Genomic DNA, 72089 nt, shown 5'->3' on the forward strand with positions numbered 1-72089 from the left:
CTTCATCAGGCGATGAAAGGAAACAGAGACAGAGTCCCACACTGGAGCACCAGACTACAACCCCAAGGTCCAAATCAGGAGCAAAAGGAGAGAGAGCATGAGCAAGGAACTCAGGGCCATGAGGAGTGCACCCACACACTGAGACAGTGGGGATGTTCTTTCGGGAACTCACCAAGGCCAGCTGGACTGGGTCTGAAAAAGCATGGGATAAAACTGGACTCACTGAACATAGCAGACAATGAGGACTGCTGAAAAGTCAAGAGCAATGGCAGTGGGTTTTGATCCTACTGCACGTACTGACTTTGTGGGAGCCTAGGCAGATTGGATGTTCACCTTACTAGACCTGGAAGGAGGTGGGAGGTCCTTGGACTCCCCACAAGGCAAGGAACCTGGTCTGCGGTCTGCTCTTTGGGCTGATGAGTGAGGGGGAGTTCATTGGGGGAGAGGGAGGGATATGGGAGGCGGTGGCGGGGGAAAAAAACAGAAATCTTTAATAAATAAATAAATAATTTAAAAAAATGCAAAAAAAAAAAAGAAATTGTTACTACATTGGAGCCTGGTATTTGGGGACCTAAATCTGTTCCTGAGCCATAGATACACGTGTTTGTCCCCAGAATAAGCTGTCTCTTATTCCCTTTGAGGTGAGAATTCTGCTTTTGTTTTAACACTGTCCATGTCTCTTTCCCATGGGGGATCATAGCAATCCTTCTACTCTCCTCCCTCAGGCTTCTGTTTCTTTAACACTGTCCATGTCTCTTTCCTATGGGGGAGGGATCATAGCAATCCTTCTACTCTCCTCCCTCACGCTTCTCTTTTCATGGGTTTTGGAACTCCCTGTTGATACTTCCACAAGTGCTTTTCTGCTGGCTCTAAGTCTGCTGGCACACCGGATTTTGTTCATTTAATATTGTAAAATATTATTTTTTATTTTGTTGAGAAATTCATGAAATGTATTTTAATCATATTCCCCCTCCTCTACTCTTTAAAACACTTCTTTGATCCCTCTCTTTTAAATTCTCCAATTTATGTTGGGCACCCACTGGAGTGTAGTTGGCCTACCAGGGGCAGTGTCCTTAAACTGACTCTCCTCCCCTTGAATCAAATCTTGTCAGGATCCTCCATTAGCAGTGGGACCTGTGATGCTCTCCCACCCTATACTGAAAGGTGGACTTGTTCCTTTGCAGGTCTTGTGCTGACAAGCACAGCTGCTGTGAGTTTATGAGAACAGAGCTCTTATCATGTCCAAACGATGATGGTCCCATCATCTTCTGATTCTCATAGTCTCTCTGGTCCATCTTCAAAGATGGTCCCTAAGCCTTGTGGTGAGAAGAACTGATATGGACACACTATCTGTGGCTGAGAACTCCACAGACACTTGCTCTCTGCGCTTTTATCTGTGGGGGAGTTTCTGTAGCCTGGGTTAGGACCTGTGGGGAGTTTCTGAAGCCTGGGTTTTATGACTTTATTCGCTTAAAAAAATTCTACCTGATTTTTGTTTTCAAGTTAGCTATCTTTTAAAAGCTTTTCTTCTGTGTCTCTTGCAGTTCATCCCTCCATTTGTCTACTGACTGATGTCTTCTTGTGTCTGTCCACCGAGCTCTTAAGTTAATCATGTGTCTTAGTTCTAGGGTTTCTGTTTGTATCTTTATTGTTTTATTCTTTAATGAGGTTTTCTACTATTTTTATTACTCTAATGTTTGGAACAGGCTATTAAATTCTGAGATTCTTGGTTTACTATGGTCTTGGTGTATTTCTGATTCCTAGTACAAAAGAATTCCTTTCTCCCTGTGAAACCAGGCATGTCTGGTTTTCAGTGAGTATTTCTGGTGGATAGGGGCAGGAGAGTATGCCCTCAGATTTTTGGATTCTCTTGTCTTGTAGGATCTCTAGAAGTCTCCTATTGCTTCTTCAACCCAACTCCTCAAGGATGCCTCTCTCTCCACCCTACAGAGCCAACAGCAGATTCATGTCTGTCTCCCAACACTTCCACCAAAAACATAGACAACAAAGAACAATGGATGTAAACAAAAGTGACAGCCCCAGTGTAACCTGGAGGGAGAGAATGCCTAGATTTCAAATAGTTGTGAAGTAAAATAGACAAAACCCCAGGGCACCACCAGATTCATCCAACCTCTCTCTGTGAGAGACAGCAGGCCTGGAAACAGCATGGAGGCTGAAGAAGAGCTAGCTATTGGCCATTAGAAGTCTAAAACCTCTCCTGAAATAGTGAGACAACACAAATAAGTCCCACCAGGTTAACCCAGAGCAGGGCAGGTCTGCCCTCTGAAGTCTTCCTAGGGCTGCTTCTTGTCTTTGGCAGGAAGTCTTCCCACATCTGCAGTCTTGATGTAGGTGTGTGCTCACTGTCTTTTCTCATCTCGTTCCACTTCCTGCTATACGGGTCTGCTGAGCACAATAGTACTGAAGCTAAGACCTAATGCTGTATGCTCAGAGATGCTATATCTTCTTTAAATCTTCCTTAGCTGGCCTTTTCTGATCTCAGTCTGTGGGAGGAGGGAGGGGCATTGCTTCATTGCCCCTCACCTTACAGGTGTGGGCTGGCTTAAGAGTGAACTTGCATCCCCGCTCCCCACATGGCATCCAGGCAGAACAGGACATGCTAGCTCTGCAGGCCTCCTTTGTCCTTAATGCCTCCCAAGTTGTGGATTGTTCTGCTGCTATGGGTGAGGTGAAGACCCAAGGTCTCTCTCCACACAGTGCTCACCAACACCAGAGCGTGAGAGGCCTTGTTCCTAGCAGGTGAAGAAAACATACCAAGCTGTGATATGGTCTTGTTCGACATGGGGGATCATGGTGGGGATCATGGGATCCTTACTATGGCCCACTGGAGAAGGAAGACTTCCACTTGGGCTTCAGCTATGTGTTCAGATGTTCGGGAATGGCGAAACCGCCCTGCCCCTGTTCTGGTCCTATCAGTTGGAGAGTGACTTCAGGGCTTTCCGCATCATTTCCTGTTTGCATTTCCACATTCCTCAGTTCTGCGCCACATCTGGATTAGAGAAAGCAGAAACTCAGCCCAAGAACTCACCTCCAAGTGCTTCTTTGTTTTCCAGGTCCCTTGGCAGATCCATCCTTTCCTCCTCCCCCTCATGGTCACTTTGTGTTTGTTTTGTAGAAGTTGCTCATGTCAAGATGAAATAAACTGAAACCAGGGAACAACAAAGGATAACAGCTCAAGTCTTACTGCCAACATAACTTCTTTCTTCAGCACTTTCACTAGAAATCCCTTCTCATTCTTCAGGGGCACTCTGCTGTGCAGGCCTCTTGGTCTTGCGGAGATTCTGGAACAAAGCTTTTCTTTAGCATTCCTTAAGACAGCCTCAATTCCACAAGGAACTTCATACTTCCCCCAATGGGCAGACGCCACTCAGTCTCTGCATCCCCACAGTCAAACTGCATCTCTCTCTCTCTCTCTCTCTCATTTCCTTTTAAATCCCGTTGACTTTACCTCCACTACTGTATAATCTGCTGCTGTGTATGTATTTGTATTACGATATCATTATTCTTAAGAAAATTTGAGAAAGAGAGAAAGAATATGACGATGGGTGAGTAGGGAGATGTGTCTAATCCTGGAGCAGTTGGGGAAGGAGGAAAACATGATCAAAATACAATGTATATAGAAATTTTAATAATGACATGGAAAAAGAAGATGCTTTCTAATGTCATCTAGTTGGACAGTTTTAGCTATAGTGTCTGGCTATAGCAGAAGGAACCAGAAATCTTGCCTCCACTTTGCAGAAGTCTGGGCTTTGTTGGCTTCTGTTTGTCTCTTGCCTGAGGCAGAAGGAGAAGACTTCCTTTCCTCCAAAGGCCTTTTGTAAGAATTTCTATTCCTCCCTCTCTTCCTGGTGACAGAGGCTGTCAGACATCCCTTCTGGGTCCTCATCTGCCAGAGATGATGTGGAGGTTCCCTTTCTTCATTTGCATACTCATTACTACAGAGGGGACATGCAAATTTTTCTATGCATTTGAAATTCCTTCCCTATGCATCTGCCTGTTTATGCAGGACATCCATTTTGGTAACAGTTTGCTCCCATTTGTTTGTTCCCCCGGGGTTTCCCACCCATCTACAACACAGTTCCCTTTTGAGCACTGTAGAGGGTTGATCGCTGTGCGCATTTTCTGTTTTCAAATGTCACCTCAACTCTGGTTTCCAGCTAGGCAGGAATAACCATATTCACAGAGCTGGCCACAGCCTCCTCTTTGTCAGTATGTTTGCTCTTGGTTGTAATTTTTCATTTCTGTGTGTGTGAGTTTAAATAGACGTGTTGTAATTTTTCATTGTTCAGCTATGAATCACCAGTTCCTGGAGCACTGCAGAGCACCTGTGGACACCTAATTATTATACTGAAGTGTATGGCTGAGATTAAGACATGCACCTGGGCTTTTCATCAACTATCAAGAACCTCTATACAAGCCCTCGAGGTTCTAGGCAGCTTTGATATTCTGTGAATTCTCAGAAGGCACGGCTTGACCCTTCTGCTAAGTGTTTTAATCAGATGCTGTAATCAGTATGCTTTTTAATGAACTTTGATCCTGACACCTGGTAATGCTGATTCTAACATGCCTGAATACTGATAACAATTACAAAGTGCATATGATATGTATGAAAATAAAATCTGAAAGATCCTCACACTTGCTTTCCCTGGAGAAATACAGAATTCAAGGCCAGTTATTCCTCCACAGGCAAGTGGTTATTACTGTATCTATGAAGTCTCCTCTTGGCCCGGAACACATTCCTCAGGTTTTCATCCTTTCTTTTCTTCTTTGTTGTCCTTTTCTTATTCCTCTGGTTCTTTGCTACATGTGATCCTGAAAGTAAGAGATATTGAAAAGAATAATACTTAACCAGATATAAACATTTTAAAGGACAAACCTATACTAAGATGCCAAAAATGTTAGAAATTAGAAAAAACACTTTCCACATTCCACTAATCAAAGGGCTTTGTTGCATTAATATTGAATATTTAAAGTACTTGTAATAGTAAAGGAATCAAAACTGCCAAGATCTATCTATCTGTCTATCTATCCACCTACCTACCTATCTTTTATTTATAGTTGTTTTTTTTTTGAGACAAGGTTTCTCTGTGTAATAATTCTGGCTGTCTGGAACTTGCTTTGTAGACCAGGCTGGCCTGAGACTCACTGAGATCCACCTCCCAAGTGCTGGGATAAAAGGCATGAGCCACCAGCACCTGGCTCCAAGTTTTATATTTTATAACTATGAGTTGTCAAAAGGTATCTTTGTTCTTAAAAAATGAATTTCCATGTATCCAGGAGTTCATCTATGTAATTCTATGACAAATTGGATTGGTAGATTGGGGTGTAGGGTTACTGTCTTGATCTTTCATATAGTTGTGTTTTGGGGTGATATCTGAGCTCGTGAACTCCTTTTATTAGTTTTGTGTCTGATATGAATAGAGCAATTTGGTGCAAAGAGATGTGTGGACCAAGTTGGAAATGAGCTTGGAAATGGTAGAATGAAGTCAGATGTATAAAGAGGACTGGGCTGATGTACAGGATGTGCATCTCAGTCCAAATCCAGAGTGTGGGAGTGTTTCTGTAGGTTAGGGAGGGCACATGAAGGGGAGGGCCAGGTAGACGCCACCTGGTTACACCCTGGAGAAGCATTTGCAGGGTCTGGCTGGGTGCAGAGGTTGGATGTGGTATGGGATGGGCCTGTGAGTCCTTTTGAATATTTTTAAGCATTTTAATTTTTTTTCTATTTTGAAGACTCATACAATGATTTCACAGCATATAAAATGACAATAAGAGAGTTGCTTTTATTATTTAACTATGTTACAGCATAGAAATTTTCCAATAGCATCAGGAGGTAGATTTGTAGAAGCACAGGATGTACTTCAATATATATATACTTAAGCTCGACCTTGTCACTTGAGGATGGTAATGTAAAAGAAACATCGTTCATCTATGTTTTATTTCTTAAGAGTTCTGGAGATTGTGAATAATGGAAAAGCTATTTTTATTCTTATTTTTGCAATCCTCTTTGCTAATAATCAAATTTAAAAGCTAATACCATAAAAACCACTGTTTCTGAACTCAGCATCTTTTCATTTTTTTTTTCTGGGTCTAAGACTAAGAGCATAACAAAAGCATTCAAAACCCCTCACAATGAACATAGGGGAACTGAGGTGCCTGTCATTGACTGGTCCCTTGGTATGCGAAGTCATGGCCTGAAGGTGTATGTGATCCCAACCCCTCACCATGCTTACAGCATCTTCAACCAGCCATCCTCTAGGAATCTGAAGTTGTGTTGGGACTCAGTACGTAGGCTGTTATCAAATCGTCCAGTTTCATGTCATAGTTCTCTACTATAATGTTGTTTTAAAAATCATGATGTCTATTTGACAGCAAAAGCCATTTTTTGACCAAATAGATAGAACTATGTTTCCCTTTAAATGAAAGATATCCTGTTAAACCATACAAATCAATAGTCTGTAAATCCACAGCATCATATATGGCTATAATTTTTATTTATCACTGTCTTCTAGAAATTTCCACTAACATGTCTATGCTTACAATTAGTAACATAAAGAGAAATCTAATCAGTATGAGATGTATGTGTGTTTAAAGAAAGATTGATTTCTTTTTATGTTTTACATTTTATTATTTAGGTTTAAAAACAGAATTTCTAATTCAGACTGTCCTGGAACTAGGTACATAATCAAGGATAAACTTGTATTTCTTTTTTAAAAAATTGAGAGTGTATATGTCTCTGTGTGTCTGTGTGTGTGTGTGTGTGTGTGTGTGTGTGTGTGTGTGTGTGTGCAGATAAGAGAACAATTTGTAGGAGTCGATTCTTTCCTTCATCATGTGGGTTCAGGGAACTGAACTTCTGTCAGCCATCTTGACACACTGAGCCATCTCAGCAGCTTGGACTTGAGCTTCTGACCCTTTTTCGTCCAGTTTCCGAGTCCAGGGTTGCTGATGTGTGCTGCTGTACCCATTTCATGTGTTTGGGGCCAGGGTGGAGTGCAGCACTTCACGCGTGTTGAGACAAGAACTCCATCTACTGAGCTACATTCTCAGCCTGAGAGGGTCATTTCTAATAAACATTTGGGATTTTTTATTTATATCACTGTGTCTCACTGTCCCAATAACCTTTATTAATATCTTAGGCTGAAGTGTTTTCATGCCATGTGAATGTGTACTTCAATGTAAAAATGTCATTTTATATACTGAATACATTTTGAAAATACTGTAGTGACTCAAAACTCTACTGTCCAAGAAATAATGTCAATGACATCACTGTGTGCAGGCAGGGTAATCAGAAGCCACTACCTTGAATTGAAAACAAGGCACTTGTCCCATTGTCCCAACTGCAGGTCTTCTAGGCAAATACTTGTCCCTGAAACTCTGGAAAGGTACTGAATAAATTAGAGGCAAGTGGATTAAAATGACAGAGCCTACTGGGACTGGGGAAGGCCTACCACTCTCCCTTACTTTGGCAAAACTACAGTGGAAGTATTTTCAGTTCTGCTCCTATTCATATAGAAAGGGAAAGATGCCTTCCCAGCCAGCAGAAGGGAGGTCAGAGGAATACCACCACTGTCCAGGAAGTTAAAATGGGTAATAGAGGCTGAGCAGATCCAGTGAGCTGAGTAAGTGGCCACACAGCCAGACAGTTCTGGGGGACTGAATCCAGGTCCCCTCCAATTCCCTAAGCTTTTCTGGCCATCCAGTGGGGTGAGTTCCCTGCTGCTGGCTTTCTTTACCCCATTCCACCTTGCCCCCAAGCCTGCCTATTCATCTGTGAGATCTTTAGATGCCCCAACACAGCCTGCTTCATGGCTGAGGGATCCAGAGAGCCAGCAGGGAGTGTCCCTGCCACTGGGGCTTCTTTCTACCATCCCATCCTGCCCCCCCCCCAAGTCTGCCTTTAAATCTGCAAGGTCCTTAGAACCCTGCAAGAGGCTCAGCTCCCCTGCTGAGGGGCTCCAGAGAGGTGAGTAAATGGCCACAGGACCGAACAGTCCCAAGGGACTGAATCCAGGCCCCTCCAATTCCCTAAGCTTGGCTGGCCATCCAGTGGGGTGTTGCCTTCTGCTGGCTTTCTTTACCCCATTCCACCTTGCCCCCAAGCCTGCTTTTTTGTCAGCAAGGTCCTTAGAGCCCTGCAAGAGACCCTGCTCCCATGCTGAGGGTATCTGGTGAGGAAGAGATGGCCAGGTGCCAATGCAAGAATTCCTCCAACATCCTGAAAAGCAACATGATAACACCAGAATCCAGTGAAAATGCAACAGGAAGACTTGAACATCCTAACCCAGAAGAAGTAGAAGAAATCGACTTTAAACGTAACCTTAAGAAAATGATGGAGACCCTTAAGCAGGAACTGAAAAACTAGGAAGAGAAGACAAACAAAAAGTTAGAAGAAACTAATAAATCCCTCAAAGATACCCAAGAAAATGAAGAAAAAGCAATCAAACAGGTAAAGGAAACAGTTCAAGACTTGAAGACCGAAATAAAGAAAACACAAATCAAGGGATGGCTGGATATGGAAAATCTGGGTAAACAAACAGGAACTACAGAGACAAGTATAACCAACAGAATGCAAGAGACAGAAGAAAGAATCTCAGACGCTGAAGATACTATAGAGGAAATAGACGCACTGATCAAAGAAAACAGCAAATCCAAAAAATTCTTAACACAAAACATCCAGGAAACCTGGGGACCTCATGAAAAGACCAAACCTAAGAATAATAGGGGTAGAAGAACAATTCCAGTTCAGAGGCACAGAAAATATATTCAACAAAATTATAGAAGAAAACTTTCCCAACCTAAAGAAGAATATTCCTATGAAGGTACAAGCAGCTTACAGAACACCAAATAGACTGGATCAAAAAAAAAATTCCCTCACCATATAATAATCAAAACACAAAACATACAGAATAAAGAAAGAATATTAAGAGCTGCAAAGGAAAAAGGTCAAGTAACATATGAAGGTAAACCTATCAGAATTACACCTGACTTCTCATTGGAAACCATAATAGCCAAAAGGTCTTGGATAGATATGCTGCAGACACTAAGAAACCATGGATGCAAGCCCAGACTTCTATACCCAGCAAAGCTTGCATTCACCATGGATGGAGAAAACAATGTATTCCATGACCAAAAAAAAAAAAACCAGATTTAAACAATACATAGCCACAAACCCAGCCTTACAGTAAGTACTAAAAGGAAAACTTCAACCCAAGGAAGCCAACAACATCCACTGATGGAGGAGGGTCATTGGCCAATGGAGAAACTGCTTGGCCCTGTGGGTGGAGTGAACAGGGCAGAACGCCGGGAGGAAGAGGAAGTGAGCTCAGACTCGACAGCTCTCCTCTCGGGAGCAGACGCCCCAGAGAGACACCATGCTCCCAGCTCCCAGGCAGACGCATGTGACGAAGCTCCGACCCAGGATGGACATAGGCTAGAATCCTCCCGGTAAGACCGATTCTCACAGATTATTAGAGATGGGCTGATCAGGATGTCAGAATTAGCCTGTAAGTGCTAGAGCTAAAGGGCCAAGCAGTGTTTAAAAGAACACAGTGTCCATGCAACCATTTCGGGGCATAAGCTAGCCGAGCAGGCGGCTGGGGTGTTGGGGACGCAGCCCTGTCGCCCTTATTACTACAATCCACAGTAGCACAAACATCTGACAACCCTCCACCAACACAGCTCAAAGAAGTGAAACACACAAGCACTACCATCAAAAAAATAACTGGAGTTAAAAACCACTGGTCATTAATATTGCTTAATATCAATGGACTCAATTTACCTATAAAAAGGCACCGGTTAAGAGAATGGATACAAAAACAGGATCTAACATTCTAACACACCTTAACCTCAAAGACAGACACTACCTTAGAATAAAGGGTTGGGAAAAGGCTTTCCAATCAAATGGACCTAAGAAACAAGTGGGTGTGGCTATCCTAATATCTAACAAAATTGATTTCAAACTAAAATCAATCAGAAGAGATGGAGAAGGGCACATTATACTCCTAACAGGAACAATTCATCAAGATGAAGTCTCAATCCTGAATATCTATGCCTCTAATATAAAAGTACCCACATATGTAAACAAAACATCACTAAAACTCAAATCAAACATCAAACACTCACACACTAATAGTAGATTTGAACACTCCTCTCTCACCAATGGACAGGTCAACCAGACAGAAACTTAACAGAGAAATAAGAGAAATAACAGATGTAATGAATCAAATGGACTTAACAGACATCGATAGAACATTCCACCCAAACAGGAAAGAATATACCTTCTTCTCAGTACCTCATGGAACATTCTCGAAAATTGATCACATAGTCGATAACAAAGCAAACACCCACAGATACAAAAAAATTTTAGTAACCACCTGTATCTTATCGGATCACCATGGAGTAAAGTTAGAATTTAACAACAATACCACCCCCAGAAAACCTACATTCTCATGGAAACTGAACAGTCAACTACTGAACCACACCTGGGTCAGGGAAGAAATAAAGGAAGAAATTAAAGTCTTCCTTGAATTCAATGAAAATGAAGACACAACATACCCAAACCTATGGGACACTATGAAAGCAGTGATAAGAGGAAAGTTCATAGCAATAAGTGCCCACATAAAGGAAACAGAGAAAGCTCACATTAGAGACTTAACAGCACAACTGAAAGCTATAGAAAAAAGAGGCAGACTCACCCAGGAAAAGTAGAAGACTGAAAATAATCAAACTGAGGGCTGAAATCAACAAAGTAGAAACATAGAAAACAATCCAAAGAATCAAGGAAACAAAAAGCTGGTTCTTTGAGAAAATCAACAAGATTGACAAACTCCTATCCAAACTAATCAAAAGTCAGAAAGAGAACACTCAAATTAACAAGATCAGAAAGGAAAAGGGGGACATAACAATAGACACTGAGAAAATTCAGAGAATTATTAGGTCTTACTACAAAAGCCTGTATGCCACAAAATTGGAAGATGTAAAAGAAATGGACATGTTTTTAGATAAAGACCATATACCAAAATTAAATCAAGACCAAGATAACAATTTAAATAGACCTATAAGTCATGAGGAAATAGAAACTGTCCTCAAAAACCCTCTCAACCAAAAAAAAATACCAGGACCATATGTTTTTATGCAGAATTCTACCAGAATTTCCAAAAAGAGCTAATACCTATACTCCTTAATGTATTTCACATAATAGAAACAGAAGAGTCATTGGCAAACTCTTTTTTTGAAGCTACAGTTATCTTGATATTAAAACCACACAAAGACTCAACCAAGAAAAAGAATTACAGACCAATCTCACTCATTAACATCGACGCAAAAACTCTCAATAAAATACTGGCAAACGAATCCAAGAACACATCAAAAAAAAATCATCCATTATGATCAAGTAGGCTTCATCCCAGAGATGCAGGGCTGGTTCAACATATGAAAATCTATCAATGTAATCCATCATATAAATAAACTGAAAGAAAAAAAACCACATGATCATTTCATTAGATGCTGAAAAGGCATTTATCATAAAGGCATTCAACACCCCTTTATGATAAAGGTCTTGGAGAGATTAGGGATACAAGGATCATATCTAGATAAAATAAAAGCAATATATAACAAGCCAACAGATAACATCAAATTAAATGGAAAGAAACTCAAAGTGATTCCACTAAAATCAGGAACAAGACAAGGCTGTCCACTCTCTCCATATCTCTTCAATATAGTGCTTGAAGCTCTAGCAATAGCAATAAGACAACATAAGGAGATCAAGGGGATTCGAATTGGAAACGAAGAAGTCAAACTCTTGTTATTTGCAGATGATATGATAGTGTACATAAGTGACCCCCAAAACTCTACCAAACAACTTCTACAGCTGATTAATACCTTCAGTGATGTGGCAGGATACAAGATCAAATCAAAAAAGTCAATAGCCCTTCTATACACAAAGGATAAAGAAGTGGAGAGGGAAATCAGAGAAACATTACCTTTCACAATAACCCAAATAGCATAAAGTGTCTTGGGGTAACACTAACAAAGGAATAAAAAGATCTGTTTGACAAGAACTTTAAGGCTTTGAAGAAAGAAATTGAAGAGAATACCAGAAAATAAAAGGATCTCCTATGCTCTTGGGATGGTAGGGTCAACATCGTAAAAATGGCAATTCTACCAAAGGCAATCTATAGATTCAATGCAATCCCCATCAAAATCCCAACAAAATTCTTTACAGACCTTGAGAGAACAATAATCAACTTTATATGGAAAAACAAAACACCCAGGATAGCCAAAACAATCTTATACAATAAAGGAACTTCTGGAGCTATTACCATCCCTGACTTCAAACTCTATTACAGAGCTACAGTAATGAAAACAGCTTGGTATTGGTATAAAAACAGAGATGTTGACCAATGGAATCGAATCGAAGACCCGGATATTAATCCACAAACCTATGAACACCTGATTTTTGACAAAGAAGCTAAAATTATACAATGGAAGAAAGAAAGCATCTTTAACAAATGGTGCTGGCATAACTGGATATCAACCTGTAGAAGAATGAAAATAGACCCATATCTATCACCATGCACAATCTCAAGACCTCAATATAAATCCGAGCACACTGAACCTGATAGAAGAGAAAGTGGGAAGTAGCCTACAATACATGAGCACAGGAAACCACTTCCTATGTATAACCCCAGTAGCACAGACAATAAGAGCAACAATGAATAAATGGGACCTCCTGCAAAAGGATTTGTTCAACTATGTTCATAACAGCATTATTTGTAATAGCCAGAACCTGGAAACAACCTAGAATCCCCCTCAATGGAAGAATGGATAAAGAAAATGTGGCACATATACACTTTAGAGTCTACTCAGCGGTAATTCAAGACATCATCTTGAATTTTGCATGCAAATGGATGGAAATAGAAAACATTATCCTGAGTGAGATAACTCAGCCCCCAAAAGATGTATATGGTATGTACTTACTCATTCGTGTATTCTAGCCACAAGTAAAGGACATAAAGACTATAGTTCACGATCCTAGGTAAGCTAAGTAATAAGGTGAACCCAAAGGAAAACCTATATAGATCCTCATGAAAATTGAAAGCAGAAAAGATTGCTGGACAAAAGTTGGGAGCATGGGTGCGGGGGTGGGGTGGGTGGAAGGGGAGAGGGGGAGAGAGAGTGGAGAAGGGGAGGGTTGAGGAGAGCTTGGGGGAGTGGGATGGTTGAAATGGAGGAAGGACTGATACGGGAGCAGGGAAGAAGATATCTTAATTAAGGGAGCCATTTTGGGGTTGGCAAGAGGCTTGGCTCTAGAGAGGTTCCCAGGTGTCCAAGGGGATGGCCCCCTCTAGGACCCTGGAAAGTGGAGGAGAGGGTACCTGAACTGGCCTTTTCCCGTAGTCAGACTGATGACTATCTTGAATATCACCATAGAACCTTCGTCTTATGACAGATGGAGATAGAGACAGAGATCCAATTGGAGCACTGGACTGAGCTCCCAAGGTCCAGTTGAAGAGCAGAAGGATGGAGAGTATGAGGAGGGAAGTCAGGACTACAAGGGCTTGGTCCGCCCACTGAGACAGTGTGCCTGATCTAATCGGAGCTCACCAAACCCAGCTGGCCTGGGACTGAATGAGCATAGGATCAAACTGGACCCTCTGAATGTGGCTGAGAATTGGGGCCGACTGAGAAGCCAATGATAATGACACTGGGATTTGTCTGTACTGCATGTACTGGCTGTTTAGGATCCTAGTCTATTTGGATGCCTACCTTCCTAAGCCTGGATGGAGGGCCTTGGACTTCCCACATGGCAGGGTACCCTGCCCTCTATTAGGACTGGAGAGGGAGGGGGAAATGGGAGGAGGGGAGGAAGTGGAAATTTGGAATGGTATTATTCATAAAGCAATAAAAAAAATTCAAAGACAGGTCCTCTAGCTAAGTGCTGAGGTTACTGCCATATATCCAACACACTTGTTGAGCACCCTCATGAAAGACTTTGGGAGCACTGAGGAGGACTGTCATTTTAGGTAAAAGTGTTGCGTGTGCTCAAAGTCTTATCTAGAACAAAAAGACAAGAAAAAATAAAGAGGATGTAGATTAGAAGTTAGACATCTAAGTATCAGTTTTTGCAGATGGCATGATCCTTAAAAGAGCCCAACATCTCCAGGAGAAAACTCTTAGTCTGATACACACTTTCAGCAAAGTAGCAGGGTACAAAACTGACCCACAAAAATCAACAGCCTTGTGCTGGAGAGATGGCTCAGCGGTTAAGAGCACTGACTGCTCTTCCAGAGGTCCTGAGTTCAATTACAGGTGCTCACAACCACCTGTAATGAGATCTGGTGCCCTCTTCTGGCCTGCAAGCAGGATACTGTATACATAATTAAATAAACCTTAAAAAAAATCAACAGCCTTTCCATATGCTAACAATGAACTCATGGAGAAAGAAATTAAGTGGAGAAAAAAACAAAACAAAAACCTCCAGGAAATGGAACCAATCTAAATGATCATCAGTGGACGAATGGATAATCATTCATGTATTCATTCAATGCATCCTTGGCTGGAACAAATACACACGCATAAATGGAGTTTTCTAGCCATAAAGGGAAAAGAAAAAGTAAATGAAATGTTCAGGAAAATGAGCAGAACAGGAGATCTTGCTAAACAAAATAAAGCAGACTCAGAAATACTGAATGTTTCCCTCCACACACAGAGGAGAGAGAGAGAGAGAGAGAGAGAGAGAGAGAGAGAGAGAGAGAGAGAAAGAGAGAGAGAGAGAGAAGGTCATGAAAGCAGGAAGCAGAGGGGCAGCAGAGTTCCTCAGAGTGGGGGAGGGGGAAAGCTAGTGGAATATACGTGACAGGGAAGCAGAAGATCTCTTTGTGGACAGAAAGAGATCTGTAATGTAAGAGGGAGAGAGGGATGTGGGAAGGCAATGGTGGAGGGGAGTGAATTGAAAAAATATGTTTATGAAAATGCCATAATGAAATCAATTACTTAGTCTACTAAATTAAAAGTTAATCAGTAAGAAAACAAAGAACAAAATTCACTAGGAATAGACTACAAAAGTCAAAGCAAAATCAATGCAATCACAATTATAAATTTCATTCTGGGAAATATACTAGTAAGAAAATAATTAAGTCACAAACTATAAGAGAATCTTTGCAAACCACCTCCTTGAGAAAGGACTTGAGTCTAGAATCTAAATGAGCCTCTAAACACATAAAAAGTAAACAGCTCAATTAGAAAATGAGCAAATCACGTGGACATAATTTTACTGGAGGAGATGCTAGGCCCGAGGTACAAGTAAGTACATGAGGACTCAGTGTCACTGGACCCCTGGAAAGCACAGAGACCCCACTGCATCTCTACTCGTCCATTGGCACAGCTAGATTTTTTTAACTATACATATTGATGGGGCTGAGGAGATGGTTGTGTGGATAACAGAGTTTGCTGTGCAGTCATGAGGACCAGAGGCTAAAACCACGGCATCTATGAAACCCCCAGCCCCCATGCCATGGTTGCAGGCATCTAACCCTCCTTAGGATCGATCCTAAGAGCTCAATGCCCAACCAGCCTACCCAACACAGCAACCTCAGGGGGCAGTGAGACAACCTATCTCAAGTCATTAACTCAAGGAAGGATAGAGAAACGGGCTACTTTTGCTTTGGCTTCCTCATACATGCACAGTCACGTGCAGTAAACACACACACACACACACACACACACACACACACACACACAAATAAATAATAAATACCAGCAAAACCAAAGACTAAGAAGGGTGTGAGGAAAATTCAGGCTCGTGCATTGTAAATAGAAATGTGAGATGGAACTGAAACTGGAAAATACCCAGGGGTCTCCTTACAAATTAAATATAGAAGTCACATGCAGCAGCTTCTAGCAAAGCCTGGCACGACCAAATTACCCAGCAACTGGCCAATGTTAAATAAACCGGTCAGGGGCAGGAGGCTGTGACTTTGAATGGGAAGGTCATTGGTAGCTAGGGCTGGAACACACACACATGCGCACACACAGAGTCACACACACACACACACACACACACACACACACACTGTCCAGTTCCTGGGTCTGTGTCGCTGCATATTAAGTGAGACACACAGGAGTTAAGTGCAGTGAGGGATACAAGGGACCACTCTGCTATCACTGCAGCTTCCTCTTGTGTACGTTCGTTTTTAATTGCGATGGTATGTGGGCTCACCTTATTTCTCACCAGGAGACTCCATGAGAAGTGGAAAACTCAAGTCTCCAGTTTCAACCTCACATGACCAAGGGCTAACAGAAGCTGACCACAGCAGGGTGATGGCAGGCCCCGCCCATCCTCATCAGTCCCAGGCAGCTCTCCAGACCTGAGGATGCAAAGCTGATTGATTGATTACCTGCTTCCGCATGCACAGAGATCACAGAGTTAGGGATACCCGGCTCAGACATTCTCGGGGATTACAGAACTTTTGTGAACTTCAAACTCTCCTAGGTGAGATCGCCAGGCCCCGCCTCCTGCTCCCCCTTGCCTGTTATGTTTGGGCGCATCCTGTCTCCTCCTTAGCTCTCTGTCAGCAGAGACTTGGATCAGCCAAAGCAGAAGACTGGCAGCACAGGCTCAGCATGCAGGCGCTCAACATCACCGCGGAGCAATTCTCCAGGCTGCTGAGTGCGCACAATCTGACTCGGGAGCAGTTCATTCATCTCTATGGGCTGCGGCCATTGGTTTACACTCCCGAGCTGCCAGCGCGCGCTAAACTGGCTTTTGCGCTGGCGGGAGCACTCATTTTTGCCCTGGCGCTCTTTGGCAACTCTCTGGTGGTCTATGTGGTGACCCGCAGCAAGGCCATGCACACCGTCACCAACATCTTCATCTGCTCTCTGGCACTCAGTGATCTGCTCATTGCCTTCTTCTGCATCCCGGTCACAATGCTCCAGAACATCTCCGACAAGTGGCTGGGTGGTAAGACAGGAATTGCATGCGCACTCACGGAAACGGACAAACACACACACACACACACACACACACACACACACACACACACTGCATTCACATTTCTGATCTCTTTATATTTCTCTGCCTAACTGAATCTCTGTGTCCTTCTTGGAAAGTCACCTTGCAGGCAAAAGGTGGAGGTGAGGGGTTGTCTATATGGTTCAGTCCAGACTTGGTTGAATTGAGAGGAGTTGCTCAGGGAACCTCTGCCTGTACTTATTCCCAGCATTTTCTATAATTACAAGGTGAGGGTTCCTCTATTTATTAGTGAAATAACAAAAGAATCAACAACGTTAAAGATCTCTTCTTGTTCTTCAACTTTCAAATTTGCTGTTTTCAGTTACTGTGTGGCTTCCAGAAATGTTTCCTGTATGTGCTAGCTAATGTCTGATCTCTAAATTTTTTGCACCAAATAATATATTTGCAGCAATTGCACTACAAGTCCTTTGTAGAAATTGCACCAATAGAGTCTTGTAGGGAGAGCTGTGGAAAGCGCATCCCCTCTTGACTTCTAACAGGGAGATGAGGTTGCACCCGTATTAGAAGAGGGGCAGAAACCCAAAGAATCTGTTGAGTGGGGTCGCTGATGTTGGAACAGTATGTGGACACTGTAAAAAAAAAAAAATAAGAAAAATCTGGGGATTCCTGTCGGGTGTGTTCTGACCACTGCTGGGTTGCCCCTCAGGAGAGTTTACTGCTTTCACCCATTTTCACAAGTAGCTGTGTTCTTGTGACCACATAAAAATCCCTAGAAAGTGATTTTAAGTAAGAGCGATGGCTCCTGATGTCTCCACACTACCATTTCCTCCTTTCTCTGTTGTCTCTCTAGCGCATGAAGGGCGTTTTCACCCCCACCACTGCCCACTAGAGACCTCCCACTCATTTCTTTGCCACTGCTGCCTTCCACTGGTTTGTGCTGTGTTCATTTCAGCAAGTGGGATGCTGAGTTGTTGGCTCATCTCATCTGCCATGTGTTTCTAAGGACCATTAACTGTGGAGCACGCAGCACTGACTTGACAGTGATGACCTAGAGGGGTCGTAAATGGGTCTGCACATCAGACACTTTCTCACACTGTCTAGTGAAAGTATTGTGTTTGTGCATTTAAGATTGACCACCCAAACTGGCTCCAGCAAATTCCTGAGGGGATTCTGGGTCCTTGCATGGAACTTCTGAAGGAAGGGTCTTGAGTTACTACTTCTAAGTGTTAGACACAGATTTAGAAAGCAGTTGCATCCTTCCTGAAAAGGAGCATACACAGTGTGGGATTCTTTAATAGCGGTCTAAAGGCTAGATTGCCCTGAGCTCTAATGCATGCTAACTGGGCCTATAGGGGCTTCAGGTTTTCAATAGAGTATTGAGGAAAACACTTTGCAAGTGGAGTAGAGCAGATCATTAGGCCCCTGTTCAGAGAGAGGTTTGATCCCCACTGTAGGTCAGGCACTTCTTCCTTGCAGAGGACATGGGGAGAAACAGTTACGGCTAACCTCATGCTTCCAGTTCCTTTGCTTCTGGCTTTATGGGAGTCATTTCACTTCAGATTCTAAACGCTGCAGAGGTGGTGACATTCTGCACGTTTTGTTAGAGGGTTAGTATGATAACACTTAAGAGTGCTTTGAACAAACTGATTGTTAGGCATAGTTACACATCTGTACTCTTGCACTAAGGGAGGAGTAGCAGGAGGATTGAAAGTTCTTAGCAGCCTGGGCTGCATAGTGAGTTTACATGAGGAGAAGCTGGATCACTAAAACAAAGCACACAGAGAGAAGACACACACACAGAGAGAGAAAGAGAGAGAGAGAGAGAGAGAGAGAGAGAGAGAGATCATGCTGTGAAAGTATATGATTAATTCTATTAAGAACTGTTTAGTTGGAGATTGCTTATAATTATACAAGACTAGATAAATAATGGTCTATGAGTTGAGTATACAACAGCAAAATTACAGTTCAGATGAGAAGAAAAAGCCACAGACAGGTGTGGAGAGAATTAACTTGTATGCTATATAGATGGGATAATAACTGCAAAACTGTCGTGATGTGTCATCAAAGGAGAGTACACAAGAATGTAAAAGATGAAAATTAATGCATAAGTTATTTGACAAATCTATTGAAAAATCTCCTATATGACAAAGTATCACCTTGAGAATACAAGAGTTTATAAAGCCTGCCATTCTTTTGGGGTCTCAGAGAACACAAGAGGCCCCAAAGTAAGTAAAATTAAAGTGTAATAGATGAATAGCCACTCTGTTGTTGGAATGCTGCCCAAGGAAGTGGTGTCTGAAGAGAGAAGGATGTCCAGGAGCGTTTGTCACTCTGTAGTTTGGGGAGAGAAAAAATGCTGTATTTTAAAAAAGCTGTAAAAGACATTGAATAAAAATCATCAAATGGGAATGATGGAGAGACAGAGCAAACCAGGTCACTGCAACTGGGGAAGGAAATGCATTGTGAAAAAGTCAGAAATATGTCATAGGGAGTGGTAGGAAGAGCGAAGCATTCATGTGGGCCAGGTAGGAAAGTAACTCAGAGTGTACCTCCCCTGGACCCACTGCCATGAAGTGGGGACCAAGTCCTGAGGAGTCCCAGGACCTGAAGGCCCCGCAGAAAGAACTAGAGCAGTTTGCTGAGCTGCCGGAGAAGAAGGGGACCCCTAGTAGATACAGAGACTGACATTACCCTGGGCTTCTCGTCGGAAAGATTCAGGCTGCTGACCATTTGCCCCTTTGAGGACCTGCGTCTCAGTTTCAAGAACGTGTGTAAGCTGCTGACGAAGAGGACAGAGGAGGCTGACAGGAACCATTAGAAGATATAGGAAGCCGAGACCTGGTGAGGGCTGCTAGAGAGAGCAGCAGAGGAAGATTGACAGCCGCTTTAGAGGGAGCCCGGAGAAGGTGTTTCTGCAGTGCCCGGAGCCCACCCTGCAGCAGATCAGCAGCACAGTGGAGCTACTTGGGCTGGGGAACGATGTGTCTGAGTATGGGTTTTATAACTGGTGCAGGAAGAGTAGACGATTAAGTATCCACTATTCCCAATAAGAGCAGCGTCCCCTTTCCCAGGGCAGCCTGTATCACTTCCTCTGGCTCCAGGGCCCCGTTTTGGTGCTCCAGGATACAAGAGCCCCTACTTCACCGCACTGTACTGCTGGGGTCATTTCTAGGGGGAGAGACTTTCCCTCTCCCCTGCTGTTCCTGTCATTGCTCTGCGCTCCCCAATGCCTTCATTACTGAGGTGTCCCACCTGACAGAGGATGGGGGAAGAACCCAAAGCCTGTTGTTGCACCATGACTATGGGATTGAATTCTTCAGTTACTGTGCAAGGATTGTAAACACAAAGGATGGGGGCCCGGAGGGGAGAAGTGATGGACAGGAGAAGTTCACTGATGACATTTATTATGAGCCCATTCTCATCATTCTGCGGCCTTGGACACAGAATGGAAAGAAGAGAAAGAAGGAAGGAGGGAGGGAAAGAAAGAGGGAGGGGGAAGGAAGGAATTTACCTCTGAGCAGTGAGCCTCAGCCTTTGAAAACATGGAATCACCCCTGGGGAGGTTTAAGGAACACTTGAGCCCACACTCAGAGATTCTGATTTTATTAGTCTGAGCACAACAGCTTGTTTTGCATGTTCAAAACTTCCACACACCAGAAAGGATTACTATCTCCAGGCAAAGCTGAAAGTGTCAGGACGTAGCTTGTTAGGAAGGCTAAAAGTGAAAAAAAAAATTGAGGCAGAGGTTTAGAAAGCACAGTGCCTTCCACATATGCAACCTACAAGGAAATATAATGCCTTTTATAATGTGGAAAAGAACCAGAAACGCTCACAAAATGCAATGGAAGGTTGTGCTAAGTGCAATCCAGCAATAACTCGGCAGATGGCCATTGTGGACAGTCTGTGGGAACTTTACTGAGGCCTTGGCCTTTCTGGACTCATTCAAGACACATTTGTAAAGAAGTAAAAAATCATTTTAAAAAAGATGAGTAGGAAACATACAAGTAAAACCCTACGAGGGTTATTCTCTTGAGAACTACAGCTGTAGCTGTGGATTAGCCCACGTCACTGAGGTTTCTGTCCGTTTGCCAGAGCTACAAGGATCATCTGTGTGAACCAGGAGGTGTGACTCTCAGGTTTTATCAGAAGGGCATCTGCCACTCTTCACAAACACAGCCTTTCCTGGGGTGTTACAGAAAAGATACATGCTTCACTGGAGGGATGGGAGATGTGCGGGAGAAAGGGAAACAAAGCGCATGCCTGAGGTGCAGCCTGGAGCAGCTGGTGGATTTCTTAGAGACGACAAACTCCTGAGCTGAGGAAGAGGTTAAAGGAAGTTGTTGAACTTCATTTTACTGAGAAGATATTAATTTGTGAGAGCAGTTCAGATCCGTGGGCTTATCATGGAACTTTAGTTTATTAGTCAGTTAGTGAGAAGATGGTATTAATTACATTTGGTATAATAATTTTCCTTCTTTTATACTTCAGAAATTTGCATATGACCAAACTGATGTGAAGTCAAGAGTGCTATGTGACGATTTAAAGCTCTGTAATAGTCACGAGGACAACTATTTGTTTTTGTTTGATTGGGAAAATATATTTATTAAATAGAGACTATTGAAACCCCTTCCTCCCCCCAGACAAGTTTAGTGGCCTAGAGTCTGGCTGTTCAGGGGTTGATGAGGCAGCTTGGTTCCAAGTTGTCACTCAGAGACCTATGTTCCTTCCATCTGTTGTTCTGCTATCCTTTAAGACCTTGCTTGCCAAAGACTATGAAAAGCAGCCTCCAAAAAGATAATTACTTATCCTAAACTTTTCATTTTCTTCAATTTTATTTCTGTGTGTGTGTGTGTGTGTGTGTGTGTATGTATGTGTGTGTGTGTGTGTATGTATGTGTGTATGGGCATATACCACACTGTGCATATGGAGATCAGAGGATAACCTTGGGTATCAGTACTCTACTTCCACCTTGAGATAGGGTCTCTGGTTTGCTGCTCCATCAATTGGCCCACAAGCTTCCAAGAATTTCCTCTACTCCATTTCCCATATCCCCATAGGAGCACTGGGATTACAGACAGATAAGCTGCTACAACTTGTGTTCCGTGGGTTCTGGTGCTCTGAACTCAGGTACTGCACATTTATGTCGCAAGTGCTTTTCCCACTGAGCCAACCCTCCAGCGCTCTTCCCTCAGTCTTGAACAAAGACTTAAAAGCTGCCAATCTTCTATTACGAAGACAACTATTAAACAGTCTCTTGGAGGAGGGAGGAGAAGTACTTGCTTAAAAGAAAGACAATCAAGACCTAGATGGCAACATTAAGCTTGGAAGTGAACTCAGAAATGTTGTGTCATGGGGCTAATCTGAGTGTGTTTTCTCAAATTCTGTGCATGTTTTGAGAGAAAAACTTGTGTCGTTTACCGTTCAAGAAAATCACTAGATTTTCACAGACAGTGGAAGAGGGGAGCAGCGCCCACAGGATTCTATGTAGAAAATCTCTATGTAGGACAACAATCAGAATAGTGACAGAAAAGGATATCTATATTTAAAAATTGATCTCTACCTCAGAAGATAAAAAAGGATACTTCTTGCTATCTCTGGAAAGTTCTAAAAGGGTCCATCCAGCTGGGCCTCACTTTCTCTAGAATTAGGTGTTGTGAATGAACCTATGGAGTCATCTGACTGGGACTTAGTTACGCCCTATGATGGTGGTGGGCTGCATGGCCAGTTGGGAGGCCAGGGTCACTCCTGCTTGAATGAGTTGGGTAGAGTAGATTTGCTCAGGAAATTTGGGAACAGCCTCACGTGGTATTCTGGCAGCCTTGTGTATTTCCAACAAGGCCATACAGGCAAGAATTTCCCTCCCTCTAAGCTGATTCTTGGCAGGATGCCTGTAGATACTTCATAGAGAACACACCTGTGCAAGATAGTGTCTTATCTTTGTCGTGTGAGAGATTCTTTCTCATCCATCTCCTACGTTTGGTTCCAGGTGAGCTCAGATTGTCCCACCTCACTGTAGACTGTAGCACCTGAGAGTCCCTTCGTAGTTTGTCTCTACCCTAGCAGAATGAGCCATTGGTGCTTGCTGTTAGTCATTTTCTTTCTGTGGACTGGAGGCCTAAGGAGCTGACAATTTATCTGTTATGTTGTTGTCTAACTGGTAAGCTTCCTGAATTTGTGTGGCTGTCCAAGGGCTCACGAGTATGGGCTCATTGAGTCCTTGCTGGTTCCATGTATGGAACTAAAACCAGCCACGCTCATGTTCCCAGCAATGACAGTTGTGATCTTGTTAGCCACCAAGATCCCCCAGAATGTGTGGCTCCTGAACAAGGAGCTCCAAGGTGGGCGTGTGTCACAAGGTTGGTCATGTATGTCTGCGGGACCAAGTCCACCTAACAGCCAGGAAGCTCCATGATATATGTCTTCTGCCTTTGAGTTCTTTGGCATTATCCTCTATGGCCTAATCCCTGCATGAGTCTTTGAGGTTGAGCTTCATCACTATTATGAACCTATTCTGTGTCCACCCCTCTTGGTCTGGGTGGGGTGTCCTGAAAATACACATGAGATTTCCAAGAAACTACAAAACCCATGTTAGCACCAACAGCATCGCCACCACCACTGGATCTTCCATGGGGCGGGGAGGCAGGGGTCAACAGTTGCTATAGTTCATAAAAACAACCATTTTCTGCCTCTCCTTTCAAGATCATTAATTTTGTGGCCGACCAACTTCTATGTTTCCAGTTCTCCAACCCCTTCCTACCTCTGCTGAGGAACCACAGACAGCTCAGTGAAAGCTGGGGAACTTTCCTTGCCAACTCCACCCAGCCTGTGGCACTGAGGAAGACTTGGCAGAAGCTGTATTTTCTTTCCGATTCTGTCTGAAAGTAATGGGTTCCTCGTGATTCATCTTGTAAAGCTAGGGAAATGCTTTCTGCTTTTCTCTGTCTTCGTGGAACTGAAACTAAATGCATTCATCCTGGGTCTGGGCTTAGAGTGAGCAGTAGAGATCACAGAAACCTGTCCTCTTTTCCTGGGAGCAACTAGACAGCTGTGCAGTAAGCTTGGGTCTGTGAAGTGGTCGATCAAGTATAAATGCATTCATCCTGGGTCTGGGCTTAGAGTGAGCAGTAGAGATCACAGAAACCTGTCCTCCTTTCCTGGGAGCAACTAGACAGCTGTGCAGTAAGCTTGGGTCTGTGAAGTGGTCGATCAAGTATTAGTTGCTTCGTTGTTAACCAGGTTGTATATTACAATGCCTGGCAATGTGAGACCAAGCAGAGCAACTTGAAAAGAATGTCTGATGCTGCCATCTGGTGGCATATGACAGCTGCAAAACAGCTTTACACCTTGTTTTTTTAAACAAAAACCAAACAATAATATTTTATGTTTATACCCAATAGACAGATGCTAGTCCTAGCCATACCCAAAGAAGCTTCCCTTTACAATAAATAGTAGTGAATGCAGAGACTCATGGCTGCTCAAGGTGCTGAGAAAACATGAAAATTGAATGCTCGTTCCCACAGACAGTGCCAATACTATACTGTCCTGTCTAAGGTTCAGGAAACGTGCTCAAAGAGAAGACAGACGAATGTAAGAGCTAGAAGACAGAGAAAGGGGCTGGGAAATGCTGTGTTCTAGGCATGACACGGCCATGCAGTCAATCTTGCAGTGGTTATGCCTGCCTCCATTGACTGGGCCCGCACAGGGTAGGGCCTGACATCAGTCAAGCCTGGACAAAGATTGGTGAGGCGGTATCCCATCCCGATGAAATACTGGCCACTGATAGAATCTGAGGAAAAAGCAGGCATTGTCTTTCCTTGGATATTCACAGGAGAACCTGTGACTAGTTCAAAAGGCTCCCATGACTACTTCAAAACCAATATTCACAAACAGCCCTTCTTAAACTCAGTGGGTCAGAAACAAACATAAAGATGTAAATACGAGAAAGGGATTGTAAAGAGTAAAGAGTGATGGGGGAGTTGACAGAGTTAGAAGGGAGATGGGGGAGTGGGCTGAGTAGCCCTTATATATGCATCCATCAAAGGAGAAAGTTAATTAGTATATAAAAGAACCAGTGCTGGGGCTGGAAAGATGGCTCAGTGGTTAAGAGCACTGACTGTTCTTCCAGAGACATGGGTTCAATTTCCAGCACCCACGTGGCAGCTTATAAGTGTCTGTAACTCCAGTTCCAGGGGATCTGATATGATACCTTCATACCAATGCACATAAAATAAAGTTAAATGAATTATTTTTTAAAAAAGAAACAATGCAGATCCAATTCTTATGGACCCAGTTTGATTTCAGAATGAATTAAATACTATGTACATATTTTCAACTATAAATTATTACTTGGAAACCCCTCCACTACTGCATGGAGAAACAACTACATTGTCTTAAAGACATTTTCCCAGTGTAACTGCAATGCCTGTAAAACCTCTCGATGGTACAAGTTAGCAAAGGATAGCATTTGATGTCAAGAGAATTATTAAGATATTTGACTCAGTTTCTTTGTTTGTATACTGGAAGAATGCTTATACCCACTTCTTAGGGTTGACGTGAAAATGAATGACCCTATGAGTGAAAGGACTAGGGTCTCGGGTTCCCTCTGAGGGAGGTGCAGTTGTTGTTCATGGAGTGAGGGATAGTGTTTTAATGTTGTGTAAGTTTGTGTGTAGAATCGGTTTGTCCAGTAAGTCTGATAAAATGCTCAAAGAGCGGTCCTGCCCATGCTGAATTCTGACCCCCCCCCCCCGGCTCCCAGGCTGGACCCACCACGTTGGCTCCTCCGAGCCTGAGGGAGGCCACAAGCAGCGCCACAGGGTGTGGGGTGGATCCAGGATTTGAAATGACAACATCAACCCTTCAGGGTTTCTCTGCAGCTTTGGAGTCTGTCCTGGAACTCACTACACGACTTCAGCCAGTTTCCCACCCCTGCTGTGTTGGACTGGCACACTCTGATGCTGTCTTTCACAGGGAAGCCTGATTCTGGCCCAGTCAAGATGGGGACCTCCCAGAAGACTTCCTGCACAACTGGTGCCCCCTCATCATATGGATGGATACCTTACTGAAGCTCAATCCCGTGCTATGATGTGGACTCTCTGATGGATGGACACTTACCTCTAGAGAAGTGAGACCTGTGTTATCTTTTCCCATGAAAAACGTCCTGGTGACTGGTGGGTGAGTTCCCTTCATCCCCAGGAAGCTATAACGAGCAGATCTGTGGCCCCTATAAGTCCCGCTCACTCAGTTGCTCTCACTGGGGACACGAGCACCTTAGCTGCCCAAGGTCACTTAGGTGAGACAGTTGGTGATAGAGTCATCAATGGAATTGTCATGGGGGAGCAAAAGATCACTGTGAATGGCAGTTGGGTGGCTACAAGCTGTATCCCTGAGCACTGGAGAAAATTTTATTTATAACTATTAATATTATTATTATTTTTATAACTTGACACTGTTACTCATAGATGGTCCCGAACATTGAAGAAAAGCTAATTATTACTTCAAGAAAATCAGCATGTTTTAAACATCATCAACAGCAGGAAAGAACACTCCCGGAAACTATGGCCACTCATCTCTTCAAACTGTGAACTTACTATGGGCAATGGTGAGTGTGTGACTGGCCTTGTGCTCATGGGGAGCAGGGATCTCACGAGTTTACAATTAGTCCTCATCTACTTCACAAATAACACTGCTATTCAGATACAGGAGATACACCTAAAGCAGAAAGCCCTCGGAAGGACAACTGCTCAGCCTCAGCTCTAAGCCCATGACCCTGGTCTTTCGTTTCCCAGCAGATGTCAGCGAGACACAACCATCTATGTGTCTAGCACAGCTCTCAGGCATTCACCTGGTCCCTGTCAAAGTAGTGGCTTTTGCCTCCCATTCTCCAGGATGGTCTGTCTCCATGGAGCCTCTCCAGAACTACTGTGATATGCTTGGGGACCCTGCTAAGGCCGTGTACAGCATGCTGAGTGAACAGGTAACCGCAATTTACACAATGAAAAACAAACAACGATTTGTTAAAAGCAATATTTAATTTACCACAACATTGAAAACAGGCCGAAGAATAAAAAGGAGGGGGGAAGCTGGCTGTGGGTCTGGGAACACTGCTGGGTTGAAATAAGGGGGTGATTCTGTGGGGAACAATAGAGTTGGTGCTGTCTGCAGAGCAGATAGATGAGGGACTCCTAGAGGAGCAAGTAGACTGGGCCAATCCCTGGACCCCCCAGACAAAGTTGCACTGGGACATGGTAAGAGGTCGAGCATCTGGAGCATCCACGACTGCTGGCAGGATTGTGGCCCCGGCTGCTACTCCAGCTGTACACGGGACACAGGACCTTATGTTGGATTTTCTGCTCTCCAGCTGCTCTGGGTTCTGCATTGAGGGTGGCTGTCTTCACTCTAGATTTGCATGTACAGCTCTGCCTCAGCTCTCCGGATCTAAGGATGGAGACAGATGTGCTGCTGATGCAAGCATCTCTAGAAGGGGAAGTGACAGCAGAGGGACAGGAGACAACAGCCCAGGATGGGACATCTTTCTCAGTCTTTCCAAACATAGGAGAGACCATGTCTGTCTGGATTCCCAGATCCTATCCTCCAAAAGATCACGTGCCCAGGCTAGGGTTCAGTGACTGCTCCTACAAAGAGGAGCCTCTAAAGGATCCCCCAATCATTCCTGAGACATGAGACCAGGTCCTGAGACCTCCTCACAGTGTCAAGCATCTACCTGAATCTTCCTCAATCGCTATCCTCTGAATCATTTGCCACTTTCTCCCTGCAATTTGGTATGGAGCTCGTGGACACGGACAAGGAAATCTGAGTAGGGCATGTTAAGAATCAAATAGGGCTTTTCTTGGGACGGTGGAGGCATGCAGTGTCGACGTTACTCTGAGCAAAGAACTGTGGGCGGAGGAAGTCGGGGTTAGAGAGGATTGGGAGACAGACACTTTGCTGTGCTCAAATCGAAGTCAAGGGTGCAAACATGCAGAGCAATAAAACCTTTAATCTGGAGAAGCAGAACCATACTCCAAGGAAGCACCATCAACATCACCAGCAGCAGCAGCAGCAGCAGCAGCAGCAGCAGCAGCAGCAGCAACAACAGCAACCACCCCCACCAATACCTGCAAATGAACAGCAGGCCAGCAGCCAGAATGAAGGTTTACCCATTGACCTGAAGAACTTTAGGAAACCAGGGGAGAAGACTTTCACCCAACGAAGCTATCTCTTTGTGGGCAATCTTCCTCCTGACATCACTGAGGAGGAAATGAGGAAACTTTTTTGAGAAATATGGGAAAGCAGGCGAGGTTTTCATTCATAAGGATAAAGGCTTTGGCTTTATTCGCTTGGAAACACGGACCCTAGTGGAAATTGCCAAAGTGGAGTTGGATAATATGCCACTCTGTGGAAAGCAGCTACGTGTGCGCTTTGCCTGTCATAGTGCATCCCTTACAGTCCGCAACCTTCCTCAGTATGTGTCCAACGAACTTCTGGAAGAACCTTTTCTGCGTTTGGCCAGGTGGAGAGGGCTGTGATCATTGTGGATGACCGAGGAAGGCCCTCAGGGAAAGGCATGTTGAGTTCTCAGGGAAGCCAGCTGCTCGGAAAGCTCTGGACAGATGCTGTAAAGGCTCCTTTTTGCTAACCACATTTCCTCGGCCTGTGACTGTGGAACCTATGGACCAGTTAGATGAGGAGGAGGAACTTCCAGAGAAGCTGGTTATAAAAAACAAACAAAAAAAAAAAACCCAAAAAACCATACCATAAAAACAAACAGCAATTTCACAAGGAGCGAGAACAACCACCCAGATTTGCATAGCCAGGGTCCTTTGAGTATGAATATGCCTTGCGCTGGAAGGCTCTCATTGAGATGGAGAAGCAACAGCAGGATCAAGTGGACCGCAACATCAAGGAGGCTCGTGAGAAGCTGAAGATGGAGATGGGGGCAGCACGCCATGAGCACCAGGTTATGCTAATGAGGCAGGATTTGATGAGGCATCAAGAAGAGCTTCGGAGAATGGAGGAGCTGCATAACCAAGAGGTTCAGAACCGAAAGCAGCTAGAGCTCAGGCAGGAGGAGGAACGCAGGAGCCGTGAGGAAGAAATGCAGGGGCAACAAGAAGAAATGATGCGGCGACAGCAGGAAGGATTCAAGGGAACCTTCCCTGATGTGAGAGAACAAGAGATACGGATGGGCCAAATGGCTATGGGAGGTGCTATGGGCATAAACAATAGAGGTGCCATGCCCCTGCTCCTGTGCCAGGTACCCCAGCTCCTCCAGGACCTGCCACTATGATGCCAGATGGAACTTTGGGATTGACCCCACCAACAACTGAACGTTTCGGACCAACCTGCTACAATGGAAGGAATTGGAGCAGTTGGTGGAAATCCTCCTGCTTTCAACCATCCAGCTCCTGGAGCTGAATTTGCTCCAAATAAACGCCGCAGATACTAAATAAAAGTTGCAGTGTCTAGTTTCCCACAACCCTTAAAAGAAAGGTTCTTTTTGGAATAGCCAGAATTCTACCCTGGAAAAGTGTTAGGGGTTCTTCCCAATAGATAGGTCTTCCCTGCCTGTAATACTCTAGGGAAGTATTGCTTGGAGGCAGAGGGCAAGGGAGGGGTGTTATTTAACAAATCAAAGTCTGTGATATATTGCTTTCTCAAGTCTGTCTGGTGCATTCCTGAAATGTGTTGATTGTTGAGGGCTTTGAACCATAGCAAAGAGAGCTCCGTTAATAAATAGTCCAGAATACATACTAGAGAAAAGAAAGCATCTTCAACAAATGGTACAAATAGATTCATACCAATCACTGCACAAAATTCAACTCTAAATGGATTAAAAGCCTCAACATAAAACCAGACTCACTGAAGCTAATGAAAGAGAAAGTAGGGGGTTACCATGACACAGAAGACAGCTTCCCGAAGAAAACACGGTTAGCACAGGAACTAAGATCAAATAATCTGTGAGTGATAAAAACTCATAGATGGGTATTGGGGTTCAACCTGCGAATCCAAAAAGCAAAGCAACCAGCCCCTGCCTCTTACCTTGACCTTAGTATGAAAATGGCGATCCTGCCTGCAGGAATCTCAAAATGAGACTGTGTCTGAGAGCTGTTTCCTCCTGTTTTATAATCCTCTCTAGGAATGGGATTAAAGGTGTGCACCATTGGGATTAAAGGCATGCACCTCCCGGTTTCTATGGCAACTAGTGTGGCTACTGGGATTAAACGTGTGTGTTACCACTGCCTTGCTGTAAGGCTGACCATGTGGCTGTTTTACTTTCCCGATCCCCATGCAAACTTTATTAAATTACAATAGAAATGCTGCTACGACCAACAACAAATGAAACTGAAAAGCTTCTGTAAGGCAAAGGACACCATCAATCAGACAAAGTGGCCGCCTACAGAATGGGAAAAGAGTTTCCCCAACTCCACATCTAATAGAGGACAATATCCAAAATATATATTTAAAAAACTCAAGCAATTAGATATCAAGAAAACAACCCAATGAAAAGGGGGTACAGAGCTAAACAGAGAGAAACTCAAATGGCTGAGAAACACTTAAAGAAATGTTCAACATCCTTAGTCATCAGGGAAATGCAAATCAAAACTACTTTGAGATTTCATTTTACACCATTCAGAGTGGTTAAGTCAACAGAACAAATGACAGCTCACGCTATTGAGGATGTGGAATGAGAGGAGCCTCCATCCATTGCTGGAGGAAGGACAAACTCTTACGGCCACTATGGGAATCAGTGTGGCGGTTCCTTGGGAAAAGGGGAATCTACATCAAGAATGAGCTATACCACTCTTGTGCATATACCTGAGGGACACCCCCACTCTACCACAATGACATTCACTCAACTGTGCTCATTCCTGCTTCATTCATAATAGCCAGAAACCAGAAACAACCTAGATGCCCCTAAACAGAAGAATGGATAATGAAAATATAGTACATTTATGCAATAGAGTATTGCTCAGCCATTAAAAAAAAACATGAACTTTGCAGGTAAATGGGTGGAACTAAAAAAAATATCCTGAGTGAGGTTAACACAGACTCAGAAATACAAATATAGCAAATATTCACTTATAGGTGGGTAATAACTGTTAAACCCCTTATAACCAGGCTACAATCCATAGAACCACAGACGGTAGGTATAGAGTAAGTGAGCAGAGGAATCAAATAGATTTTTTTTAGGAAAAGAAAAACAGAAAAGATAGCTACGGCTAGAATGGGAGGAGATGGATGGGTTGTGAGAGAGAATACAGGGAGAAACAGCTAAAAGGAAGGGGCATTTCAGGAGTAGAATGGAAAAGTAATGCAGCAGAAGGTTTATAAAATATATACATGTATGAAAGCAATCTATATGAAACCACCAAATAATAGGGTCGATGGAGCCCCAGATGCCCATCTCTTGTCACCCAAGGCAGCATCCAATACCAGGATTGGGTTACATCTCATTGAGATGTTGGCTAAAGGGATCCGTGGGAATCCCCAAACAATTCAGGAAGTGGCTGAAACAGTAGGTTGAGCTACACAAGCTGATACCAAATGGAGATATGGAGCTGGTGTCTACTTCGAGCCTTCATTCCTATGTCCCAGCATCTTTGGTACAGGAAGGCACTCAGCATGCTATCAAGAAAAGTAATAGAAACACCAACCCAGCCACACAACCTTTGACCTACAATCTGTCCTGCCTGCACGGTATGTTAGAGCAGCAGTGACACAGTGTGAGAGAACCCAAGCAGAAACTGATTGGACCTGAGGGCCACAGCACAGGACGTAACTCATTCCCAGCACTGCTTGGGTGACCTAGGGCAAAACCAAACACTGCTGGTCTGAAAACGGGGGTGGGAGACAGTGGGATAAAATGAGTTCTTTTATTATTTTATTTTACTTTATTTTAAAACAATCTTTTTTTATTTTACATACCCATCCCAGTTCCCTCTTCTCCTCCTCCCGCTTCCCCAACGTTTTCCCCACCCCACTCCCCATCCATTCCTCAGAGAGGGTGAGGCCTCCCATGGGGAGTCAGCAAAGTTGATCACATCTCTTGAGGCCAGATCAAGGCCCTCCTCCCTGTATCTAGGCTGAGCAAGATATCCTTCCATAGGGAATGGGCTCCAAAGAGTCAGTTCGCACACTAGGGATAAATCCTGGTTCAACAGCCAGTGGCCTCACAGAATGCCCAAGCCGCACAGGTGTCACCCACATTCAGAGGGCTTAGTTTGGTCCTATGCAGATCCCCCCTCTGTCAGTCCAGACTCAATGAGCTCTCACTAGCTCAGATCAGCTCCTTTGCTCATAATGTCATTTCCCCCTCTCTTTGACTGAACTCCGGGAGTTCAGCCCAGTGCTTAGCTGTGGATCTCTGCATCTGCTTCCATCAGTTACTGGATGAAGGCTCTATGATGACAATTAAGGTAATCATCAATCTGCTTACAGGGGAAGGCCAGTTCAGGCACCCTCTTCACTATTGCTTAGATTCCGGGTTGGGTTAGCGAGAAACCTGGCACTTGTGGATTCCTGGGAATTTCCCTAGTGCCAGGTTCCTCGCTAACCCCATAATGGTTCCCTTAACCAAGATATCTCTTTCCTTGCTCTCTCTCTCTGTCCTTCCTCCAATTCAACCTTCCCAATCCCTCATGTTTACCTTCCCCTTCCCCTCCTCCCCTCCCCACTCCAATTCCACCCTCCTCCCTCCCCCCACACTCATATTACTCAGAAGATCTTATCTATTTTACCTTCATACAGAGAGATAAAGAGAGAGAGAGTATAGAGACAGTAAATGTGATATAAAAAGTACAAACAGTTATAGATTAAAGGAGGAAAGATAATAAAATAAATATTAAATATTAAACTTGTAAAAAAGTAATAAAGTAAAAAAATAAGCCACATAAAGATAAAATATACAAAGATTTTGTATATTATTGGGTTTTCTTTAAGTTTTTTGACTGTTAAAAAAGCTATGTAATGAAAGACATTTCATTGTATGGACTGCTAAATTAAACCAACATAAAGGTATCTTAATACCAAAATTTGAGTCTAAGGATATGTTGCTCTAAAAAGGAAGTTCTTCTTTTGTTTCCACAAAAGATAAAAACCTGTGGATTAATTCTAGACTAAAGTGGTTTGATGGACTGAGACCCCCTAAAAGGTTGCTATAAACATCCCCCAAAATACTTTGCCCAACAAAAAACAACAACAAAAAAACAGTTTGAAGAGAACAATGCCCATATTCCCAAATATGTCTATAAATGTTTACTTACATTTAAAGGGGGATATGCTATAGAGATTTGCATTGGTATGGATCTTGCTTTATTGATAAAAATTTAAGGTAAATTTTGTTAAATGTGTATATGTATATTTCTGCTCTTGATTAAGGTATTATGTTTTGCAGCTCATTTAAAAATACAATGTATAATTAAGAAATACTGGTTAATAGATAGTCATCTCTATAATAGTCACCTTGTAGTCATATTAGTTAGGTTTTCTAGATACATAAAGATATAGTTCAATTAGATAAGGATTCTTTAAATCTTTCAAAGACCTTAAGAACATGGCATTTAAAATGTTTTAAGAACTTAGCACTTTTCATGACAATGAGACTCATCTGCTCCTGGCAGCACCAATCTACTTCAAGAGGAAGATGGGCATCAAAGAGGCTCCTTATGCAGTTTGTTCACCATCTGTGCAAGAAACTGCTCTTGCCTGGACTGCTTGATGTTTGCTGTATGAACTGGACATGCAGGACCTACAGAGAAAAAACTGCTGAACTTGCCTAAAGGTGAGATGTTCATTCAGGGTTCCTGCTTCATGAAAGAGTCTGAAAGACATTCTGCAGGACACAGAAGAAAGTGACTGACAAACTACCAATATAGGTGGAACTGTCTTTGATATTTCCTACTTCATGGAAAAGTCTGCTGGATATTATGAGCAAGTAGACTGAAGATGGATGCCCCAATGATACAGAAGAACTTTGGGTGACTGTCCAGGCAACAAGATGTCTTTGTCATTTCTAGAGTTTTGGAAGTTGCTTACAATGTACTTCCTGTTTACTTAGGTGATATTATATCCTTCTGGAGTCTTTCATAGAGTTGAAAAATAGTTTTAGTTATAGTTTTAAGTAGTTATAATAAGAAATAAAGTATATATAAATATTGTAACTATAATTCTTGCTTGGTAACTGTTTTGTTATAGTTTTACTATGTTAAAAATAAAAACCTTCTTTTTTGTTTAAATAGAAAGGGGAGATGATGTGGAATTCCTCTCTGTATGCTGGGATTACCATTGATTAATAAAGAAACTTCTTTGGACCTATAGTAAGGCAGAACTAGCTAGGCGGGAAAACCTAAATGCTGGGAGAAAGAAGGCAAAGTCAAAAAAAGCCATGTAGCCCCACCAGAGACAGATGCTGGAACATTATCTGGTAAGTCACAGTCATGTGGCAATACACAGATTACTAAAAATGTGTTAAATTAAGATGTAAGAGTTAGCCAATAAGAAGCTAGAGCTAATGTGCCAACCAGTGATTTAATTAATACAGTTTCTGTGTGGTTATTTCAGTTCTGGGTGGCCGAGATAGACAAGCAGCCTCCCTCAACACAGTAGGATCCATGTATGTTCCCCTTAGGGTCCCCCTTGTATCCAGGCTTCTCTGGGGGTGTGAACTATAGGCTGGTTATCTCTGCTTTATGTTTAATATCCACAAGTGAGTACCTACCATGTTTGTCTTTCTGTCTCTGGGTTCCTCACTCAGGAGGGTTGGATAAAAATGACTCCTAATGACATTCCACTGTACTCTGATCAGTGCCTTGTTCAGCCATCTTCAGAGAAGCTTCCTCCTGTATCAGATGAGAATTAGTGCAGAGACCCACAGCCAGACATTACACAGAGGGGGAGAGTTCTGGAACACACAGCCCTAAATGGGGGTCTCCATAAAGTCCTGCTTCCCCCACCCCCGGAGTCAGAAAACCCCATAGAAGAGGAAGCAGAAAGATTATAAGAGCCATAGGAGTAGGAGGACACCAAGAAAACATGGCATCTAAATCAATTGAGCAAAGCTCAGATGAACCCACAGATTGAAGCGTCATGCACAGGGCCTATATGAGTCTATACCAGGTTCTGTGTATATTAAGGCTTTCAGCTTAGTGTTTTTATGGGATTCCTGAGAGAACAGGTGTAACTCTGATTCTTGTGCCTTCTCTTACGCTCTTGTCCTGTTGGTTTGGCTTGTCCAACTCCTAAGTGATCATTTTTGTTTTATCTTATTTTACTATATTTTGTTATATATTTTTAAATAGATGAATAAATGAATGAAAATAGTCACTAGAGTAAAGGTTAACAATTGAACTATCACGTAATACCTGCTAAGAGAGGAAAAATCAGTTTTCTCCCATAGAGTGACACTGGATATATCAACCACTCCAGCATGTTCAGGAGGAGTGATTAACATAAAATAAACTCCCCTTTTTGCATGTGAACTTTTATTTGTTATAGTTTGGTGCAATTTTTGTTGTTGGGGGCATTATTTTGTTTTGTTTTCTTGGTTTGGGAAAGTTATACTGCTGTATTGGGATTTTTTTTGAGAAAGAACTTAAAGTTGGGAGGGTCAGGAGGGGGAAAGGATCTGGAAGGACTTGGAGAAGAGGAAAAATAGGAAATAAAAATAATGTAATAGAAAAGCATACTAAATAAATTATTTCCTGTTTTATAAAAGTAGCTATTTACAATAATAAGTGTTATGAGACACCTAGAAATATAAGCATTGGGGAGGGTAGAGCAGGTGGCAGTAGAGCCTCAACTTCAGGGGTTTTCAGATCAAGGAAGTGACTGATGCAGGGGGAGCTGGAACAAAGGCTTAATGAATGGGAGAGGAAAATAAAAGTCTTCTTTCTCTTTTTTGGGAGGTACCAAAGGCAAACCCGAGACTTGCTCATGGAACACAAGCAATCTACCACCAAACTAAACTGCAGCTCATCAAAGTCAATGTCCATTTTGTTTCAGTCTTACAGACTTTGAAAAATAAGCTTTCCATTTAAAAAGCCAGGATAACTGAGTAGACAAGAAAAAGGGCACTTACTCTTCATACTTACAAAGGTCTTTCAATCTTGTCCCAAGTGAAAAAGCTGTCATCATTAAGAAGCAAAACCCAGACACAGAAAGACAATTATCACATGTACTCACTCATAAGTGGGTTTTAAACATAAAGCAAAGAAAGCCAACATACAAATCACAATCCCAGAGAACTAAGACAACAATGAGGACTCTAAAAGAGACATACATGGATCTAATCTACAAGGGAAGTAGAAGAAGACAAGATCTCCTGAGTAAATAGGGAGCACAGGGACCTTGGGGAAGGGTTGGAGAAAAGGGGAGAGGCAGGGAGGGGAGCAGAGAAAAATGTAGAGCTCAATAAAAATCAATTTAAAAAAAGAAATAGTGCCATAAATAAAAAAGAAGAAAATCATAAAAAACTGGACCTACGATGGGCAGTATTAACAACCTGTTTTTATAAACTATGATTGAGGCTCAGACTCTCTAGTTGATTGGGCAAATAAGGATCAGGGTGCATCCTGAAGTCAAGAATTCCGGTGGTACGTGCACCATCTGATCATGATGGACAGAATGGACATATTTCTTTTGAGACAACACTGAAATGACTCCTGCAACAAAAATGGCGAACTTTGGGGTGGTTAAACCATATTGATGGGCTTGCACCATGACACAGCTGGTAAAGCACTCTCTGCACAAGCCTCATTATCTGAATTTGGTCCCTGAAGCACATGTATGCTGCCAGACGGTGGTGGTACACGCCTTTAATCCCAGCACTCTGGAGGCAGAGGCGAGGAGATCTCTGAGTTCGAGGCCAGCCTGGTCTACAGTATGAGTTCCAGGACAGTCAGGGCTACTTGTCTCTCAAAAAAATAAATAAATAAAAATAAGGAGAGAGGGAGGTAGGGAAGAAGAAAAAAAGCAGTCCAAATGTAAGGACACACATCTGTGACCCAGCACTCCTACTGTGAGCTGGAGACAGAGACAGGAGGACAGTCAGGAAGCTCAGGGCCAGCTGCTGTGAAGTAAGGAACATGCAGGCAGAAACACCAACACTCCCTTGGCAGTGTGGAAGGAAAGGAGCGACACCCAAAAGCTGTCCTCTGAGCACATGTGCACCATGTCATGTGTGCACACAAGACAGAGATAATAATAAGATGATAGCAAATAGTAATGAAGGAAAGAATTCTAAAAATACATTGTTGATGCACCTAGGTCTGTTTCATTAAAAATTTCTACTGGCATTTCTTTGACCTTGGACTGTATAACATTGTATAAGAAATCTCACTGAAAGGATAGAAAAAGTGTTCTGATTAAATTTTCAATGAACTCTAATGAATATTACTAATATTTTACTCAAATATTAATTTACTAAAATGTCACATCCACATGAGATGTGAGGTAACCGATTCACTGCAGCATATTAAACAATCAAGCAGTGAAATGGATAAAGCCTGATGTTATTTTTTGTGCAGTTGCGGAAGAGGGTGGTCAGATTAGGGGGGCAATAGAGTCCTAGTGTCTTCCTTGGCCAGCCTACAAGGTCAGTGTCGAGGGAACTGAAGGTCGGAAAAGCCTTTCAAATGAACAGATGCGGCAATTGGACAAGAAACGCCTAGGGATGACAAACACACGAGGAGCCAAACACATAAGGATCGAAATGACTGTTAGCGAGTGGTCTAGCTGAATAATGACTGGTTTTCAATCTTGGAGCGGCTCTGGAGTTCTAGGTCAAACATTTGGTCCCAGAGCCAGTCGGTGAGTGAGGATGTTGATAGGCAGCTGGGTGTGCAAGAGGATGTCTCTGAGAGGTCCAAGCTGGGATTCTGGGTTAGGATTCACTCGGTCCCAGAGCTAATAGGTGTGGTGGCTGACTGATGTGGGGCCGGAGGGCTGGGTCTGGAGGTTCTCACCTGGAATCCCGGTTCAAAATTTATAAGTCCCGTGTTGGCATGGTGATCAGAGCGGCTGATAGACAGACACACCAGTGGCTCTCTGGGTTCCCAGCTGGACTGTAAGAGGTCTGTAGCAGGTGGGGAGTGGGGTGCCTTGATGGGTGGGTGGGTTCGTCCCAGAACCGAGCAGCGGCTGGAGCGGCTGATAGGCAGTTCTCAGTATGTTTTTCGTATAAATAAAAGGAGACATTTTTGTTGCTATCTATCACTTTGAGATCTTTACCTTAGAAAAGTAAAGAAAGTTAAAATTGTGACGCATGCCCAGCAGTGGACGGCCAATGCAAATGGAACTCAATGGCGTCTTTTGAAGTTCTTGTCTCATAATGTTGAGTCAGGGTTTTTGTTTTGTTTTGTTTTTAATCTTAAAGGTCCTCTGAGTATATATTGCAGTTTCTGATTTTGTGTTTTTAATGGATTCCTATGTGTGCAAACATGTGTTTCTGCATCTACATGTGTTTCTTGTCCTTTTTCTTCTGTTTATTTATTTTGTTTATCTACTGATTTGTTTGGTTTTTATTTACCTTATTTTATTGTATTGTTATTCCGTGGATGCTCATTTTCTAATGAGATACAAAAAAGTGGTGGAGCCAGATGGAACAGGAGGAGCTGGAAGGACTCGGGGGAACAGAAACTGTAATCAGAATATACTGACGGAAAAAAATCAATTTTCAATTTGAAAAAGCCAGCCTGTATAGAATTTTAAAAATCATAATGGTTAAAGGTTGAATCTGCACATCATGTTGGATAGACATGCTTAGAAGAAATCTGAGTCTTGGCTAGGGCTGGAGCTCCATGGGTAGGCTACTTGCTGCACAGTGTGAGATCTTTAGTTTGAATCCCCATAAACAAGGATTCAGTGATGTCATTTATAATCTTGCTGCTCCTTATGAGAAGCAGGATTACAAATGGAGTCTGTGTGCCAGCTAGGATAGCATAAACAGCAATGAACACTATGGAGGTCAAGGACCAGCACCCAAGGTTATCCTCTGACATCTGTGTGGGCTGCATAACCCATGCACATCTGCATTCACACACATGAACACACACACACACACACACACACAAACACACACCAATACCCCGAACTTTGATGGAAATTACTCCTTTGTTAGGATTTCAGAGAGAGACAAATGGGAAGAAAACACAAAGATTATTTCCCGGACAATCATTTCATCCCAGCTTTGCTCTTCTGAAAATAGTGGTCTGTGGGAATTTTCTGTTCATTGTTTTTGAGTCAGGGTTTTTCAATGTAGCCCACACAGGACTTGAATTCTCTCTGATTCTCCTGCCTCCATCTCCTATGTGTGGGGATTAGTATGCACCACTTTACTCTGCCACGCACACAGACTCAGAGTTAGTGGTTTGTAACATTTACAAAGAGACAGCTACGACTCTTACAGAACAGCTTTTGTATGACATGTCTGTTTCCTTGCTGCAGGTGCCTTCATCTGCAAGATGGTGCCATTTGTCCAGTCCACTGCCGTTGTGACAGAAATCCTCACGATGACCTGCATTGCTGTTGAGAGGCACCAAGGGCTTGTCCACCCTTTTAAAATGAAGCGGCAGTACACCAACCAAAGGGCTTTCACAATCTTGGGTACGTGAGCCACTTTTGGTCACTTATCAAAATATCTGATGTTGTCTGGTAGTGACGGTGTACACCTTTAATCCCAGCACTCAGGGAGGGAGAGCTTGACATATCTCTGGGAGTTTGAGTTCACCCTGGTCTACAGAGTGAGTTTCAGGACAGCTGGAGATACACAGAAAAACTGTGTCTCGAAAAGCCAATACATACATGCATATATACATACATACATACATACATACATATCTGATATTAACATTTTAGAAGTGGAAAGATTTGTTTTTGCATATGGCTTCAGAGATTCCAGTCCATGGCAATGTGGCTCTGTTATTGCTGGGCCTTTGCGGTAAAGCAGAACACGGCATGAACACGTGGTGGGGCAGTAAAGCAGAACACGGCATGAACATGGGATGGAGTGGTAAAGCAGAACACGGCATGAACATGTGTTGGAGCGGTAGCTCACCTGAAAACAGACCACAAGCACATAGACAGAAACCATCCAGGACAGGCTGGATGCCAGTGGCCTACTTCTTCCAGTCAGGCCCTACTTCCTAGTAGTCCATTCATCTATGATTCTTTAGTGGATTAATCCATTCATAAAGTTAGCATCTTCATGATCCAATAATCTCTCCAAAGTCCAAGAGCTAGCAGTCAAATCCTTCAGGACTTTGGAGGATATTTAATACTTAAATTGTAACCTTGAGTGAGGATACCAGTGTGCCACCTACAGTGTTAATGCCCTTCTTCATTATAGAATAATATCATATTTGCACAGCAGAAGGTTTTTTCCTTCATGAGTATGCATTCCTGTATAATTTAGAACTTTCGTCCTCTCTGCATTTCCCCCACACGGTCTCTCCTTTAGGTCTACCCTATTTTTGGAATATGTTATTGTGGATATAGTTCAGTTTAAGCCTTCCACTTGGAATGAAGCCATGAGTGGCATTTCCACGTCAACCCTCCTCTGACCTGAGATGAGAAGGCTCTGGGGTACAAGAGCAGAAGATTTCAATACAGAACAGGAATTGTGTGCTGGAAGGAAGCTGGGAATGGGGTGTTGTGTGGAGACGGCTCCCAGTCAGTTCACATAGAGGTTCATGTGCCTGAGAACGGAGCAGAGCCCTGCAGATGTCTGCCCAACAAGGGCACGTTCCACTCTTTTCATTTCGCTTCAGGCAATTCTAGGTCCTTAGCTTGCTGTAGCTGTCCCTGACCCAGTAAGACATGATGAATACAACATAGCCCAGAAAAAACTGCAGAACTTGAAACAATGGCCTAAACTCTAATGTGGTAATAGATGAATTTTCCCTTTTTGGCAATTATCATTGAACGCTTAAAATTTTAAGATGTTTTACAATGGTCTGAACTTATAATCATCAGATGCATAGTATACAGCTGTAGAATCATCAAAGGTGTCAAGATTAATTACTATATAATGGGAAACAAATAAGGTAGCCTTAAAAATTTAGCTGCCTGTCGCATAAAGAACACTGAAGATAGCACCCGGATAGAGATACAGCTGACCGTGGTTCCACTTTACCACATTGTGATAATGATCACATCTTCACAGGTGTGGTCTGGTTGGTGGCCGTCATCGTAGGATCACCCATGTGGTACGTGCAACGCCTTGAGGTAGGTCCGAGCCTGAGTCGCTGTCTGTGCTCCTGAGATACTTCCCTGCCTCTCTCGTCTAGCCATCTCAGGAGCATCCCGGCAAGTCTGCACTCCTCAGTTCCCTCACCGGAAATGTTTTCAATGAAATGAAATACCTTTCTCTGTTTTATTTAATTCTTCTAGATATTATATTGCCAAGACATTGATGCCTAACATTTTAAAAGATGTTTTAAGGTCACTTTGATTGAATTGATTTGATTGAATTGAACATGATTTTCCTGGTATGCTCCATTGTTTTAATATAATTGAGAATCTAATTAAAATTAAAGTGTTCTATTTTTTTCTTTTATTGAAAATAGATTTTTTAACATACATTTCCCCTCCCTCTACTCCCCCCAGTTAATTCCCCCTCCCCCTCTCATTTGGAGCTCCCCTTTTGTCTGTCATTAGAAAGCAAATAGGCATCAAAGGAATAATAACAAAATATAATAAGATAGAAAAGAACTGTTGCAAGAGGTCTCTTGTTTGTTTCCCGGTGGCCCAGCAGTTCAGAACCAAAATAATCCCACAGAAACTACATTATTAAATCACTACTTGGCCAATTACTTAAGCATATTGTCAGCTAGCTCTTACATCTAGAATTAACCCATCTCCATTATTTATATTTTACCATGAGTCTCATGGCCTACTGGCAATGTTTCAGAATGTCTGTCTCTGGCAGTGGCTCCATGGCTTCTCCTCAACTCCGCCCTCCATTCTCCCAGCATTCAGTTTAGTCCCCGCCCCACGTAGCTCTACTCTACCCTATCAGGCCAAGCCAGATTTTTTATTAACCAATGTTATTCACAGCATATAGAGGGGAATCCCACATAACCTACTCTTTTCTGTTTAAATATAAAGGAAGGTTTTGACTTTAACATAGAAAAATTACATATAACGAAAGAATTATCAAGCAAAAATTACAATTGCGATACTTATATCTACTTTATCTTTTATCATAACTATCAATTCTTCAACAAAGACTCCAGAAGGATATAATATTACCTAAGTTAACAGGAAGTGCATTGTAAGCAACTTTCAAAGCTCTAGAAATGACAGAGACATCTGTCTACCTGGACACGCACCCAAAGTTCTTCTTTATTGTTGGGGCATCCAATCTTCAGCCCACAGGCCCATAGTATCCGGCAGACTTTTCCATGAAGCAGGAAATTTCAAGGACAGTTCCGCCTATATTGCAGTCTGTCGGTCACTTTCTTTTACAAGCAGTTGTTGGTGTGAGATAGCATCTGGGTTAGAGATGAGGCGTGTGCATTTCCCCTTTCAGCTCTAGGACCTCAGCTGGTGCAGAGCCAGGCAGGCCCTGTGCATGCTGCCACTGTCTCTGTGAGTGCATATGGGTGTCAGAAATCCTTCGCCTAGAAGGCCCTGTTTCCTTGGTGTTCTCTATCCCCTCTGGCTCTTACATTCTTTCTGCCTCCTCTTCTACAGGGTTCTCTGAGCCCTGAGGGGAAGAACTTGATGGAGGCCTACCTTTTAGGGCTGAGTGTTCTGAGGTCTCTTACTGTCTGTGTAGTGGCTGGCTGTGGGTCTCTGTGTTTGTTCCCATTGATGCAGGAGGAAGCTTCTCTGATGGTGGCTGAGCAGTCACTGACCTATGAATACAGCAGAATGTCATTAGGAGTCATTTTATTGCTGTGTTCCTTTTGTATAACAGTAGCATTTGGCTTTCCTCTAGGTCCCTGGACTATCTGATCTCAGGTTCTTGGTCACCCAAGTAGCATCAGGTATGGGTTCCATCTCACGTAGTGGGCCTTAAGTCAAAGCAGACATCGGCTGGTTACCCTGAAAATCTCCATGCCTCCAATGCACTAGTGTACCTTGCAGGCAGGGCGCCACTGTAGGTCAGAGAGCTTGAAATGGGTTCTAGTTTCTGTTTCTCCTTGGCGGTGTGAAGAGTTCCTTCCAGTACCAAAAGCACTAGCCAGCAGGGTAAAGGCTCTAGGCAGACACCCGTCAGCTTCTCCATGTTCAATACATTGTGTGTGTGTTACTTGCAGCAGATTAGCCTTGCTGTCAATTTGTGGAGAGAAACCTACAATCTTTGCAACAGCCTGGGTTTTTTTAATGTTCCCCTGGCATTCTGGCCAGCAGCCCAATCAGATGCAACCCTTTCCCCGGCATTGGAAGATTCATTTGGTGATGAGAGATATCCAGTTGGGGTTTTCTCCCCTGTTATTTGGTGATTACATTTAGATCACCTTCATATATGTATATATATACACATAATTTAAGAAGTTTCTATTATTGCTCTGGGTGGTGGCTGTGCACACATTTAATCCCAGAACTTGGAAGGCAGAGGCAGGAGAATCGCTGTGAATTCGAGGTCAGCCTGGTCTACAGAGTGAGTTTTAGGACAGCCAGGGCTGTTACGCAGAGAAACCCTCTTTTGACAGAGAGAGAGAGAGAGAGAGAGAGAGAGAGAGAGAGAGAGAAGCTGCTACTGTGTGAAGTTTCCAAACATTTCCTAAGTGGACTTAAATTTCACTGTCCCTCCCCATATTCCTTTCCCACTACCCATCTGATCTTTCTGTCTCTCCACAACTATCTATTTCAGAGGTTCTCAATCTTCTTAATGCTGTAGCCCTTTACTACAGCTCCTCAAGTTGTAGGGACCCGATCCATAAAATTATTTCATTGCTATTTCATAACTGTAATTTTGCTACTGCTTTGAATCATAATATAAATATCTGATCTGCAGCCCCTGCTGGGGTCATGACCCACAGACTGAGAACTGCTGCCCTATTTCCACCCCTTCTCTATATTTTCTTTTATTGTTAACTTATGCAAAAAATGTAAGAGATTAGTTGGTTATCCTTCATAAGGCTTTTCTTGCCTGCCTCATGTTCCCAAATAAATTAAAATTTCAGTAGGAAACACATTGAGAGAGCATCTTACCCAATCTCTCTCCTTCTCCTGCCTATGTCTGGTGGGTTCAGCCATGTGTGAGGACTCATAGTAAAGAAGCCAGGGGTTCATTTGGCCCAACCTGTCTGTTGATGTGAACTTGAACATCTTTTCTCATCTACCAGAGGCACCAATCTTCAAAGGCAACAGGGCATTGCTCACAAAGCCCCTAACAAAAGTTATAAAATGTTAGACTCTTGTCTACTTTAAAAACAGAAAGGCAAATATGGAATTTTACTAGTCATGCTACATCCTTCATAAGGATACCAAGTGAAATCTGAGGATTCTTCAAGTCTATTTCTTCAAGTGATAAAACAAAATAAATTAGTTTAATTAATATTAAAAGAGACAGCAGGCAGCAAATGACATTCTCAATAGACAGCATGCTAAGTGTGTTCTTTTAGCTCACCTAAAAGTGGTGAGAAAGGGAAATAAAAGTTGAGAACGTCAAGAAATGAAAGAAACTTACACAGACCTCAATCCCATTTCAAACCTAAAAGCATGAAATTCTCAAAACCTACGCAGGTTAAGTGAGAAAACATTTTTACTACAGAGTTATGTAGGGATAAGCCCAGCTCCTTAGGGGGCATGTTCATAAAACAGTGATTCACATTTGCAATAACACCAATGGCGAATCTGAAAAGTCTTTAAAATGATGTTTTGCGGTGACCCTTGACTGCTTCTGATGTTGACCACTCGTTCTTTCAACTCCCTGTTTCTTACGACCAAGATTAAGTATGACTTCCTATATGAAAAAGAACACGTCTGCTGCTTGGAGGAATGGGCCAGCCCCGTGCACCAGAGAATCTACACCACCTTCATTCTTGTCCTCCTCTTCCTCCTGCCTCTGCTGCTGATGCTTGTCCTCTACAGTAAGATCGGCTACGAACTCTGGATCAAGAAACGAGTGGGAGACAGTTCGGTGCTTCAGTCCTCTCACGGGAAAGAAATGTCCAAAATAGCCAGGTTTGTCTCATTGAGTGCCCACCTCTGTTTAAAATTTCCAACAAGCTGTGCTAGAAGGAACAGTTGTCAAGGACGCCAGAACTCTTGGGTGATCTAGTTAAAGTAATCTAAGTTGGAGTGTTTAAACCCTTGAAGCTTGTACAATTTAATGTGTGCCAGAAAGATGGATCAAAATCTTTAGTTCTTAAATCAAAAGCGAAGCTGGGAATAAGAAGAGAATACAGATCATGGTTACATTTTCATCTTTGTATAAATATGATTTGCAGAAAGAACTATGAACTGCTATCAAGGCTCTGTGTGCATGGCGGGTGGCTCTGCTCACTGTCACCTTGCCGGCCATTGTGACAATTTTTTGCTTTCCTCCCCCATTTCCTTGATGGTTGTATAATGACATCCCTTCTCACTTTCTACCATTCAGAGACAGTGCTGACATATATAAAAATGCTTTAACCACAGCACATCGCTTATATTAAATTTGATTTCAGCATAAAAGCTATCTTTTTATCTTACTCATTAGCATCCATTTTACAGCACTATGATGCTGCGTACATAACACAAGACTCACTTTATATCTGCACTGCACGACTGTTGAAATGAAAATGAGTGATGCTTTCTGCGCACGTCCAGGGATTTGACGGGTTGTAGTTAAATCTTTCTGTACAGTGTCCTCCAGCGCCCATGTGTATGAAGACACTCCTTTCTGAATATAAGGGGTCCCCAAGAGTTCATCGTCTTGGGGATTTTATTGAATTAATGACACCCTTACCTCAGAAGAAAGGAATTCTGGAGTTGAAAGGAGAGGTGCCAAGTATGAAATTATAAAATATACAGCAAATATATAGTTCAAGTGAAGACATAACTCTACCTTATGAGAAAAATAAAGAAATGAGTTTGAATTGCTGGTAAACCAGAGTTTTAATTAAATCCTTGAAGCTTATTGTATTTGATAAATATTGATGTTTTGCTATCAAAGAAATGAGTGGTTTTCAATGCCCAGTGGCTCCTAAATCCAAACCCAAAGTCCGTCAGTGACTAGCCATCAGGAATCTTCGGGGTGCCACAACTTCTGTGTTAGCCCATTGATCTCTTTGAGTATTAATGATAGAATCCACGGCAGTGATCTAGGAGCATGCCAGACCCGCAGTGAGCACACACCATAAGCATGTTTAGTACATAAGACCATGCAGACAAGGGTGAAACAAACAGGAAACGGCCATAACCGACCTGCAGTTACGTTTGAGTAGCCTAGGCTCAACCGCTATTTCAGTCTTGCTGTTTTAATACATTTAACCAAAGCAATGCTTTCTCGTGGGTCTAGGAAGAAGAAGCGGGCTGTCATCATGATGGTGACAGTGGTGGCTCTCTTTGCTGTGTGCTGGGCCCCTTTCCACGTTGTTCACATGATGGTTGAGTACAGTAAGTATATAGCATTCTTCTTAGATGGCTCCGTCCATTTCCTGCTAGAATAGACAGGAATGGTTGTGAATCTGTTGCTATTCACTGGCTTAATTAAACACCAAGCCTCAAGCCTGCTTCTTTCCTGTTACAAGAGCGCTAGCTCCCTGTGTGGTGAGTGGTTCTCTGTGACAAGGACACTTTAGGAAATGTTCTTTAGTCATTGTATACAATAAAGAAAAACTTCCAGATTCTTCCATTCATTCCTAAAGGGGGCAATGTGGCATTTTATTAATCTTCTGTTTTTACAACTTCGACTTGCATAGTTTCAATTTAACAACACCTGGGATTTCAGCCAGCACCTCTGGATATTCTCCCTGATAAGCCAAGACTTTACAGTGGGACTGTTTCTGCATTGCAAGTGAATATTTGAAGGATAACTCCTGCTTCTAGTTTTCACAACATTTGAATTATTTAGTGTAAGTACTGTGAGCGCAGTAGCATATGCTGGACCCCAGCCTGTGTTTGTAAGAATGATCGTCATGAAGGCCATTTGTTCCCAGGTAATTGTTCCTCTCCCACAGTGGGCTTCAGAAATCTGCATGCCTTTTGTTTTTGACAAAGTCAGGTGATAAATAGTTTTTAATTTTCTTAAGAAATTCAATTCACAATCTAACGTAATATTCTATTTTAGGCAATTTTGAAAAAGAATATGATGATGTCACGATCAAGATGGTTTTTGCTGTCGTACAAATAATTGGATTTTTCAACTCCATCTGTAATCCCATCGTGTATGCATTTATGAATGAAAACTTCAAAAAGAATTTCTTGTCTGCAGTTTGTCATTGCATAAAAAAAGAACGCTTCTCTTCAGCGCAGAAGCACCAAAATTCAGGAATTTCAATGACACAGAAAAGAGCAAAGTTCTCACGACGGCAGTGTCCAGCAGAGGAAACCAAGGGAGAAGCTTTCAGTGATGCCAACATCAAGGTCAAACTGTGTGAACAGCCAGGAGAGAAAAGGCAGCTCAAGAGAGAGCTTGCTTTCTTTACTTCTGAGCTTTCTGAAAATTCAACTTTAGGCAGTGGACAGGAATTGTAATGATAACTTAATGATTAGTATCATTTGTGTGGAAAGTTATTTCAATCAAAGATTATTTTTAAATGATGCCAAAAATCAAGACATGTTTACCATCTAAACTGACAGAATTCATGGAACTATAACTTTGAAAAATTACTAAGACAGCTTTGTAGGTTATTAAGGTAGATTTATTAAAGACATCATACATAAAACATTGGTTTCAGCACGAGTTTTTAGCCATGTAATCAGTGTAAAGTGACTTTCTGTGCATTGCTAAACTGGATGGTAATTATTAAAATTACATCATTGTCTTAGCATATTAATCAGCTAAACACCATAATGTAATTTATAGTACACTGTTGAAGTTGGGGTAACAACCTTTGCAGTTGACATTTGTGCCATAATAACAGTCAAAGAATATGAGGAGTCAGGCAAATGACAACCAATAAAGCTTAAAAGACAAATGCCACACTCCTTCAAGCTGCCATCTCTGCAATGACAAGTCACCTCATCTTCTGAAGTCTCTGTTCCTGTATGAAAGGACGGTTGCCCCTAGCTTACTTCATGGAGCAGTTGTGAACAAACTCTGACCAGAAAGGAAGACACTTTTCTTCTACAGAGATGAACTCTGAGTCCTGGCCCTGCTTCTCTTGTCTTTAGCTCCATGCTTCTCTGCTTTCCTTTCTGAGATATAGCCAAGCCCTGCCTTGCTCTTCTCTCATGACTGTTTTGTAACTGGTTTTCTCCTCAACAGAAAGGCTGGGTAGCCTTGTTTATTGTTTAGATAGATAGATAATAATCTATCTCTTTGGGCACTTTCTTCTCTCACTAGTGAGATGCAGGACTTTGTTGTGTATTAAGAGAGACTGTCTCAGCAGGGGACTAATGAAGAAGGACTGAGGCAACCCCACGCCTATGAAATATTGCTATGTCCAAGGCTGATCCCCATGTGGTTGGTCAGGAAGATTAGAGCTCCCCACTAGTTCATACCTCACTCCTATGTTCCATGCGTCAAAAATCTGACTGCCACTGTCAGCATTACGTTGACTTCCAACAGATAAGATACCCAAAGCCTGACCACAGCCTCGTTGCCTAAATCTTTCCTCTGCCTCGGCTTTTCAAGCACTCATTTTCCATCTGAAAAATTCAGAATATCTTATGATCTAGGCTTTAAGATTTGGAAACCTATGAGCACAAATGTCTTGAGTCCTCTTAGCTACAGGCATTTCATTTCCTGTGCATCAATGACAAAGCAGTGGCTGAATGTGTTTGAGATGGCATGTCTAGACATCACACAGAGAGATAGGCTACACCGTGCTGACATTAAGAAACAGCTCCATCTACAGGAGGAAGTAAACTACAGGATACAGTAACAACACTTGAGATACTTCAGTCATGTTATGAGAATGAATGATGGCAGATACCTGGAGATAGCACTGCTTGGAGGAGTTTAAGGGATAAGGTGAAGAGGAAGGCCCCAAAATGCTGGATAGACATCATAAATGAAGACTGTGGAACCTTGGGTATGACAATAACACAAGCATCTAGGATTGCCCAGGATAGGAACAGCTGGAGAACCGCCATAAACAGCTGCCCATGCATGCTTCAGCATTGCCGCATGGCTGCTGCTGCTGCTGCTGCTGCTGCTGCTGCTGCTGCTGCTGCTGCTGCTGCTGCTGACGGATCAGTGACCCACTACTGGAAAGGAGAGAGGCAAAGCAAGATGTAGAACCAGAAAGACAAATTGCATGGCACAGGAAAGCTAGCAAAGTGAAGAAAGGGAAGCTTATTGTTTTCTACCTGTCCCTTGTAAGCTGTCAGCTTTCTGTCTGGTTACACTGTAATAAACGGGTGACCCCTACACTGATGAAACCTCAAAAATGGACCTAACATGCTGACTGTGTTATCTTTACTTGACAGCCAAACATATGACTTCAGGGATGAGAATGAAAGTTGTGTGTATTAAAATAAAAATAAAATAAAACTACCATTTGATCCAGCAATTTTACTTATACCCCAAAGAAACATTTGTGTGGGCAGTGTGTAGCTGCATTGTTCCCAGTATATAAAAATAATAGCACCTCAAATATTTACCTATGGATGGATGGACAAACAATCTGTGACCATATATTCACATGCTATAAAGAATATTCACCCTTAGAACTCTGGATGCATTATGCAACATGGATGAAACCTGAGGGCACTGTGCCTGTCACATACAGACAAAGGCTTTCACCTTTCATAAGCTACCTGCAGGAGTCAAAACTGCAGAGACATTGGTAGAATAGTTGTTGCCAGGGCTCAGAGGATCAGAGTGGAAAGATGGTGTTTAAGGAGCAGAGTCTTGAGTATTCAAAAACTTTTCTGATTTTACAGAAGAAAGATCTATGTAGAACTGTGAAAGTGCTCAGTGCAAAAATAGTTAAGATCGCAAATTATGAAGTTGCTATTTTACCATACATTTTAAGAAGGAAAAAATGCAAAAATAATATCATGTGACTTGTTTCCATAGTGATCATGTGAGCATTAACCATCTTCATTTTAGAGATGAAAAATTGAGGCAACAAAATTATTACAGTCTTTGATCAGTCACACAGATAAATATGGGTCATTTGTTCCTCAAAATTCTGGATAGTTTAGAACCTTAAGACTTAGACTCTTGTCTTTTCTATCAATCAAGAATGTATAAACTATTAGGATAAAACAATAGGGGAAAGAGAGGAACAGGAGATACGGAGCTGGTCCCAAAATCAAGCAGATATTGTAGGGACCTCGAAGTAGACTCAAGACAGCTTCAAGACCAAGTTCTCAGCACAAAGAAAATTTATTTGCCTCAAAGGGATGAAGGGCAGAAATAAGAGACAAAGAAGGAGGAGATAAAGGACAAGGGAGAAGGGGAAGGGAACAAGGGAGAGAAGAAAGGGGTATTTGTCCCAGGGGAACAGACAAAGGACAGCCTTTGGATAGAGAGGGTTAGGCAGGGGACATAGTAAAATGGCAGTTTATAAAGGGAAAACAGGAGACCCCATTTTAGGACGAGGTGTTTAATTTTGATTGGAGCTGCTTCTCGGTCATCTTCTCCACTCTCCTTGTTAGCAAAGTACAACACACAGGACACACCTGTTTGTGCTAAAAGTCCCCAGGAATAAGAGGTAGACTGTTATGAAATGCTGTCTTTAGGGCTGCTACAATCTCACAGAAGCTATGATTATTTGCATATAATTGGGCCCATCAACATCCTGTCATACAAGAGATCATGAGACCTTACTTTTCCACGAGGATTTTAGGCAGTTACAGGTTGATGGGCGAGACATGCTCTTTCTAGAACAGCCACAGGTAAGGTACCCAGGCTCACTCATCCCAGGCTCTCGTAAGCAATACTTCATCGGATCATGAAGAAAGGCAAGGATGTAGAAGGACTATACAAAAAAGGAAAAGAGGATCTGAGGGAATGGGAGTCGGACAAGAGGGGTGATGAGAGTGAATATAATAAAAAAGACGGAAATGTACCAGGCTTTTTCTTTTGTGGCACCAACCAGCTCCCCAATCATGACACAGAGACTTTTAGTTATGGATGCTCGGCTTTAGCTTGGGCTCTTTTCTGGCTACTCTTCTAACTTACATGAACCTGTTTCTCTTTGTCTACCTTCTGCCTTGGGGCTTTTTACATCTTCTACCTTCTTTCTGTTTCTCTTACTTTCACTGCTTCTGGTGTCTGCTGACTGGTGGCTGCCTGACTTCTGGCCCCAGGTGTGTCCCTCATTCTCTGCTCCTCCTTCTCTCATTCTTCCAGCTGCTTCTTTCCTCCTGAGTCTGGATTTTTCCTCTTATTTATTCTCTCTCCCTGCCAGCTCTACCTATTCTTTCTCTGCCTAGCTATTGGCTGTTAAGCTCTTTATTAGACCAATCAGGTGCCTTACGCAGGTAAGGTGAAACAGACGCAACATATCTTTTCATAATAAAACAAATGCAACATAAAGAAATGCAATACACCTTTACACAGTCAAAGGAATATTCTGCAGCATAAACAATGTAGCACATCTTTGCTCAGTTGAAATAATATCCCACAACATATAAGTATGAGGAGAATCTCCAGGTGTGATCAGATTCTCTTAACAGCTCCCGAAACTGGATAGTGCCACCCTTTTTCCAGTACCTAGAAAACATCAATGTTTATGCAAATCCTGAGAAACAAGGACTATCTTATATCCTAATCTCAAAAATCACTGCAGAGGAAGTAAAAATGGTTAAAAATATTGCCCAGGTGGCCCAAAGTGGTTTAAAATATCTCCCTGTCTAGCCCTTATCCTGGTTGCTCGGTCCTGCTGCACTAATCATTACCTCTTTTAAGTATTCCCTAAATGGCCCAGCTGACACCATTATAGAGGAAGCCAGGGAGACGAAGGATATTGGTGTAGTGAGCATGAGCATGAATCTACACACTGCTGGCTTCATCTACAGTAAATCAGTCATGCTCTGAGGTAACCCAAATACATGAAGACAAATTTCATAGGTTCTTATTCTTGTGGATCTTAGCATCCTACCTAACTTAGAGTACATGTAAACTCCTGAAAATGACCTGTGCTGGCTGGTTTTATGTCAAGTTGGCACAAGATAGAGTCATCTGGAAACCGTGACTAAAAAATTGCTCCTACAAGACTGGCTTCTGGGCAAGCTCATGGAGTGTTTTCTTCATTGGTGACTGATGGGCAAGCCCAGCTCACTGTGGTGCTATCCCTGTCCTGGTGGTCCTGAGCACACTAAAAGCAGGCTGAGCAAACCATGAGGGACATTCCTCCATGGTCTCTGCATCAAATCCTGACCCAAGGTTCCGGACCTGATTGAATTCCTGCCCTGATTTTCCTAGATGATGAACTGTAAGCTACAAGATAAAAATAAACTTTTTCATCCCCAAGTTGGATTTGGTCATGTGATTTATCACAGGACTAGAAACTCTCACTGATACAGGGCCATTGGTGGGAGGGGGAAGAAAGATCTTAAGGGAGGGAGGACAGTGTAACCCAGGTCATTTGGAGAAGGTGAATAACAGGAGGGGAAGTTAAAGCAGAGAGAAGGATGGGAAGATGGGGAGAAGTGGAATAGCCAAGCCAGGCGCCTGGGGCATATGCCTTTAATCCCAGCACTCAGGTGGCAGAGGCAGGCGGATATCTGGGAGTTCAAGGCCAGCCTAGTTAGTAACGTGAATTCCAGGACAGTGAGGGCATGAAGCATATAGAACATATTGTGACAATCTTAGGGAGTATTGACTGTGGATAGCCATACCCGAGAGGTTATGAGTTCCATTCCCCATGCAGATAGGAATTCCTTGTATTCTGATAGTGTAATTGTCAATCACTCTCCCCTTCTCCATTGACGGAGCAGGACCTGGGTTGTCGTATGAACCAGGTAGCCGTGAAGATTCCTTAACCACTGCAGGAATATCCATATCTCCCCAACTCACTGCTATGCTAATTAGAGCATTGGGGTTAACGGCCCCTACGTATAGTTTGCCCCATTTCCTGTATAATTACCACAAATAAGTACAGCAAGGAACAAATCAGGTTTCTGAGTCATTTGTCTCACTGTCCTCACAAAATCTAATGCTGCCACCAGGTGGGAGGCTTCCCTGTAGGCTCCAAAGGCCTTCTGTTTCCCAGAGGCACCTCAGCAGGTGAAGCATCAGAGAGATTTTTTTTTTTTTTGCTCAAGTTGGATTTTTATCAACTTTGATGGGATCCACAATCTTTTATCTCCTGTGGAAAAATAATCATAACCTCGAGCCTAACTTAATGCTCTCCCTGGTTTTACACAGGATGACCTGGTTCAGCAGCTTTTCTCCCACACTCCGATGGCTTTAGCAGCTGTTATCCTGTGTCATTAGCATTTACATTTTTTTAAATTAAAAGTTAGTAAAGCATTATGCAGTCTGTCTCTGGGGGCCCTCATATCCCCTTCTGTTTAACAAGCGTCTCCTTTGGAGTGTGATTATATCCTTTAACAATTGCTTGTCCTGTAGGATTATATGGGATCCCTGTAATGTGTTTTATGTTGTAATGCGCAAAAATTACTGGAAACATAAGCTGGGGCATTGTCAGTCTTGATTTGTGTTGGTATACCCACTGCAGCCATTGTTTCTAATAAATGTGGATTTATAGAATCTGCCCTTTCAGAACTCAAGGCAGATGCCCATTGAAACCTAGAGTAAGTGTCAATGGTATGATCATTATTTTTAATTTTCCAAAATCTACTAAATGAAATACATCCATTTCTCAGTTTTTTTAATCTACCCTTAGGATAAGTTTTTGTAGGTAAAGGAACTTGATTATAAAAAGAACAAGCAAGGCAGGTTTTTATAATTTTTTTAGTATTTAGTTTGTTTTCTAGTAATAGACTTTTTAAAAGCCCCTACTATTAACATGGTGTTTTTAATGAAATTTTGAGGATTTTAACATATTTTTTTATCAATAATTGATCAATTTTCACATTTTCTTTTGCTAACAACCTAGGAAACCCAGTTTGGATCTAATATGGGTAATATAAAGTGGGTAATTTTTTTGGAATATCTGTTGTGACTGTACAAATATTAAAGTTAATTCCGAATTCTTAGGAATAAGTTCAGCAGTCTCTATATGCAATATAACCCTTTTTGTATATTAAGAATTAGTAATTATGTTGAGAGTTTCGTTAAAGTCAAATAAAACCATCAGAATGGCATATAGTTCTGATTTTTGGACTTAGTCAAATGGACTTTGAACAACCTTACCGATGTCCCCTATTTTATAAGCAGACATTTCTAATTTATTTATGTCAGTATAAGATGTAAAAGCCCCAGAAATAGGTGCCCTTTTCACTTTGTGGGGAAGAATCCAGTCAGTTATTTTGTTGTGGTTTTTTTATTAAACTAAATCCACTTACTTTTTGGATATATGCTATTAATTTTTTCTAAGAAATGACTACAAGCTCTTGCCAATCACCATTTATCTCCCACAATTGTATAAATTTAGCATTGGTGGGCTAATAAATTCCATTCCAAAATATTATTCTCTCTCTCCATAATGAGTTCATGGGGGGATTATTTAAAGGTAAAATTGCCAAACTGCACCTCTTTGTGAGATCTACTCGGTCCACATAGACATTCTGCTATTTTTGTTTTACCTGGACTAATTCTTCTTTAGCAGCTGCTGTTAGCTGTCTTGAACTGTTTAAATTTGAGTCACCTTGCAAAATTTGAAACAGATTAGTTAATTCTTGAACAGACAATACAATTGTGGACTGTAACCAGTTTATATCACCCAACAGTTTTTGAAAATCATTAAGAGTATGCAGTTGATCTCTCCTAATCTGTACCTTTTGTGGCTGAATTTTCTGCTTACTCAATTTAAATTCTAATGGTTAAGAGAATCTCCTCTTTGTACTTTTAAGGAGAAATTTGTAATCTCCAAAGGATAAAGTTTTCTGTACCACATTAAACATTTTTTAAGTATCTGTATCCTAAGCAGTCAACGAAATATCACCCATATAATGATAAATAATAGTTTGAGGAAATTGTTTACATTCAACTTCCAATGGTTGATTTACAAAATATTGACATAAAGCTGGGCTGTTCAGCATTTTTTCAGGAGCAATTTTATTGCTATCTCTTTATAAGTTAGGCATGATTATAAATAGGCACTGGAAAGGCAGATTTTTCTCTAGCCTGTTCTTATAAAGAAGCAATTCTGTAAATCAATACCTGCAGTAGGTCAGATGGGATTCTAGGATTTGGCAGTAGTGAAGACCCATCAACTTCAGCTTCTCGTCGCTGTGAAATCCCAACGCCCTTTATTGGCAATTTTAGCTTTGACTCCCATGGTTCCTAACAGCTTTGTCAGAGTGCTTTTTCCAGTGTTTCCAGACCTCCAGTCCCACAACTGAAGGTGCTTTGTCTCTTAAACATGGGAGCAATTACAACCGGGCAGCTCTACCAGCAGCTTCTATCCATAAGTCTGTTATACATAAGCCACCTCAAAAGGCATTAAGACAATCTCTGAAAAATTTTAAGAGGTAAAAGGCAATACTCATGGAGCATTTTTATAAAATATTAAAAAGGGGATCCTTTTTTATAGATCCCAAGTAACATGTTCATGCAACTTGCCAGTTTTTAAGTGTGCATCAAGCAATTCACCTGTATTTAATGAAAAAATAATTTCTGTAAGCTCTTTATGAGTAAAAGATTTTTATGAGTGTTACCTTAGTAGCCATATCACCTAGTAACCTAACAATCCAATCTGTTTCAGGTGCTTCATTTTTCTAGAAATTAACTATGAATTTTTAGAAAACTACTTAAAAATGAGAGCAAAATTCTCAGTAATGATAAACAGTCAAGATCATATCCAATAATATAGTTTAAAATCAAGGATTCTTGTTCTTTTAGTTCACTTATCATCCTCCATACAATGAGTTCTTAATATCTTTAAAATTTTAAATAGCATTAATTGAATACTTTGTCCTGACTGCAATTGTTATTTCTACTATTAGGAAAATATATAAAAAAATTTCCCACAAGTAGACCTTTAATACTGAGTTATTCTTGCTCTGAGGGGAAAAACAACAACAACAACAACAATTTTAACCAAAGTTAAGTACATACAACAAAATTCTAACTTTCTGCTGCTGGCTCAGGCTGCAGCAGGGGGGCTCACCTGTTGTTATTCAGATGCCTCAGCTGTGTGCTGATGAGATGGCAGGCACAGGCCAAAGGCCCCAGAGAGAGAGAGAGAGAGAGAGGGAGGGAGGGAGGGAGGGAGGGAAAGAGAGAGAGCTCTGATTTTTACCTACTCTCTGTTTCCCCCACAGAGAGAGAGAGAGAGATGGAGACAGAGAGACAGAAACAGAGAGAGACAGAGCGCTCTGATTTTTTACCTATTCTCAGCTTCCTAGATCGGAAAGAGCCTTTTGACAAACTGCGACTGCGCAGAGGGACCAAGAGGTGCATGATCAGCCACCCAGCTGGATACCCCAAACTCTAGGCTCTTGATACTGGGCCAAAACACCGGGTTTACCTGCCTTAGCTTTAGCCAGCTAGGAGTTAAGCCTACTGCAGATAAGCTGCTCCAACCCCCTTCTACCCCCCCACCCCCTCCACGTTGGTCCAGGAGAGGATCCCTGAGACACAGTAATGTACTGCAAGGATTGGACTAAGAGGCAAAGACACTGCCAGCACCAATTTGAGGAAGGGATGGGTAGGCACCAATGCAAGAATTCATTCACCAACCTAAAAAGCAGCATGGTAACTAACACGAGAACCCAGAGGTCATGCAACTGAAGGACTTGATCATTCTAAGCCAGAAGGAGCAGAAGAATATGACCTTAAATTTAACTTTATGCAGATGATAGAATCCCTTAAAGAGGAAATGAAGAATTCCCTTAAAGAAATGGAGGAAAAGACAAACAAAAAAGTGGAAGAAATGAATAAATCTCTTAAGGAAATCCAAGAAACCCAAGAAAAAGCAATCAAACAGGTGAAACAAACAATTCAAATAGTTCAAGACTTGAAAACTGAAACAGAAGCAATTAACACAAACTGAGGGAATTCTGGAAATGGAAAATCTGAGTAAGCAAACAGGAAGTACAGATGCAAGCATAACCAACAGATCACAAGGGATGAAAGATGGAATCTCAGGAGTCAAAGATGTGATAGAGCAATTACATTCATCAGTCAAAGAAAATGTTAACTTCAACAAATTCTTAACACAAAACATTCAGGAAACCTGGGACACCATGAAAATACCAAACCTAAGAATAATAGGGGATAGAAGAAGAACTCCAGCTCAAAGGCACAGAAAATATATTCACTAAAAATCATAGAAGAAACTTTCCCTACTTAAAGTAGGATATGCCTATGATGGTACAAGAAGCTTACAGAATACCAAATAGACAGAGCCCCCCCCCCCTCGCCATATAATGATCAAAACACTAAACATACCGAATAAAGAAAGGCTATTAAAAGGTGTGAAGGAATAAGGCCAAATAACATATAAAGGCAGACCTATCAGAATTATGCCCTACTTCTCAATGGAAATTCTGGAAGGAAGAAGGTCCTGGACAGATGTGCAGCAGACACTAAGAGACCATGAATGCAAGCCTAGACTACTATACTCAGCAAAGCTTTCAATCACCATTGGTGGAGAAAACAAGATATTCCACGAAAAACCCAGGTTTAAACAATACCTATCCACAAATCCAGCCTTACAAAAGTACTAGAAGGAAACTACCAACCCAAGGAAGCTAGCTACACCCACAAAAGCATAGGCAACAGATAACCTCACACCAACAAATCCCGAAGAAGGGAAACACACAAACACTACCAACTAAAAAATCAGGAATTAGCCATTACTGTCACTGATACCTCTTAATATCATGGATTCAATCTACCTATAAAAAGACACAGGCTAACAGAATGAATACAAAAACAGAATCCATCTTTCTGCTGCATACAAGAAAGATACCTCAACCTCAAAGACAGAAATTACCTCAAAGTAAAGGGTTGGGAAAAGATTTTTCAATCAAATTGACAATCAGGTTTAACTATTCTAATATCAAACAAAATAGACTTCAATATTCTAAAATAAGAGGAGATGGAAAAGGACTTATCACAGGAAATATTCATCAAGATGAAGTCTCAATCCTGAACATCTATGCCCCAACTACAAGAGCACCTACATATGTAAAAGAAACATTACTAAAGCTTAAATCACACATCAAACCCCACACACTAATAGTGGGAGACATAACATCCCAGTCTCACCAATGGACAGGTCAGTCAGTCAGAAACTTAAGAGGGAAATAAGAGAACTAACAGATGTCATGACTCAAATGGACTTAACAGACATCTGTAGAACATTTCACCCAAACACAAAAGAATATACCTTCTTCTTAGCACCTCAAAGAACCTTCTCTAAAATTGATCACATACTCATTAACAAAGCAAACCTCAACAGACAAAAAAAAAATGGAATAACCCCCTGTATCTTATCGGATCACCATGTCTTAAAGTTAGAATTCAACAACAACACTAATTGCTGAAAGCCTACACACTATTGGAAATGGAACTGTACTTAATTGAATGACCCCTGGGTCAAGGAAAAAAAGAAAGAAAGAAATTAATGATTTCCTAGAATTCTGAATGCGCAACATACCCAAACTTATGGGACACTATGAAAGCGGTGCTAGGAGGAAAATTCATAGCTTTAAGTACCTACGTAAAGAAAGTGGAGAAATCTCACACTAGTGACTTAACAGACAGCTGAAAGCCGTAGAACAAAAAGAAGCAAACTCACCCAGGAGGAGTAGACGACAGGACATAATCAAATTGAGGACTGAAATCAAGAAAATAGAAGCAAGGCTGGAGAGATGGCTCAGCGGTTAAGAGCATCGCCTGCTCTTCCAAAGGTCCTGAGTTCAATTCCCAGCAACCACATGGTGGCTCACAACCATCTGTAATGAGGTCTGGTGCCCTCTTCTGGCCTGCAGACATACATACAGACAGAACATTGTAAACATAGTAAATAAATAAATAGATAAATAAATAAATAAAAGAGGTAAAGAAAATAGAAGCAAAGAAGAAAATACAAAAAAAAATCAATGAAACAAAGAGCTGGTTCTTTGAGAAAATCAGCAAGATAGACAAACCTTTATCCAAACTAATCAAAAGGCAGAGAGAGAACATACAAATTAACAAAATCAAAAATTAAGAGGGGGACATAACAACAGATATGGAAAGATTCAGAGAATCATTAGGTCATACTGCAAAAACTTGTAATCCACAAAATTGGAAAATGTAAAAGAAATTGACAATTTTCTGGATAAGTACCACATAACAAAATTAAACCAAGACCAGACGAATAATTTAAATAAACCTATGACCTGAAAGGAAACAGAAGCAGTCATCAAAAGTCTCCCAACCAAAATAAATCCAAGGCCTGATGGTTTCAGTGCAGAATTCTACTAGAACTTCAAAGAAGAGCTAATGCCTATATTCCTCAAATTGTTCCATACCCTAGAAATAGAAGGAACATTGCCCAATTCTTTTTATGAGGCTACAGTTACCCTGATACTGAAGCCACACAAAGACTCAACCAAGAAAGAGAATTACAGACCAATCTCCATCATGAACATTGATGCAAAAATACTCAATAAAATACTGGCAAAATGAATCCAAGAACACACCAAAACAATCATATACCATGATCAAGTTGGCTTCATTCCAGAGATGCAAGGATGGTTAAACATACAAAAATCTATCAATGTAATCCACCATACAAATAAACTGAAAGAAAAAACCATATGATCATCTCATTAGATGCTGAAAAGGCATTTGAAAAAATTCAACACCCCTTCATGATAAAGGTCATGGAGATATCAGGGATACAAGGAATGTTTCTTTTTTTTTCTTTCGGTTTTTACTGGTGTTTATTCACATTCTTACAGCAAACATGGAGAGGGCCTCTCCTGTCTACACCCTTACCTACCCTTTTTCTTTTTATCTTTGACAGCAGCTATCCTGACAGGTAAGACACAGATGACTAAAAATTTGCATTTCCCTAATGATTAGTGTTGGAAGTACTTTTTTTGTTGACAAGAAATATTTCTAAACATAATAAAAGCAATACACAGCAAAAATGACAGTCAAAATCAAATTAAATAGAGAGAAAATCAAAACAATTCCACTAAAATTAGGAACAAGACAAAGCTGTACACTCTCTCCATATCTATTCAACATAGTACTAGAATTTCTAGCTAGAGCAATAAATCAACAAAAGGAGATGAAGGGCATACAAATTGGAAAGGAAGAAGTCAAACTTTTGCTATTTGCAAATAATATGATAGTATACATAAATGACACCAAAAATTTGATGAGGGAACACCAATAGCTGATAAACACCTCAGTAATGTGGCAGGATAGAAGATCAACTCAGTAGTCCTCCTATATATAAATGATAAAGGGGATGAGAATGAAATTAGAGAAATATCACCATTTACAACAGTCACAAATAACAAAATATCTTGCCGTAACACTAACCAAACAAGTGAAAGACCTATATGATAAAAACTTTAAGTCTTTGAAGAAAGAAACTGAAGGAGATATTAGAAGATCTCCCCTGCTCTTAGGTAGGATCAACATAATAAATGTCAATCCTACCAGAAGTAATCTAAGGATTCACTGCAATTCCATCAAAATCACAACACAATTCTTCACAGACCTCAAAAGAACAATACTCAACTTCACATGGTGGAGTAGGAGGCCACTTGTTTGTTCCTGGCTTCCCAGACTCAAAATAACCACAAAGAAACTGTATTAATTAAATCACTGCTTGACCTATTGGCTCTACCTTCTCATTGACTAGCTCTAAAACTTAATTTAACTCATTTCTACTAATCTATGTATCACCACATGGCTGTGGCTTACCAGCAAGGTTCTGGCTCATCTGTTCCTGGCAGTAGCTACATGGTGTCTCTTTACTCTGCCTGCTTTCTCCCAGCATTCAGTCTGGTATTCCCTGTCTACCTCTATTCTGCCCTGCGCAGGCCCAAGACAATTCCTTTATTAATCAATAGTATTCACAGCATACAGAAGGGAATCCCACATCACCTCCCCTTTTTCTGTTTAAATAAAAACAATTAACTTTAACATAGCAATTATATATAACAAAACAGTTACCAAGCAAGAATTACAGTTACAATATTTATATCTACTTTATCTTTCAGATAACTAAGGAAAACTATAACTATCTATTATTCAACTCCTTCAAAGACTCCAGAAGGATATAATATTACCTAAGTAAGCAGCAAGTACATTGTAAGCAACTTCCAAAACTTAGAATTAACAGAGACATCTCACTGCCTGAACAGTCACCCAAAGTTCTTCTGTACCATTAGGGCATCTGTCTTCAGCCTACAGGCCCATAGTATCCGGCAGACTTTTCCATGAAGCAGGAAATTTGAAGATCTGTTCTGCATTGCAATTGCAAAGTCCATCAGTTACTTTCTTCTGTGTCCTGCAGAATGTCTGGCAGATTCTTTCATGAAGCAGGAACTCTGAAGGGCTGTCTCACCTTTTTTTTTTATTTTTCCATTCAAAAATTTACACTTCCTCCCCTCCTCCCATTCTCCTCCCACTCCCCCTCCTCTCTCCCTCTCCCTGCTTGAGAGAGGGCAGGGAACCCTGCCCTGTGGAAAGTCCAAGGCCCTCCCCCCTACATCCAGGCTTAGGAAGCTGTGCATCCAAATTGACTAGGGTCCCAAAAAGCCAGTACATGCAGTAAAAACAAGTCCCAGTCCCTTTATCAATGGCTTCTCAGTCATCCCCCACTGTCAGCCACAATCAGAGAGTCCAGTTTGATTACATGCTTGTTCAGTCCCAGTCCAGCTGTAAATGGTGAGCTCCCATTAGAACAGGCACACTGCCTCAGTGGGTGGACCAACGGGTCCTGTCTTCCTTGCTCGTCTCTCCTTCCTTCTGTTCTTCAGCTGGACCTTGGGGGCTCAGTCCTTGCTCTGATGAGGGTCTCTGTCTCTATCTCCAGCCATCTCTGGACAAAGATTCTATGGTGATATTTGAGATAATCATCAGTGTGATAGTCGGGCAAGGACAGTTCGGCTACCCTCTCCTCTGCTGCCCAAGGACGTAGCTGCCCCTCAATGGAAGAATGGATGAAGAAAGTGTGGAATATATACACGTTAGAGTACTACTCAGCAGTAAAAAAACAATAACATCTTGAATTTTGCATGCAAATGGATAGAAATAGAAAACACCACTTTGAGTGAGATAACCCAGAACCAAAAAGATGAATATGGTATGTACTCACTCATTAGTGGACTCTAGCCACAAACAAAGGACAGTAAGCCTATAGTTCACAAGCCTAGAGAAGCCAAATAACAAGGTAAACCCAAAGAAAAACATATATAGATCCTCCTGGAAATTGGAAGCAAACAAGATTGTCTGGCAAAAGTTGGGAGCATGCGGGGGAGGGGAGAGGGGATAAGGAATGGAGAAAGGAAAGACTGGGGAAAGCTTGGGGGACTGGGAGGGTGGAGATGGAAGAAGGGTGGATAAAGGAGCAGGGAAGAAGAAATCTACATTAAGGGAGCCCTTTTAGGGTTGGCAAGAGACTTGGCTCTAGAGGGGATCCCAGCTATCTCACCTTCTTTAGGCAATTTTAGCGGTCATTTTTAGTACTCCAAGCCCACGGCTTTCTCAGTGATGTTTTTAGTGGGGCTATTAAGAAAAGTAAGACAATTTAAAATTAAGGGGGTTAAAGAAAAGATAAAGAAGACCTCTTGTGTTTATTGTCTTTCTTACCTTACCATTTCCAAGTTGTTCACTCTGTAGGAGCAAGGGATAAACCAAGGTCTGGAGACGTAGCTCAGTAGTAGACTGCTTGTCTAGCTCACGTGATGCTTTGAGATTGGTCCCTGGAACACACATGTGCCCACATACATGCACACATGTGCAAGCTCAGCATAAATACATGAACACTACACACACACACACACACACACACACACACACACACACACTGAACAAAATTCAGAACCAATGGAGCTGACATTATAACCATAGTGATTGTGCACGAGCTAAGGCATGCTCACTGTTTCTACGTCAGTCATTTCCATGAGCAAGCGCTCTATAAGCGTTCTAGTCCACACAAGGCTTATGCCAAATGTGGTTGTATACTCATAGCTGGAATCATGGTAAAATAGCAATAACAGTTTTATGACTACTTATTGCTACAATATTTTTAAAAATCATAATCTTGCTGGGTGGTGGTGGCGAACACCTTTAATCCCAGCACTTTGAAGGCAGAGGCAAGTGGATCTCTGTGAGTTTGAGGTCAACCTGGTCTACAAGAGCAAGTTCGAGAACAGGCTCCAAAGCTACAGAGAAACCCTGTCTCGAAAAAAAAAATCATAATCTCATTGAGCTGAAGGTTTTAACTATTGAAGGTTTTAATTATTTGTCACTCCAGTTCACAGGAGAGTGGGGTCTACAATGAGGGAGACTAAAGGGTCATGTAATAACCAGCTTTATTCAGAGCACCGCACTGTTTCTTCTCTGAGGGTTAAGAAGAATCACGTGATTAAGGTGTTCAATCACAAGGACTAGCCACACGTGGAGAAAACGAGTTTTTCCATAGAGGCTCATGAATAACAACATCTAAAGTAAACTCACGCCTATGCCTGACACCTGGGAGGAGCACAAAACACATCCCAAGAGCAATGCTGTGTTTGAAGAAACTGAGGTCACAAGACTCTTGCTTTCTTGGAGTTTTCTCACAGGCACTTAGAATTCTTGCACCCCAAGAGTTGAGTCCAAGACTGTGTTCCAACAATTCAAGCTTTAAGTGTATTTCCTGCTTTGCTTAGATCATGAAATAATCACCATCTGCATTTCATCAAAGAAGGGAAAAGACATGGAAAAGATTTTTCTCTTCTATCCTCAAAAGTATTTAATTTACAAAGGAAAATGTGTCCTTGTAAAAAATTACACAAATAAGTAAACAATATTAGCATATTGTGTTTCTGTATCTACATGCTTACCTTTTGGAAAGGAGAACTCAATGGTGTCAATGAAAATCAACTTCTAATGCATGTGGGGATCAGATGCGTCAGCATCAAATGGCTCTGTAAGACCCCCAGATCCTGCAGCTTTCAGCATGTCCTTAACCGCGTCTACAGGAAGGCACCGATGCAAGAATTTTAATTGTAATCAATATTGAAAGCCAACTGTATTTTTGTATGGCAATGATACACGTGAAATAGCAGCCCTGCCTTCTGGGAGCCTGAAGGCTACAGTCTCAATAAGGGCAAGGTCATTGAAAGATGCTAGGGAGTGGTAGGGGGAAAAACTGACTTTGATCTTATGTTTCTTTTTCTTGAGTACCTAGCTGAGAGATTTGTCTTTAAGCTTAGACTTGCTGCAGAGACACTGAGTAACTTAGCTCCAGATATTCCCTGGTTAACAAGTCAGGGCCACCGCTACAGAATGTCTGAGCAAGGCTAAAGGAAGGTGCCTGGCAGCCAAGGGTGTTCTGAAGTTCTAGGTGGGCAGAAGAGAGAGTCAAAGTCCTGACTGGCTCTTGTTCCATGGTTCCTGTGGTTTCCTGGAAGCACTGGCCTGGAGCAGAGCCCTGAAAAGTCTTGGCTTGCCATAGCCAGGTCAACAGCCAGCCTGGGCTAGTTTCCCAGAGTTGCTTGGGCCTCCAGAGACCTAGAAGCACCTCCACACCCTCAGATGACATTAAAGGAGCAGAAAGCACTAAGGCTCTGGAAAAATTAACGCTATGGCTGAGAGCTAGGCTGTGGACCCTGTAAACCAGAAGAGGGGACATGGCAGTAAGAATGACCTTCTGATGAACAGGCCTTGTGATATATGAAACCAGTGCCGGGGTATCAAGGGACAAAGCATGACCCCTCAACACTATCTAGTGGCCCTTCTCCCCACTCCTACTTCTCTACTGTCTAATTTCTTTCCTTCTTTTAAAACAGAGTCTCATACATTCAAAGCAGGCCTCACACTCACTAGGGAGCCAAGCATGACTTTGAACTCCTGATCTCATCACAGGCATGGACCACCAAGCCTGGTTTATGCAGTGTTGGGTCCTAGACAGACTCTCTGACAGCTGAGCCACACGGCAGCACCGTACTAATTCCTTGTGTACCACTATGACCATCCCTGCAGCTCTGTTCCAATTCCGTGTGTACCACCATGACCATCCCTGCAGCACAGAAGCAACTACAGGAGGAGAGGAGTCTCAGTGCTTCCTAGGAGCTAAGTGTGGTGGTGGGAGGACGGGGCAGAGGCTTGACCTGTGTCAGCAGGAGTGTGAGGCAAGGGCTTGTTAAAAGCCACAGACAGGAACAAGAGTATGCTAGACTGGAGCAAGGGGTGGCTTTGACCTTCAAGTCCTGACCCACTATGACCTATTTCAAAAGACAGAGCTCACCCCCTAAGTCCTGCACAGCCGTCAGTGCATCACCGCAAGCTGGGTGCAAACTGACAGGACTCCCAGATGATTAACAAATAACCACCTTCCTTACCCACCTCGCTCTTTGCCTGTGAGCTTCCTGCTACAGTTCCCCAAACGGCCGAGGCCTTGTAAACTTTTCATCTCACTTTGGCAATCATGACTTTGAGAGGTCTCCTCAGCACTCTTGACGGAGGAGCCTATAGGAGAGGCTGGAGCAGCTGGGCCTAGGGAGAAACTAAGGGATGAGCCTATAGGAGAGGCTGGAGCAGCTGGGCCTGGGGAGAAACTAAGGGAGGAGCCTATGAGAGAGGCTGGAGAAACTGGGCCTGGGAAGAAGCTAAGGGAGGAGCCTATAGGAGAGGAGCTAAAAGATGAGCCTATAGGAGAGACTGGAGCAGCTGGGCCTGGGAAGAAGCTAAGGGATGAGCCTATAGGAGAGGCTGGAGAAACTGGGCTCTGAGAAGAAGCTAAGGGAGGAGCCTATAGGAGAGGCTGGAGAAACTGGGCTCTGGGAAGAAGCTAAGGGAGGAGCCTATAGGAGAGGCTGGAGAAACTGGGCTCTGGGAAGAAGCTAAGGGAGGAGCCTATAGGAGAGGAGCTAAAAGATGAGCCTATAGGAGAGGCTGGAGCAGCTGGGCCTGGGGAGAAACTAAGGGAGGAGCCTATGAGAGAGGCTGGAGCAGCTGGGCCTGGGGAGAAACTAAGGGAGGAGCCTATGAGAGAGGCTGGAGAAACTGGGCTCTGGGAAGAAGCTAAGGGAGGAGCCTATAGGAAAGGAGCTAAAAGATGAGCCTATAGGAGAGGCTGGAGCAGCTGGGCCTGGGGAGAAGCTATCTTGCAACCAGAGTAGAATTAATGCTTTGACAACTGTAGAAGAAACAGATTGGGATACACTAACTGAGTTCCAGGAGTCAATCACATGTCCAGTCAGAGACCCCCACCTTTCTGGAAGCTTCTGTTTCTCTCACTGCTTCCGTTCCACTTGCCAGAGTTCCTGTCTTCACAGGTTCAGAGGCATTTGGGAGTAGGAGCTGGTGTGAGGAGTAAGATGCAACACCCACAGGTGGGATCTTGGGGGTAAGATGAGGCCACAGGCCATCTACAGTTTGGTCCTGAGCTTCCTCCCAGCAAACGCAAAGAGAACAACATGCTACTTCCATGGCTCCTGCAATCCTACTGTGGCCTTATTTTTAGGAATAATCGCAATTACTCTTAGTGATACAAGCAGGAAGAATTTACCTTGTGGAATTCCAACATAAAACTGCAGTTGAAAGGCATAGAATTCTTTGTATTACTTTTCTGTTGGTAATGTTTAAGGTAATAAGTTGGACTGCAGAGATAGCTCAGCAAGTGAGGTTTGTTTCGCAAGGGTGAGGTCTTGAGGTCATCCAGAACCTGCTGTAGAAAGCAGGGCCGAGTTGCCCAACACTAGACAGACTCTGGCTTTTATATGTATTTTGTTAGGATATTTTTTGTCTTATTGATTTGCCTTTTTATCTTATTGATTTTTATTTTATGTTTTTTGTTGTTTTCTTGATTTTTTTTAAAAGAATGAGAGAGAACATGAGGTTAAGTGGGTAAGGAAGTGAGAAGAGTTGGGGGAGGGTAAAGAATCTGATCAATACAGAGCTACAGTACTAAAAACAGCCTGGTATTGGCATAAAAACAGACAGGAGGACCAATGGAAGCAAATCAAAGACCCGGATATTAATCCACACACCTATGAATACCTGATTTTTGACAAAGAAGTAAAAAATATAAAATGGAGAAAAGAAAGCATATTCAACAAATGGTGCTAGTATAACTGGATATCAGCATGTAGAAGAATGAAAATAGACCCATATCTATCACCATGCACAAAACTCAAGTCCAAATGTATCAAAAACCTCTTCATAAAACCAACCACACTGAACCTCATAAAAGAGAAAGTGGGAACTTGGATGCATTGGCACTGAAGACCACTTTCTAAATATAACCCCAGGAGCATAATTAGAGAAACAATTCATAAAAAGGACCTCCTGAAACTGAGAAGCTTCTGTAAAGCAAAGGTCATGGTCAAGAAAACAAAATGGCAGCCTACAAAATGGAAAAATATCTTCACCAACCCCACATCAGACTGAGGCGTGATCTCCAAAATATACAAAGAACTCAAGAAATTGGTCATCAAAAGAACAAATAATTCAATAGAAAATTGGATACAGACCTAAACAAAGAACTCTCAACAGATGAATCTAAAATGGCTAAAAGACACTTAAGGAAATGCTCAACATCCTTAGTCATCAGAGAAATGCAAATCAAAACAACCCCGAGATTCCATTTTACACCTGTAAGAATGGCCAAGATCAAAAACACTGATAACAACTTATGCTGGAGAGGTGGTGGGGTGAAAGGAACATTCCTGCATTGCTGGAGGGAGTGTAAACTGGTACAGCTCCTTTAGATATCAGTAGGATGATTTTTCAGAAAATTAGGAAACAACATACCTCAAGATGCAGCAATATCACTTTTGGGTATATACCAAAAGGATGCTCAATCATACCACAAGGACTTGTGCTCAACTATGTTTATAGCAGCATTATATGTCATATTCAGAACCTGAAAACAACCTAAATGCCCCTCAACCGGAGAGTGGATAAGGAAAATGTGGTACATTTACACAATGGAGTACTACACAGCAGAAAAAATAATGACATCATGAAATTTGCAGGCAAATAGATAGAGCTAGAAAACAGCATACTGAATGAGGTAACCCAGACTCAGAAAGACAAATATCATATGTACTCACTCTTAAGTGGTTTTTAGACATAAAGCAAAGAAAAACCAGCCTACAATTCACAATCCCAGAGAACCTAGACAACAATGAGTCCCCTAAGAGAGACATATATGGGTCTAATGAGCACAGGAAGTAGAAAAAGACAAGATCTCCTGAGTAAATTGGGAGCGTGGGGAAGGTAGAAGTGAAAGGGAGAGGAAGGGAGTGGAGCAAAGAAAGTATATTGCTTAATAAAAACAATTAAAAGAAAAATGATCAAAATATAGTATATGAAAAATTAATAAAATAATTGTGTAATAATAATACTAAAGCTATGTCTGTGAACCCCCACTTGTAATCCAGCACTGAGGAGGTGAAGACTGGAGGGCTCCCAGAGCTCATGGCCAATCAACCTAGTCTGCCTAGGGAGTTCCAGCCAGTGAGAGACCCTGCCTCAAAAAAATAATGGAACAGCATCCCAAGAAACAACAGTCCTCGCAGGAACACACAAGCTCTCGCTCACACACACAAGCTCTCACACTCACACACTACATTTTAAAGATAAAATAAAAAACAATTAATTGTCTATGATAATAGCTAGAACATAGCATACGGACTAGAAGGAATTATCTAAGTGTTTTGCTTATACCACTGGCTTCATTTCTCAGAAAGCACTCTGTGTGGCTCTTCAGAGATGAAGACACTGAATCTCAGTAACTTACCCATGCAGCTAACAATTGGTACAACTTGCACTTGACTGTGTCCTTTGTGTCCCCACTGCTGAGCACGGCTTCAGGAGCAACAACCTGCGGTAAACACAGTAAGTCCAAAGGATCTCAGTAGTTAGTGGCAAATCCTTGTGACAAAGGAGGCCCTGATCTTCAAACTGGAAACTAAAGTATTAAATGTACAACAACTTTAAATTTTTATATTAAATTCTTGTTTTGTGCTTTGCTCTAGTGTATTACAAACTGGATACTATCCGTTATATATTATAAACTGTATTATAATATATGGTATGTTATTGTAACAAACCATATTGACTTTAGCTGAACAGTTCCTTTGACAGTGCATGAACCACAGAGGTTCTTTGTCAAGGCCATAAATATGTCTCAAGCAAACAAAACAGGACATACTTTACAATGTTATGTCCTCTTCCTACAGAGTGCCAACTCTCTCTCCTAGAGCGTGAAGGGTTTTTCCGACTGCACATGAGAACAGAAATAGCTGTTGGATCTAAGAAGTTCATCCTTTAGATGCTTAAAATTAAATCATATGGTTCTATAGAAAATAGCTTTCTTTTCCCACTTGCAAGAGAAATATTCCCACTCGAAGCCTGTTGGGAATACAGAATGAGAAATCGTTGTGTTATGTATCCTTAGAAATTTTCCTTTCTATAAAACTGAACAGTGGTATAGGATGAATGCCCACAAAGCATCTTAAGGGCTAAGGAAGGATTATGCTAAAGGCTAAACCCTGAGACAGGTTTATGTACCCTGCATTGCACTTTCCTTGGGCTTAACATCTTTTAGCCTGTCTGCAGAGGATGTCGGAGTGCAGAGTTGCTATTGGGATACAGAATTAAGCAACTTACTTGAGTTCGTATTTAAGGCAAGGTTTTCTTCCAGTAAGACATTTCAGAAGGGGCTCTCAGTCGAGACATCCACTGACCAGCCGAGAAGCTGCTGCAGCAGAAGGGCAGAGGCTCTGGTGGTCCTCACACGGGTGGCGCCAAAACTAATCTGTAGAGAGGATGTAAGTACACAAATCTTGTGGGTCTATCTACTGAGTCATTCAGCCTAGCTATGCTTAGCAAAATAGTGCCCACAAAAAGGACATTTTTATCACAGAAATTGGTTAGCTTTATAAATTTCACTGGGTCTGTACTAGCGGTATGGCAGCTCATAAGCAATGATTTAACTGACGTTGCCCAAAAGTAAAGGCTCTATTCCATTTCTGCCAGATAAACACTGCCTGGCTTTGTTTGGTTGACCAAAAACAGATGTGGAAGGGAGTGTTTTCATAGATCAGTTCAAAACTGACTTTGAAGCGTAAGCATTTCATCATCTCCAAATAGATAATCTCTTTACATTACTGCTATGCAGTTACTATTTATTTCTGTTGTGTTAGCATCTAGCGTGTGCAATAACGAGTTACATCATGACATTGCCACACATGTAATGTACTCTGAGCACATTCACCTTGTCACCCTTGCTTCTTCTCTTCCCACTCCTTTGAACCCTCCTTCCCAAACAATGCCCGTTCTACTTCTGTGTCTTGGGTGTGTGAGAGACTAAGGGCTTAATTAGTGTGTTACAGGCTCGTGGAGAAGGAGTTATTTGTGAGTGTGGACAACTTACCAGAGGCTGTCCTGCTAAAGAAAATGCCTTTTCCTATGACACTGTCACTGATTGCTTGTAGATACTTGGGGAGGGTGTTTTGTCTCCTTGAGACAATGTTGTACTATGTGTTCTAGGATAGTCTTGAACTCATGACCTTCCTGCCTCTGCCCCCTGTCAGGGATTTCAAGTAAGTACCACCACCACCCAGCTTTATATTGCTTTAATGGCCTCCGTTACTATAATTAATTACATTTTAAAAGTTATGTTGTGTGAAGCATAAGCTATCAGAATAGAAATTTTCAAATTGGAAAAATCGGTGGTAACCATGAAAAAAATCTATGCTGCTATTTCTTAAATCATTCTCTAACTAAAATACCTAATATTCAAGTCAATTGTGTTAGTACTTCTATAATTTCATGTTAGCATACACACAAGCTCACATATGCTGGACTTTGCTTCACAACACCTAAATTGTGTTGACTCCAAGCAGAAAATATATAATTTCTACTTGCTTAGTGAGGATAAAGTCTTATCTTTTTTTTTTTAAATAATGATGAGTGTGCCTGGAACTTGACATTTCAAGAAGGCAAGGATGTTCCTAATGTCAAAGAGCTTTCTAGAATGAAAAGAAGCCAAAGAGAAGGGTAGCATGCATGCAGCCATCTGTCCTCAACCACACTTCCCAGGGTATGCGAGGTGAGATGCGCTCAGGAAAACGCTAAAGCATATGCTCAGCAAAGGGGAAATTCACTAAGAATCGTGCTGAGCGTTCCAGGAATAACTGTCCTTGTTGGGGGTGCTGCTTGTTATTATCATTAGTTTTTCTTTATTCTGTGCTAGGATATCAAAGCAAAGATTTATTGTTTTTAAAACAAAAATAAGTCACACTTAAGTCTAGTTGCTTTTTAAAGTAACCTGTTGGTGATATAATTCAAACGAGCGGGAAATAACTTTCTAGGGGCTTGAGAGGTGGCCGTCAGTGATGTATTGCTGCTGAAGCTGGAGGACCTCAGGTTAGACCCCTGGAGCTCATGTACGAAACCGTGAAGTGGTACATGCCTGTAATTCCAGCACTAGCGGTACATGCCTGTAATCCCACACTAATAGCAACGACAGAAGGATCCCGGAAGCTCATTGATAGCCATGTTGGCTTCAGTGAAATACTTTATCTCAAAGAATAAGCTGAAGAGCAATCTAGAAAGACAATATCCAACATCTCACACACGCATACACACACACACACACACACACACACACACACACACACACACACACACATACACACACACTCAGATCCAGGATGTGGCAGCTCAAACCTCAGAGTTTAATGAACAATGACAATTACAGCTCAGCCAGTAGAAAACAAATACAATCAAACT

At 42.0% G+C, this 72089-nt stretch overlaps 1 protein-coding gene and 1 pseudogene across 1 annotated transcript; both read left to right on the top strand.

Annotated features, from left to right (window-relative positions):
• Nucleotides 1-16647: 16647 nt before the first annotated feature.
• On the top strand, nt 16648-47629 carry LOC121452933 (pyroglutamylated RF-amide peptide receptor). The gene is made up of 6 exons (XM_041659347.1): nt 16648-16987; nt 39443-39601; nt 41160-41221; nt 44898-45133; nt 46452-46549; nt 47223-47629. Exons 1-6 carry the CDS (start codon nt 16648-16650, stop codon nt 47627-47629), a joined length of 1302 nt encoding a protein of 433 aa, XP_041515281.1.
• On the top strand, nt 27978-29447 carry LOC121452932 (annotated as a pseudogene).
• Nucleotides 47630-72089: the final 24460 nt, after the last annotated feature.

The sequence above is a fragment of the Microtus oregoni genome, unplaced genomic scaffold (genome assembly GCF_018167655.1).
Source record: "Microtus oregoni isolate MIOR12 unplaced genomic scaffold, Mior012 000010F_ref0000083, whole genome shotgun sequence".
Lineage (NCBI taxonomy): Eukaryota > Metazoa > Chordata > Mammalia > Rodentia > Cricetidae > Microtus > Microtus oregoni.

Bases quoted from the DNA above. Each gene is read 5' to 3' on its own strand.
- LOC121452933 (XM_041659347.1), top strand. From the start codon at position 16,648: ATGCAGGCGCTCAACATCACCGCGGAGCAATTCTCCAGGCTGCTGAGT. The intron at 16,988-39,442 runs GTAAGACAGGAA...TCCTTGCTGCAG, and splicing joins CTCCGACAAGTGGCTGGGTG to GTGCCTTCATCTGCAAGATG. The intron at 46,550-47,222 runs GTAAGTATATAG...ATTCTATTTTAG, and splicing joins TCACATGATGGTTGAGTACA to GCAATTTTGAAAAAGAATAT.